The sequence below is a fragment of the Gymnoscopelus braueri genome, assembly GCF_963280865.1.
Source record: "Gymnoscopelus braueri genome assembly, chromosome: 20".
NCBI lineage: Eukaryota > Metazoa > Chordata > Actinopteri > Myctophiformes > Myctophidae > Gymnoscopelus > Gymnoscopelus braueri.
In genome coordinates, this window is record NC_137622.1 from 43937621 (window position 1) to 44009709 (window position 72089).

The 72089-nt window shown below is 41.2% G+C and overlaps 4 protein-coding genes across 8 annotated transcripts in view; all 4 read right to left on the reverse strand.

The window, feature by feature from the left end:
• Nucleotides 1-8074: 8074 nt before the first annotated feature.
• Nucleotides 8075-9217, reverse strand: LOC308075734 (chemerin-like receptor 1; the record flags this gene model as incomplete). The annotated part of the gene is made up of 1 exon (XM_080415680.1): nt 8075-9217. The coding sequence occupies one exon, from the start codon at nt 9215-9217 to the stop codon at nt 8075-8077; it is 1143 nt and encodes a 380-aa protein (XP_080271806.1).
• Nucleotides 9218-22749: 13532 nt separating this feature from the next.
• Nucleotides 22750-23748, reverse strand: LOC308075735 (chemerin-like receptor 1; the record flags this gene model as incomplete). Its single annotated transcript, XM_080415681.1, has 1 exon — nt 22750-23748. One exon carries the CDS (start codon nt 23746-23748, stop codon nt 22750-22752), a length of 999 nt encoding a protein of 332 aa, XP_080271807.1.
• Nucleotides 23749-30155: 6407 nt separating this feature from the next.
• Nucleotides 30156-52888, reverse strand: LOC308075736 (chemerin-like receptor 1; the record flags this gene model as incomplete). Its single annotated transcript, XM_080415682.1, has 3 exons — nt 30156-30224; nt 35627-36435; nt 52801-52888. The coding sequence occupies 3 exons, from the start codon at nt 52886-52888 to the stop codon at nt 30156-30158; spliced, it is 966 nt and encodes a 321-aa protein (XP_080271808.1).
• A 15379-nt stretch (nt 52889-68267) lies between these two features.
• The window catches only part of LOC308076499 (protein-L-isoaspartate O-methyltransferase domain-containing protein 2-like), a 23044-nt gene continuing 19222 nt past the window's right edge, over nt 68268-72089 (reverse strand). For all 5 annotated transcript variants that reach the window (XM_080416822.1, XM_080416823.1, XM_080416824.1 and 2 more), the window contains 2 exons: nt 71943-72089; nt 68268-71194 (listed from right to left, as the gene is read on the reverse strand). The exon at nt 71943-72089 is cut by the window's right edge and continues 40 nt beyond it. In XM_080416822.1, coding sequence (XP_080272948.1) covers nt 71090-71194; nt 71943-72089 — 252 coding nt within the window. In that variant the 3' untranslated portion in view covers nt 68268-71089. The remainder of the gene's footprint in view (nt 71195-71942) is intronic.

Below are 72089 nucleotides of genomic sequence, written 5' to 3' on the forward strand. Positions count from 1 at the left end.
TATTTCTGGTAGGAGACTCAAAGGAGACTCCTTTGAGTCTCCTACCGGATACATTAGCATCTTTCCACCGGTAATGCAATGATTGGCTTATGAATGCAACAGAAACAAAACAAAATCTCCATGAATTCAATGCTTCACGGGGTGTGTACTTGATAGAATATTTTGTTTTGGGTGAACTACTCCTTTAACCCTTTAAGACCGGGAACGTATCATGTGTGTCATTTTTAGATTTATTTGGCGAGTGCCGCGCTATAAGCTTGTAGATCTGCTATTTTTGAATAGCCAAATAAATCTAACAGTGCATTCAGCAGAGCCTTCATAGTGTTCCAGTTCCACTGTGTCCGCTCATGTCTTTGTGTCATCACAATGTCACTCGTTTATCCTGTAATGAGTTCTCTCTCCTGATTGGATAAAATTGGTATCCTGACCTGAAAATGTATTTTCTGTTTATTAAAGATCTGAGAGAGATGGAGACGCCTGTTCCTGAACAAACACTCGTATTTAACACTTGTTTTTTAACTAAAACAATATCACTTGATGTCTGTCTGATACGGTTAAAGCCTCATGTTTTACTGCTTTGTGGTACGATGGTGTCACTCACCGAAAATAGCCAAAGTACAAGAGCACCAGTGGTGGAAAAAGTACTGAAATGTTTTACTTAAGTAAAAGTATCAATACCACAATGTAGAAGTACTGTACTCTGTAAAAGGCCTGTGTTCAAAATGTTGCTTGAGTAAAAGTACAGAAGTATTGGCATCAAAATATACTTAAAGTAACAAAAGTACAAAAATGTTTGAAAATAGCAGATCTACAAGCTCACAACGCGTTGTGTGCTAGTAGATCGGCTATTTTCACATAGCCTATGTATAAAATGGGGCTAAAGTGGTTAATGTATATTTTATAATATAATGCAAAGTAACTAGTAACTAAAGTTTTAAAATAATTGTAGTGGAGTAATAGTATAATATTTGCATCTGAGATGTAGTGGAGTAGAAGTAAAAGTACTGCTTAGTTACTTGACAACACTGAAGAGCACAACGGCAAGTGACCCCATCCTATGACAGAGTATACATATAACTATATAAGTATAAATATATAGTCTACCCCCCCCCCCCCCACACACACACACACACACACACACCTGACCTACTTTTAGAGAGAACAACCCTGACATGTTTAACATGCTAACCCAGTGCGCGCTGCGCGCGCACACACACACACACACACACACACACACACACACACGCACGCACGCACGCACGCACGCACGCGCACACACAGGATTCAGTGTCAATGAATGAACCTATTATGCCATATTTAAAATATAGTTAAAATAGCAGATTTACAAGCTCACAGCTTGTAAATCGGCTTGCTGCTTCATATTAATTGATATTAATACGTCATTAATTTAGGGCTCCTTGACATGAACACATTTGAGAACCACTGGTGTGTATTGCCAGAGTTCACACCTCCTCCTTATACATCCAAACCCTCCTCTTTCACCACAAAGTGTTTATTTTATTATGTTCATGTGTCTGGCTGGGTGGAGGAGGGAATACAAAGTGCAGCAAAAATGTAAATGAAAGCCAGAGTCACCCTGATAATATTTGGAGTGGCGGCCGCCTTGTTTTCCTTTTATTAAAGCATGATTAATATGCAGTGTAGGTCAGCCCTAATACTGCTGTTGAGGTGCAGCTGAACTCACTTATTGTGCTGTTGGCTGCAAGGCTCTGTGTGTGTGGTAACTGTTATAAGTTAGTGACCCATAATCTGCCTATGGATAGTATTGCACAGAGCATGCATGCACACACATACGCATGCATGCACGCACGTACACACATCTGCACATCCACACTACTGCATGCATGCACACACATGCACACACATGCACATCCACACTAATGCATACACACACACACACACACACACACACACACGCTCAAACTAATTCAGTATAAGATGACATCCTGGACAATGTGTACATCCTCCACACAACATGTTTCCTTTGTGCACAGAAACCACAGCCTGCAGCCTACACTTCACTGTTTAGTACCCTGTTGACACTCAGAATGTTGTCTTATCCATTTAAAACACAAGTATTTTAAAACAAGCCTCTTTCTTTTATCGCAAAATGGAATCATAGATAGAACTCAGAGCTTCTAACTTTTATTTAGAATTTATTTGAACCTTATATGTATTGTATAGTTACTATTATAATGGTTTCATTTGAACCTTGTATTTAATGTATAGTTACTATTAGAATGGTTTCATTTGAACCTTGTATTTAATGTATAGTTGCTATTAGAATGGTTTCATTTGAACCTTGTATTTAATGTATAGTTACTATTAGAATGGTTTCATTTGAACCTTGTATTTAATGTATAGTCACTATTAGAATGGTTTCATTTGAACCTTGTATTTAATGTATAGTTACTATTAGAATGGTTTCATTTGAACCTTGTATTTAATGTATAGTTACTATTAGAATGGTTTCATTTTAACCTTATATTTATTGTATACTTACTATTAGAATGGTTGCATTTAAACCATGAGGTCTCAGTGTTTGTAAACAAATAATTGGTCTATACGGTGCACCTCCAAAACCTCTTGAACTTCTGCCCATAGGGCCATAGTTCTGCTAAATACAAATCCAATGGCCAAAACAAACTGGGGAAAAAAAGAAAAAACTGAAACCTGATTCAAGAAGCAACTTTATTGTCACATCACTGGTTTACATGTTTAAAGAAGCGGGTGGAATATCATATTTTGCATAAGCTCCATCATTTTGTTGTTTATAAAAAGGAGAAAAAACTAAAGGAGGACAGGGCGAGAAGAAACTCCAATCATACAGATGCATGTCAAAAAGAACCTCCAAATAATATTGTTTTTTAAAACTGTTACTTCAACATTTATTTTGGATATTTTTAATCATTTCAATCTTGGAGAACGCACTGAGAAGAAAAGCCATTTACATATTAAAGTGCATCCAAAGACAACCCTAAACCTGTGTCTCAGACAAGGCAGTCTCTTGGCTGGTGATCCCCGGGTTAGTGGAAGTGTTGGTCTGAGGCAGCTCAGTTCAGTTCAGTTCAGTTTTTTTTATTTTCGGATAATGGGCACAAACATCATACAAATAACATTTCATTATTATTATTAATTTTCTCAGTAGTGTCCAAGAGTCCGAAAAGGGGCTAGGGAGAAGCACTAGGCTTGTCGGGCCCTGCCCTGTAGTCTTACAACTTTTTTCTTCATTATTGTTTTAATCACAAAGCACGCCCCATGGCGTACTTACTTACGTATAAATTATTTATATATACATATATATGTACATATATACATGTTATATGGTATATACATCCCAATATAATACAATAGTATGTTGTAAATTACAATATAATTCAATATTACAATAGTAATAGTATAGTAACAATATAATAGTATATAGTATAATTGCAGATATATAACACAACATATCCCAACACATCATTTAATATAATATGTTATGATATAACAATACAGCAATTACAATATTATAACCATTTCTACTGTCTAATATAATTATATAATGTAATTATATAACACTACATCATACTTTCAATCAAGCTCTTCTTCCCTTCTGTACCTATCGAAAATAGATCTCTTTAGTCTAACTTTGAATTTATGTATGTTTTCACAATATTTTAATTCATCCTCTAACCCATTCCATAGTGTGGCTCCATAAGAAGAGATACACATTATTTTAAGATCTGTTTTCATCACATGTTTCTTGAAGTTCAGTGGTCCTCTGAGGTTATATCCCCCCTCTTTATCCAAAAATTTGCTTCGTACATTTCCCGGTAATTGATTATATCTTGCTTTATACATGACCTGTAGTGTTTTAAAGATGACCATATCCTTGAACTTCAAAAGATGTGATTGAAGAAACAATATATGTGTATGGTCCCGATATCCTGCATTATTTATTACTCTTATTGCTCTTTTTTGAATTATGATTAATGTATTTATGGTTGATTTGTATGTGTTACCCCATACCTCTGAGCAGTAATATAAATAGGGTAATATCATTGCACAGTACAGGGTATGTAATGAGCTGGGATTAAGTTCGTATCTTGCCTTACTAATGATTGCTATGCTCTTTGCCATTTTTTTCCTCACATGTTCTATATGGGGTTTCCAGCAGAGTTTATGGTCTAGGATCACTCCCAAGAATTTATTTTCATATACTCTTTCTATTATATTATTATCTATTATCAACTGGATATCTATTTTTATCTGGCGGTTTCCAAAGACCATACATTTTGTTTTATTTAAGTTTAGAGATAATTTATTTCTGTCAAACCAGAGTTTGAATTTGCTCATTTCTATTGTTAAGACCTTCATAAGCTGCTTGATGTCCTCCCCAGTACAGAACATGTTAGTATCATCAGCAAATAGTACACACTTCAATACACTTGACACTGAGCACAAATCATTGATGTATAAGTTAAACAGTTTGGGACCCAAAACCGACCCTTGGGGGACTCCACACATAATGTTCAGGCTTCTGGATTTGCATTCTCCAAGTTGTACAATTTGTTCTCTGTTTTGTATGTAGCTTTCAAGCCAATTTGACACCACCCCTCTGAAACCATATTTTACCAATTTCCTTATAAGGATAGTGTGGTCTATTGTGTCAAAAGCTTTTTTTAAGTCTACAAAGACTCCAACTGTGTACATCTTTGAATCTATGTTTTTTATTATTTCTTCTGTTAGTTCAATCAATGCCATTGCGGGAGATCTGTTGGCTCTAAAACCGTATTGGCTCTCTGTTAGTAAGTTATTTTTTTCTATAAAGTGATCTAACCTGTCCACAAATTTCTCCAATGAAAACTGTGAGAGCAAGGAAATTGGTCTGTAGTTGGTGAAATGCTGTTTATTGCCTGCTTTGTAAACTGGGATAACTTTTGCCTTTTTCATTTTATTTGGGAATACGCCATTTCTGAAAGATGAGTTGGCGATGAAGGTAAATGGTTTTACTACGGTGTCCATTATTTTTTTGACAAGTGACATGCTTAGGTCATTACAGTCAGTGGAAGTCTTGTTTTTGCAGTTTCCAACTATTTCCATAACTTCCTGTTCCTCCACAGCTCTCAAAAACATAGAGTTAGGGTTGCAGAAACCCCATTCATCGGCAGGCACATTTTCCTCTGGTCTTGCGGTTTTTATTTCATTTGCAAGTGTGGGTCCTATATTAACAAAGAAGTGATTGAAGCCATTTGCTATTTCGATTAGATTGGTTATTGTTTTACCATTGTCAACGAAGGTTTGCGGATAGTTTGTGGACAGTGATCCTTTTTTTATGATTCTGTTCAGAATACTCCATAATCCCTTTATATTATTTTTATGGTTTTCTAATAAGTTATTATAATAATCTTTTTTACTTGCTTTTATAAAATGAGTTAATTTATTTTTATATCTTTTATATTTATTTTCATTATCTACAGTTCTATGTCTTATGTATTCCTTATATAATGTATTCTTTTTGTTACAGGCATTTTTTAATTTATGCGTAATCCACGGTTTCTTTGTCTCTATTTTCTTTTCTTTACATCTCTGAGTAGGGCAGTTTTTGTCAAACAGTTCCCCAAATATACCAATGAATATATTATATGCTATATTAGTATCATCTTCATTATATATGATGTTCCAGTTCTGAGCCAGCAGATCCTGCCTTAGGGCTGCAATGGTCTCTTCTGTTATTAGACGTTTATATCTAGGTATAGCTGCTATATCTTTATTTTCATATTCACACTTATATATAGCAAATATTGGCAGGTGATCTGTAATGTCTGTCACTAATACCCCCCTCTCTATGTTATTTCCAAATTCATTTGTATATATGTTATCAATTAGTGTTGCTGAGTTTGTAGTTATTCTAGTAGGTCTTGTTATTAATGGATATAGATTAATGCTATACATATTATCAATAAATGTATCTATATATTTATGCTTATGTGGATTTAATAAATTTAAATTATAGTCGCCACAGATAAAAATGACTTTCTGGTGGGATTTGGAAAACACACTTTCCATAGTTTTTGTAAATATGTCAATGTCAGTCCCAGGAGCTCTGTAGATGCAGCTGACAATAATATTTTTATGTTTTTCTCTACATATCTCAATGGTGATACATTCTAGCACATTATCAATAACAATAGACATATTTTCTATCACTTCATATTTTAGGTTGATGTCCACATACAGGGCAACTCCACCCCCTATTTTCTTTTCCCTGTTCCTATAATTAAGTTCATACCCTTTAAGAGGAAAGTTGATACCCCTGTCAGGGTCAAACCATGTTTCAGAGACAGCAACAATATTGAAGGGTTTTTTATGTTTATCTAGGTAATCCCTGATGTTTCCATAATTTGTATACATGCTCCTACTATTGAAGTGTATTATTGATATATCTTTTCCAGGTGGTTTTATATTTAGTTGTTCCTCAGTATGATAATTGCAATTATTTTCTATGTCATTAAAAATATTATTGTCTGGATCAATGTGTTGTTCATAGTCATATCTGTTATATTCAGTGTATTTAAATGTCTCTAGATTCCAGCCAACTGGGTTCTGGGGACATCTGAGGTCATTGCCTTGGCTCAGGTTGCTTAGCTCATCATCATCCACATTTGATTCCATTATTATATAGTGTAGTCATTAGTAATAGCAATAATAATAATAATGATAGTACTGGTAACACTAATAGCAGACAAAATATAATAATAATAAGCATATATGTTTGGAGATATATATTAGTCATAGGTTCATAGAATAATGCCTCATAGATAATATTGCATATCAACCAAATATATATATTAATAGCACTGTAATGTATATGGGATAATAGAGTCTTATGGTTCTTCATGGTGAGATAGAGTGGTACCTTATTTGTTGTTTTATCGTTATAATGTCCTGTGTATGCCCTCATTTGTACTGTTCCATCTCAGAGAGGTCTCTGATGAGCAGCGTTTTGGCCTCCTCTGGTGTTCCGTTGAGCTTGATGTAGATTTTGCAGTTCGCAGTCCATGTTGCCTGTACCTTCTCCTCCCGTCTCAGGATTCGCGCATGTCTGGCGATGTCGGCGTTTCTCTTCGTCAGGTGCTCGTTGATGTAGACGTTCGATCCCTTCAGTTTTCGCCCCTGTTTCAGTACTGCGATCTTGTGCTTTCTGCTGATGAAGCGTAGTATAATGGCAGGAGCGGCTTTCTTGTCCCTTCGTGGCAGTGGGTGACATGCCTCGATATCTTCACTGTTTATTTGTATTCCTTTTCCATGCATGTAGGAGATCACTTGTTGCTCAAGTGATTCTGTGTCTTCCTGTGAGGGTTCGGTGTTGTTCCCATCCACAGCCCTGGCATAGGACCGCGGCTTGGTCACCAGGCCACTCACAATCACATTGTTAATTCTGGAATATTGTTCCATATCTTCAACCCTCCGTTCGAGTGTTGCAATCTTCTTGTCTTTCTCTGTGTTCTGTTCATTTAAGTTCTTTATCTCTCCCATCAGGTCCAGTATGGCCTTTTGTTGTTTGGAGATTGTAGTCATCTCCTCCGTTAGGAAATCGAGTGCTTTTTTTAAGTCCTCGATCTCCGATTTTTGGGCTTTTAGCGTAGTCATGCTCCCTGCCAGGAGAGCGTGTCTTTCACACACAGCGTCTGCGGGCGGCTAGCTGTTTGTCTGGATGGCGGTCCCGACACACAGAGCGCTTGCGGGCGGCTGTAACTGTTTGGCTGGGCGGCGGTCCCGACCCGTAGGTCAACGCGCACCGGGACGGGTTTGTCAGTCCGTCCGGGGGACACCCAGCTGTTTGGAGGGTGGCGGTCCCGACCCGTAGGTCAACACGCACCGGGACGGGGTAGTCAGCCCGTCCGGGGGACACCCTCCTCAGTGTTGGAGATGCGATGTATAGCTCCGTAGATGGCAAGATGGCTAGTTAGCCACAGGTAATGCAGCGTGCTCCTCTCCGCTCCGCACCGCACCTCTCCGTACCCACAATGCCACTGTCTGTACCCACAATGCCACACACACCCTACTGTCAGATGTCATCAGTGAAGGCTTTCTCCAGCACCTTTAGGATAGAGCTGCGGAATACAGCCTTGAAATCCTGACCCATGAACACGTACAGCAGCGGGTTCAGGCAGCTGTTGAGATATGCCAGGCAGACAGCTATGCGAGACCCGATGTTGAACACATGATCCAGTGTTTCACTGGACTCTGTCACCGGGACATTCACAAAGTTAATCAGATCCATGATATGATAGGGGGCCCAGCACAGGAAAAACACGGTGATAACAGTTGCTATGATTTTGAGGGGGCGACCTGATTGGCCGGCCAGCGAACGATTATTCCTGAGCCGGTAGATGATGACAGAATAGCAGGAGACGATGACAGTGAAAGGGACCACGAATCCCATGAGGAAGCTAGTGATGATCATGACATCAGATCCAAATGTCGACAACTGAATCACTTCTGGTGTGCGTGTAGGGGGGCTATGACTATGCGTGTAGTCATCGGTGTAGTCACCAGCGTAGTCACTGGTGGGTGCAAAGTTGTTGTAGCACCAGATGATGTCTTTATCATGGTCTGAAGGCCATATGTCCCTAAAGATGAAGTAAGGGAAGCTGAGAACCAAGCCCAGCACCCAGACACCCAGACTCAGCCAAGACGCCTTCCTGACACTGCGGTGGTTCTGGGCCCACACTGGACACACCACACATACACATCTGTCAACACTGATGACCACCAGGATGTAAATGCTGGCATACATGTTCATGATGGAAATGGTAAAGTTCATTTTGCACATGAATGATCCAAAAGGCCAGTGGCCGTCCAGAGCTGTGTGTGTGATCTCCAGGGGCAGGAACGCTGTAACGAGGAAGTCGGCCACAGCGAGGTTGAGGTACCAAACGGTGTTGACGGTTTTCTTCATTTTGAAGCCCGTCACCCAGATGACGACACCGTTCCCCAACACGCCGAGCACACAGACCAGGCTGTAGATGACGAGGGACACGATCTTGAAGGGATCAGTGTGTTGTACAGGATCAACCTTGTCATAAATAGTAGTAGAACCCTCATAGTAGTAATCCCAGTTATAATCGTTTTCCCAGAAAGAGCCGTTTCCACCAGACGGATCCATCTCCTCATAGTAATAATCAGCAGTTGTGGTCATAATCTCCATCGTCCTAAAACCTAAAATAACAAAAAGGCTAATGCTTAGTTTTAACAGGCCATGTATTATTATACTGAAATTATTTGGTACCAGGGAGATTTATATTGTTAAAATGTTTCTCATATTCATTCGTATTTATTTATGTTAAAATACGTTTTAAAAAGCTCTATATTCTAGATAGCAATCATGTCTATATGATAAAGAAAGTAAAAGAAAAGATACCTGTGTTGAAGAGGCGTCCGTCAGTGAAGTGTCTTGTTCAAACTGTGGTCGGTGAACAGGACCTGCAGCAACTTATAGCATCTATGTTGTGGTTTAAAAACAGCATCTATGTTGTGGTTTAAAAACAGCCTGTTTCCTTTCTGCACAGAGACCAGAAATGGCAGTTTATAGACTTCACTGTCAGACCTGAGGCCAATTCTACAAATGCCTTCTAAATCAGAAGTTATTTCAATATATATATATTTTTTTTTTCCAAAAATAGCAGAAATACACCACTCAGCGATTTACATTTGTATTATGACAGAGACATTATGTTTACTGAAGCTGTTTATCTCATGAGGGTTTGAAGTCTGTCTTAGCAAGAGCGAGTGAGAGATATCTGATGTTAACCACTTTAAAAAAAAGATATAGTTTTAAGCTTGTAGATCTACTATTTTCGTACAAAGTATTGTCTCGTCTCTAAGTATAAAATTGGCCTAGAGCTAAAGTGCTCAAACTTTATCCTCAATTATCTTCATGACCTTTGATGTAAGAGAACCTTCCCTAAAACATCCTGGAACAAACTCTCCATTGCAGTTAGAACAGCAGACTCACTCCCAATCTTCTACCATAATGTGAAGACTCACCTCCTCAGACTCCACCTCAGCCCGTAGCACTTGCAGGCTTATGCAAAGAATACAATGTAATTTAGATAGTATGTTATGTAGACAATGACCGTGTTTTCCTTGCTTACTGTAAATCGCTCTGGATTAAGAGCGTCTGCTAAATGCCTACATTGCAGATTGTAAATTGTAAGAGTCACTACTGGCCTGTTATCGTTGAGGACCGAGGGACGACTTCATACGATTTGTCTCATTACTGCCAATCGTCTAACTATTGCATTCTTCCATGAACACTTTCAGTTCCATTGAATACACGGTCTCTTCTATTGGCCATGTGGCACAAACGTTACGCAAAGCTCGGCCGGAGGAGTTAAGGAGACGGGTCGGGTTGGCCAATCAGCGACTTATACTGGCCGCTTTGGCCAATCAGGGACTTATTTATACTGGTCGGGTTGGCCAATCAGGGACTGGCTAAGCTGCACAAACGTAACACGGCGCTCTGCCAAACACTGTTTTGTCACACTCTCAACCGACCGGTTAGCAGAGCGCTACTGTATATTTTTTGGCTTTTTGCCTTTATTGATATATTGCAGTAGGCTGACAGGAAATGGGGAGAGAGATGGGGGGGGGGGGGGGTGACATGCAGCAAAGGTCGTCGGGATCGGGAGTCGAACCCGCGACACGCTGTCAGGCTGGCTTTGCAGTCTAGGATGCCTGAACCGCCACGCTGTGGCCCAGGCCAGCAGAGCTACTTATTAATCTCCCTGAAAATGGAAAAGGAATCCAAACGTTGATTTAGTGTTCTGAGTTGTTCAGAGTGCAGAAAGTGTAGCTCAACATCTTGTTGACATAATGAAGATAGAAACAGATGGAGCCCAACACAATATGAGAGAGAGAGACACACACACACACACACACACACACACACACACACACACACACACACACACACACACACACACACACACACACACACACACACACACACACACACACACACCTACACCTGGTCCCTGACATCAATCCACATGGTTTGGTGTTGTGTTGACAACTGGCATGCTCTGCCATTTTCCTGTATGGGGCACATATGTACTCACTGTTGTTCATACAGGCGTGTGTGTGTGTGTGTGTGTGTGTGTGTTCGCGCATGCATGTGCTTGTGTGTCAGAGAATCCTACAGCGTAATGCAAACCGTGCACACAAACGTGAGAACGGACAGGGTCTCAGTAGGACAGTTCCTGGGGGGATTCCCCAGGCTCATCGTGTCGGTCTGTGTATCTTTGTGATTCCTAAGAGTAACACGAGAGAGAGAGAGAGAGAGGGAGAGAGACAGAGACAGAGAGACAGAGACAGAGAGACAGATACAGCGTGAGAGATAGAGAGAGACAGGGAGAGAGACAGAGAGACAGATACAGTGTGAGAGATAGAGAGAGACAGGGAGAGAGACAGAGAGACAGATACAGCGTGAGAGATAGAGAGAGACAGGGAGACAGACAGAGAGACAGATACAGCGTGAGAGATAGAGAGAGACGGGGAGAGAGACAGATACAGTGTGAGAGATAGAGAGAGACAGGGAGAGAGACAGAGAGACAGATACAGCGTGAGAGATAGAGAGAGACAGGGAGAGAGACAGAGAGACAGATACAGTGTGAGAGAGACAGAGGGAGAGAGACAGAGAGACAGATACAGTGTGAGAGACAGAGAGAGACAGAGGGAGAGAGACAGAGAGAGAGAGAGAGACAGAGAGACAGATACAGTGTGAGAGACAGAGAGACAGATACAGTGTGAGAGACAGAGAGAGACAGAGGGAGAGAGACAGAGAGAGAGAGAGAGAGAGAGAGAGAGAGAGAGAGAGAGACACAGAGAGACAGATACAGTGTGAGAGACAGAGAGACAGATACAGTGTGAGAGACAGAGAGAGACAGAGAGAGAGAGAGACAGAGAGAGAGAGAGAGAGAGAGAGAGAGAGAGAGAGAGAGACAGATACAGTGTGAGAGACAGAGAGACAGAGAGACAGAGAGACAGAGAGAGAGAGAGAGAGACAGAGAGACAGAGAGACAGAGAGACAGAGAGACAGAGAGAGAGAGACAGATACAGTGTGAGAGACAGAGAGAGACAGAGAGAGAGAGAGAGAGAGAGAGAGAGAGAGAGAGAGACAGAGACAGAGAGAGAGAGAGACAGAGAGACAGATACAGTGTGAGAGACAGAGAGAGACAGAGGGAGAGAAAGACCGACCTACAGACAGACATGCAGCCTATACATAACATGGGCGACCAGGATTTCTGCTCGGCCGCCCCCTAACTGTGGGACGCCCTCTCTGCTCACTGAGAGCACCACAGTCTGTTAACTCTGAACACATTTTGGCCAGGAACCCCTTTTTGTAACGATACCTTTCAGGACGGGAACCCCTTTTGGGGTTCTTGTTGCTATGTACAGTATATAGCAACAAAGATTTTTTGTAATTTTTTAATAAATATATTTTTCAGAGTAATATAAAATAAGTTTTTCAGAAAACAGGATTTAGAAGAGGTTTTTTAGAATGGGCCTCAGGTCTAAATGCTTTAAGAGAGGACTAAAGCCCTTCCTTTTTAACAAAGCATTTGTTTTTCACTGGTTTAACCTCTAGACTTTATGCCCCCATATTTTAAATGTTTTGTTTCAGTTTCTTAGGTGTTTTTTAATGGTGTGATGATTGATTCTTTTTTTATGCATTGTGTGTGTGAGACAGTGCATGTGAGAGTCGAGAGAGAGATACAGAGACAGTGTGTGTGAGAAAGAGAGTGTGGTAAAGTGCATTAATCTGTGGAACTATTTGCCTCTATTGAGATGAATGAAAGAGTCCAGGCATGGCTTCTACTTGGTCACTTTATTTAAGGAGAGTCAAGAGTTAACATCACATGGCAGCTTTCGTCAGGACAAGAGGCAGAGTTCAGCTCAGAATAGATATTTATACCCTGTTTTCTATAGGCGTGTGCACGAGGTGTGTGTGTTAAGATCCAGATGTCTAAACAGTGTGTATCCATATGTGTGTGTGGGCATGCAAGGATGTGCTTCAGTGTGCACGTGGGTGTGTGTGTTACAAATACTAAGACGGTGTGTAAATGTGTGTGTGCTAAATTAAGTTTGGGTGGGTGCGTGTGAATCCATTGTATATAAGCAGTGGTGGAAAGTAACTAAGTACATTTACTCAAGTACTGTACTTAAGTACAATTTTGAGGTATTTGTACTTTACTTGAGTATTTCCAATTTCCAATACTTTTACTTCTACTCCACTACATCTCAGAGGCAAATATTGTACTTTTACTCCACTACAATTATTTGAAAACTTTAGTTACTAGTTACTTTTCAGATATAAATTATGATATAATGAAACATACATTAACCACTTTAGCCCTATTTTATACATAGGCTATTTGAAAATAGCAGATCTACAAGCTCACAACGCGTCGCATCGCGACGCGTTGTGAGCTTGTAGATCGGCTATTTTCAAATATTTTGTACTTTTACTTTTGTTACTTTAAGTACATTTTGATGCCAATACTTTTGTACTTTTACTCAAGTAATTTTTTTATTTGGGATTTTTACTTGTAACAGAGTATTTTTATATTGCAGTATTGGTACTTTTACTTAAGTAAAGAATTTGAGTACTTTTTCCACCACTGTATATAAGTTAGATAAGACAATGTAGTGGTCAACTAAGGTCAGAAAGTCAGAAGCACTGGACCCCTGGATACCCAATGGAATGGGTCCTTTTATTCCCTATGAAAAGGCTTTTGAGGTTTCTGCACCTAATCTAGAACCTTCTAGTATCAGTTAGAAGGCTGACCGCAGTAGGCCTTCATTAGTAATGTGCATGGTCACATTGTAGTGTGAGTGCATTACAATATGGGTACTTATGTGTGTTCATCTCAGGTATCTCTAGAACTATGCTATTTCAATATACCACAAGAGAAAGAGACAGTGTGAGAAACAGTGCATGTGAGAGGGAGAGAGATACAGAAACAGTGTGAGAAACAGTGCATGTGAGAGAGAGATACAGAGACAGTGGCCCTCATTTATCAACGCGGTGCAGCCCAAATAATGGGCGTAGAGCGAGATCACCGCACCTTTCGGCATTTATCAATATATCCTGACGTGGGCTTCATCCTAGGGTACGCTGAGATCTCACGTCTGGTCGAGACCAGTTGTTGACGTTGGCTGCGCCCGTTTTTCCATCCTAGACCTGCAGAGCAGCATTGTCTCCCCCTGCAGGCATCTCAACATATGTGTTCACTCAAAAATATAATAAAGAATCCAATGTAAACTAAATCATTTTCGTGATAATTATTATTATTTTTCATTTTAGTTTTAGTATTTCGTTATAATAATAATTATTATTCATTTTAGTTTTAGTTCGTTCTGCATTTTTTGCGTTCTAATACAGCTCGTTTTAATTAGCTTCTATAGCAGAGTTGTATTAGTTATAATGCTAATAATGGGCGGACACCTGACCTGACTTATTTGTTTATTTGCACAAAATAAACTAATAAGTCAGCTGCAGGATTGAGTAATTATTGTTTAAGAAAAACCCAAGAAAAGATAGCATTTGAAAAATATATTCAGTTACAGATAAATGAATGCCCAAAAACGAAAAGGGCATTTTGTATCTCATTTCAGTTCGTTTTCGTTAGTTTTATAAACACACAATACTGTTTCAAATTATTTTGCAATTATTATAGTTTGTATTTATTTCAGTTATAAATTGTAATTTTTGCAATTAATAGTTTGTATTTGTTTCAGTTAATTAAAATGTCTTTTGCAAGTTCAGTTTTCTTTTATTTCGTTAGTCGGTAGAGCATCTCACTTTTTTTTTACAACAGGTGCAATAATCAGAAACGACCAATGACAAACATGAATACAGATTCAGCCACCTATTTAAACCAGTTTGACAGTTATCAGATCTCAACAATGGCAGACCTGGCTCTTCTGGAGGAGGTACATTTGGATGATGATGATGATGATGACAACGACCAGCGCCTTAGGGCTGAGCGGGTATTTAAAGATAGAAATGACCTCTTGGCAGAGAATGACCAATGGCTTATTAGTCGGTTCCGTCTACCAAGGCATGTTTTAATCGAACTCTGTGGCCGATTAGATCCACTGCTAAGGAGGGAGACAAGGCGCTCACGCGCCATTTCAGTCCCTGTCCAGGTTCTGGCCACATTGGGGTGTTTGGCCACCGGGGCCTTCCAGCGCGAGATCGGGGATAGGTCTGGCATCACACAGCCCACCATGAGTCGAATGATGCCCTCAGTGCTGGAGGCCATCAAGTCCCTCACTGAGGAGTATATTCACTTTTCATTTGAGGACCACCGGCAAACCGTGATTAAGAGAGAATTTTATGAGATTGCTGGGTTTCCTAACGTGGTGGGCGCAATTGATTGTACACATGTTCGGATTAAACCACCATCGGTTAATGATTACGCGTACATCAATCGCAAAAATTATCATTCCATCAACGTGCAGGTAATTTGTGATGCCAACCTATCCCTGCTCAATGTGGTAGCCCGGTGGCCAGGGGGGTCCCATGACTCCTTCATTTTCCAAAACAGCACCATCGGTCTGCAGCTTGAGAATGGCGCATTGCGCGGGCAGGGCCATCTCCTAGGTGAGTAGTAGGCTGTGTTTTAAATATAAAATACATTCATTTGCATTTATTCCCATTACTAACATTTCGGTGGGACTCCTGTTCTAGGGGACAAAGGTTATGCCATGTCAGAATACCTGGTAACCCCAATGGCAGAACCTGAAACGCCACAGGAGCGCAGATTCAACAGAGCGCACATCCACACCCGCGGGACTGTGGAGCGGTGCATTGGGCTGTTTAAAGGTGGGATGCCCATATTGTAGTCACATGTGTAGTTCTTTATTTTCTGCCATAATGTTTTATTTTTGATCAAATATTTACGTTTAATCCACGTCTGCTTGTGTCACAAAGGCAGATGGCTTTGTCTCAGCCAAACTGGGGGCACGCTGTTGTACAAACCAATAAAGGCCTGCAATATTGTGTTGGCATGTGCAGTGCTGCACAATATTGCGCAAGCCAACGGCGTGCCCCTGGAGGAGGACCAGTGGATGATGGATGACCCGATGCCCATTGACCCCCCAGAAAATCCCTACCGGAGGGGTGCACAGAGGCGGGAGGACCTCATTAGGCGTTTTTAAAATCTAAGTATTATGACCGTTAGGGGATACGCTACTCAATAATAATACATTTGATTTAGAATGCACTTGACATTTTTTGGCAAACTTCAAAGTGCTCCATGCAGGTTTTCAAAACATTGGCATAACACAGCAAAGGCAACGAAACAACTATATGGGACCCTATAGGATATGTTCAATGTAAAAACTATAGGTAAAATCAAGGAAGACAGAAAAAACAGCTCAAGAATAATTAAGACGCTTTGCACAAGTTTCACTCACATGAATTTGATTTTATTCACTGCTGCTGTGATTCATCATCAGGCTGTGACTGTGATCGCGTTTGCAGCACGCTGCAGACGCGATCAACACTCGCCTGCAGGTTCTGTATTGACGTATTGATGTCCCTTAAAGCCGCTATTATTCCATCCTGTCGTTCCAGGACCGCAGCTGTCACGACCTGAACCCTTTCGGCAGCAGACGGGCCCGCTCTCTCACGGCGTGCCCCCCCCCCTCCACTGCTGGCTGGTGCCGCCGCTGCTGCTGCAGCAGTGGGGAGGGAGGACGCGCGCGCTCTCTCACCGCGCGCCCGTTCTCCCTCTCCACTGCTGACCGGTTCCACTACTACTACTACTACTGCTGGTGCTGCTGGTGCTGCTGGTGGTGCTGGTGCTGCTGGTGGTGCAGTGGAGGACTGGCCCGCTCTCTCACCGCGTGCCCTCCCTCCACCACTGCTGGCTGGTGCCACTGCTGCAGCAGTGGGGAGGGAGGACGCGCGCACTCTCTCACCGCGCGTCCGTCCTCCCTCCCCACTGCTGCAGCAGTGGGGAGGGAGGACGCGCGCGCTCTCTCACCGCGCGTCCGTCCTCCCTCTCCACTGCTGCCAGCTGGTTCCTCTACCACAACGGCTGCCCCCGTTGCGCCACCACAGCTTTGTCGAGTTTGGGTGCCGCTGCTGGAACATGCAGGCTCTGAAATTACAAATTGTACAATGAATAAAAAACCAAAAAATGTACATGTGTGAACGGTGTACTCATTTATATATATATGGTCCAATGATAAGCTATAGCCTACTGGTATCATCATAGGCTATGAACTTACCACCACCGTCGGCAGTGTCACCCCCTGGCACGTCCAGGCCATCTGTGGTCTCAGGTCCCATGAGGGAGGCTATCCTCTCCTCCACCTCGCTGAGCTTTAGGTCAGGATCAGTCTGGTCAGAGGATCAGAATGGAAATAAGCTCCCGATCTATACAGGCTATAGCGTTTAATCAACCTGTTGCTTTGTCTCAAGTAAACAATGTCATATCAACTTACTTGACCACCACCGGTTAGAAGCTGACTCTTTCTCAGCGCTGACATCCGCTTTTTGGTGTTCATTTTCAAATCTGACCATTTCTTCTTGACCTGAACGGCATAGACCAAATTAGCGCTTTTATATTATTATTTTGGATTATATTTTGGATTATATTATTATATTATTATATTATCCTATAGCCTACAATATAAATATTGTAGGCTACAATATAAATATTGTAGGCTATAGGATATGGCATGGCATGTATTTATTTATTTAATGTTAACATCTATATTGAAAAAGAATAACAAACCTCTGCTGGTGTTCTACGGTCCAATGCCACGCTGTTTACATTCTCTGCAATTAGGTTCCACACTTTAGTTTTTTGAGTGGTCTTGATGCCACTTTTTAGGCTTCCAAATAATACGCCCCGGTGTTTCTCTACCTCAGTTGTTAACACGTCAATCTCTATTTCGGAATAGTTCCTTTTTTTGGCCGTAAAGCGAGTCGCCATTGTCGCAAAACGGAGGGCGAGTCCCCAGAAACAAGAATATTTAAAGGCGTGCCAGATTGAATTCAGCCGTGACATTTATCAAGCCTGGGACCAAATGTACGCTGGGGTCGGCTGTGTAGGATCCGTTGATAAATGTGACTTTGACGTTGGTGTACGCCGAATATATGGAAAAATATACGCCGGTTTATACGCTGCGTTGATAAATGAGGGCCAGTGAGTGTGTGTGAGAGAGAGAGAGAGAGTGTGAGAGACAGAGTCAGTGTTTGAGAAAGAGAGAGAGAGAGAGACAGAGTGTGTCGCAAAAGACCGGGGAGTGTCTCTGCTTCCATCAGGGGAAAAAAAGCGGTACGCGCCATTGGCACTGAATGAGTTAATAACTTAACCCAAAGGGCCCAAAAGCCTCCATGATGCCCTTATATACGGTAGTACGGTCTTAAGGAAGTTCCCCAGACATGAGTGAGTGTGTGTGTGTATGTGTGTGCACATACACACACTCAGTGTGTCTGTATGTGGCTTTGTCAACACCCACCCACCCACCCCCACACACACACACACACACACACACACACACACACACACACATTTCAATTCAATTCAAAGGGCTTTATTGGCATGAGAAAACATACGTTTACATTGCCAAAGCAGAAAGCACAATACAACAATACAGCAATACAAGCAAAACAAAAAATATGTACATTTGAAAGTCAGAATCTTCAATAGATCAATTTCTATGTAGGCTACCAAGATCACTGGGTGCAGGTATAGTGCAGGAATATACACATTGATTAGTCTTTAGGGTGGTTGTGTTCCGTTTGATATCCTTCTCCTATCACAGCAACTCACGAATCTTGCTGCTGTGTTTGCACATTGTTGTACTTCGCCCAGCAGATATGGGAGTTTTTTGTCATTGGTCATGTTTTCAAAATCTCTGTGTGTGGTTGTAATCTGTGGGAAGTATGTGTCTCTGATGTCTTGGTACAATGGACAGACGGTTAGGAAGTGTAGCTCGGTTTCCACTTCATTTTGTGTGCAGTGGGTGCATAGTCTGTCTTCTCTCGGGATACAGGTCTGCCTGTGACGACCTTTCTCGATCGCAAGACTGTGCTCACTGAGTCTGTACCTAGTTAAGATTTTTCTTTGTTTTGGGTCGGTCACGGTGCTCAGGTATTCTGCCACTGCGTATTCTCTGTTTAGGGCCAGATAGCATTCTAGTTTACTCTGCTTTTGTGTTGCTTCTTTCCATTGTGTCAGGTAGTTTTCCTTTTGCTGTTTTATAATTTGGTTTAGTCCAATGGGTTTTCTATCTCGTGGCTCTGTTTGTGTTTGTGCCCGGAGTTCCAGGGCCAGCTGGCTGAGGGGGCATCTCTCTAGAGTTTCGCTGTGTGTGAGTGCCTTGTTATGGAGTGCATCTAGGTCGCTTTCTTTTAGGTGGTTGTAGAACTTAAGTGCTCTCTTTTTTATTTTGATTATGAGTGGGTATCGTCCTAATTCTGCCCTGCATGCATTATTTGGTGTTTTTCGCTGGGTACGGAGAATGGATTTGCAGAATTCTGTGGGTCTCGGTTTGGTGTTTATCCCATTTTTCAAGGTCATGGTTTGCTAATGGTCCCCAGATCTCACAACCATAGAGGGAAATTGGTTCTATCATAGAGTCAAGTATTTTAAGCCAGGTTTTAATTGGGATGTCTATTTTTGATGTTTCAGGTCTCTCAGGTCCTTTACAGCTTGGTTGTAGTTCCCTGTGCTGCTGATGTTTAGGCCAAGGTAGGTATAGTTTTTTGTTTGTTCTAGTGGGATTGTATTTACACACACACACACACACACACACACACACACACACACACACACACACACACACACACACACACACACACACACACAAAACTTTACTTTGCACGTTTTCAGACATTATCAGCATGGCCATATAGTATATGGGCGTACTGGGGGGTTAACTTTCCCCCAAGATGTGTCTTATACCTGAGCATAATTAAGTAAATGCAATTATACTGCATTTTATCAGCAATTATATATGAGTAAATTAAATCATTAATAACATCAGGTTAGATGAATGAGAAAATCAAATGATTCACGTTTGCATGTGTGCATGTAACCTTTGGTTAAATCTATCAAATCTTGGCTATTTTCTGATCTCACTGATGAGTCATAAATGCAGGCTGTATGTCATGTACACAGCGGGTACAGCTCACATCCTCACACACAGGACATGCAAAACCACTAAAGTCCTCTGCCTGCTGCAAGCCTTCCAGTGCACCTCAGTCATTTCAACCAGTCAATATCATATTCATATTCCTTCTTTAGCAAATCAAGTGATGAAATGATTTTAAGCCTATATCCTAAAGAGGGCTGTTCAACATAAGTTACCTTCTAATACATTTACATATGTTCAACAACACACACATGCACACACACACACACACACACACACACACACACACACACACACACACACACACACACACACACACACACACACACACACACACACACACACTAATGCATGCATGCACACACATGCATTTCCACACTAATGCATGCACGTGCACGCACGCATGCATGCATGCACACACTCTCTCTCTCACACACACACACACACACACACACACACACACACACACACACACACACACACACACAGAATAAGATGACATCATCCATGGAGGATGTACGTATGTGTACATCCTCCATCACAGCCTGTTTCCTTTGTGCACAGAAACCACTTTAACCCTTTAAGACCTGAGGCAGATTCTACACATAGATCCTAACACTTTTCTGAAACACTGTTTCTATATCAGTGGTGCTCAAACCTTTTCATGTCAAGGACCCCCAAAAGTATATGTATTTGGCCACCGACCCCCATCTCAACATATGTTGTTCCAGGGACCCCCAGAAGCAAACGTTTGAGTACAAAAAAGAAAAGCAGAGGTACAAGCTCATTCAAATATTCAAATTCAAATTATTATTTGGATAGCCAAATAACTTTAACCAAATGACAGCACCCCCCCCCCCCAATAGCAGCCTATAGACTTCACTGTTTTCTGAGGCCAATAGTCGAACCTCAGATTCAAGAGGAGCAATGTGGTTTCCGTCCTGGTCGTGGAACAACTGACCAACTCTTTACTCTGGCAGGGATCCTGGAGAGGGCCTGGGAGTATGCATATCCGGTCTACATGTGTTTTGTGGATTTGGAGAAGGCATATGACCGGGTCCCCCGGGAGTTTCTGTGGGAGGTGCTGCGGGAATATGGGGTGAGGGGGACCTTGTTGAGGGCCATCCAATCTCTGTACGCCCAAAGCGAGAGCTGTGTCCGTGTGCTCGGCAGTAAGTCGGATTCTTTTCCAGTGGGGGTTGGTCTCAGACAGGGCTGCGCCTTGTCACCTATCCTGTTTGTGATATTCATGGACAGGATCTCGAGGCGAAGTCGTGGCGGAGAGGGTATACGGATCGGTGAGCTAAAGGTTGCGTCACTGCTTTTTGCGGATGATGTGGTCCTGATGGCACCATCGGTCCGGGACCTTCAGCTCTCACTGGATCGGTTCGCAGTCGAGTGTGCGTCGGCTGGGATGAAAATCAGCATCTCCAAATCTGAGGCCATGGTTCTCAGCAGGAAACCGGTGGATTGTGCAGTCCGGGTAGGGAATGAGGCTTTGCCCCAGGTGAAGGAGTTTAAGTATCTCGGGGTCTTGTTCACGAGTGAGGGGAGGACGGAGCAGGAGATCAGCCGGAGAATCGGAGCAGCAGGAGCGGTATTGCAGTCGCTGTACCGCACTGTGGTGACGAAAAGAGAGCTCAGCCAGAAGGCAAAGCTCCTCGGTCTTCCGAGCAATCTTCGTTCCTACTCTAACCTATGGTCATGAAGTGTGGGTCATGACCGAAAGAACAAGGTCGCGGGTACAAGCGGCCGAAATGAGTTTTCTCAGACGGGTGGCTGGCATCTCCCTTAGAGATAGGGTGAGAAGTTCGGTCACCCGGGAGAGACTCGGAGTAGAGTCGCTGCTCCTTCGCTTGGAAAGGAGCCAGCTTAGGTGGTTCGGGCATCTAGTACGGATGCCTCCCGAGCGTCTCCCTAGGGAGGTCCTCGCTGCACGTCCCACTGGGAGGAGACCCCGGGGCAGACCAAGGACCAGATGGGCAGATTACATCTCCACACTGGCCTGGGAACGCCTCGGAATCCCCCAGGAGGAAGTTGCTAATGTTGCTCAGGAGAGGAAAGTCTGGAGCTCTCTGCTGGAACTGTTGCCCCCGCGACCCGACTCCGGATAAGCGGTTGAAGATGGATGGATGGAGATGGATGTTTACTAGCCTGTTAACACACAGAATGTTGTTTCAATGTATTTAAAACACTCATAATGCTATTTCAAGTATTTTAAAACAAGCCTTTATTTTATTGCAAAATGAAAATATAGAACTCAGAGCACAACTCTTATTTGAACCTTGTATTTATTGTATAGTTACTATTAGAATGGTTTCATTTGAACCTTACATTTATTGTATAGTTGCCATTAGAATGGTTTTATTTTGTACTCACTATTAGAATGCCTGACAGCCAACCTTGATGTGCATCTTTGCAGAAAGGTACAAAAAACAACCGTGTCAACCAGGTCTCCGCCAGGTCAGGTAGGTCGTAGAATCACAAAAATGTTTGCCGCCGTGATAATCCATTCCATAGAAAAGCCATTTACACATTAAAGTACATTCAAAGACAATCCTAAACCTGTGTCTCAGACAAGGCAGTCTCTTCACTGGTTCTCTCTGGGTTAGTGGAAGTGTTGGTCTGAGGCAGCTCTTCAGTGAAGGCTTTCTCCAGCACCTTTAGGATAGAGCTGCGGAATAAATCCTTGAAATCCTGACCCATGAACACGTACAGCAGTGGGTTCAGGCAGCTGTTGAGAAGTGCCAGGCCAGTGGTTATGGGGATCCCGATGGTGACCACTTGATCCACGAAATTCGCAAAATCAATCAGACGCATGAAATGATAGGGGGCCCAGCAGAAGGCAAATGCGGTGATAACAGTTGCTATGATTTTGAAGGGGCAACCTGATTGGCTGGCCAGCGAGCGATTATTCCTGAGCCGGTAGATGATGACAGAATAGCAGGAGACGATGACAGTGAAAGGGACCACGAATCCCATGAGGAAGTGAGTCATGATCATGACCCCACCACCGGTGGGTGCAAAGTTGTTGTAGCACCAGATTATGTCCTTATCATGATAGGAGGGCTGTGTGTTCGTAAAGATGAAGTAAGGGGAGCTGAGAGCCAAGCCCAGCACCCAGACACCCAGACTCACACAAGACGCCTTTCTGATGCTGTGGTGGTTCTGGACCCACACTGGACACACCACACATACACATCTGTCAACACTGATGACCATCAGGATGTAGATGCTGACATGCATGCTCATAATGAAAATGGTAAAGTCCATTTTGCACATGAAATTGCCAAAAGACCAGTGGTCCAGAGCTATCTCAGTGATGCCCAGGGGCAGGAACCCTGTTACGAGGAAGTCGGCCACAGCGAGGTTGAGGTACCAAACGGTGTTGACGGTTTTCTTCATTTTGAAGCCCGTCACCCAGATGACAACGCCATTTCCCAACACGCCGAGCACAAAGACCAGGCTTGTAATGACGAGGGACGCGATCTTGATGTTTCTAGCAGACAGATCCATCTCTTTATTGTGATAAACAGCAGTTGTGGTCATAATCTCCATCGTCCTAAAACCTGAAATAACAAAACAAAGGTTAATGCTTTGTTTTAACAGGCCATGTAGATCATCAACATGTCCGTACACGGACACGTTTAGAGTTGTCAATGTCCGTGGCACATTTTTTATTTTGGTCAAATGTGTACATATCTCCTAAATATTCACACACTTTTTTAAAAGATTTTTTTTGATGATTTTGATGACTCGTAAAGTGTCTGGATGACATGCTCATAATATGTTGCAGGAGATGTGTCGTATTGGTACCCGTACATGTTTACATCAGGTGAGGACGCAAGATAAGACAGACAGCTAGAAGTATACATATTTTTTAAATCTCAGGACTAGTGTAAATGTGTAGATAACTTGTTTGGCTTTTTTGTTGTTCTCTTGTTTGATCTTCCTTCCCCACTTCCCCACGGGTGATGGAGAACAGCGCAATCTTTTAGAAAACCACTAAAAACGAAAAAGTCATCACAAGTCGTTCTTGGCAGTGTGGGCGTTTGGACGATGTCTCGTCATAAGTCGTTCTTGGCAGTGAATGAGTTAACGGAAATCACAACTCTTGAAACTACAGTCCTGTGACAAACAGAAAACGAGTCTAGCTCGCATTGTGGAGCATATCGTCTACCGTCGAACCACGTTCATTTCTGCTGGTTTGAATGAGTGGGAAAGTGTGAATTAACATATGGATTGACCCTGGCAGCATATCAATGGTACAGGTGTGTTGATTAAGCTACTACTATTTTTCAACCACAACTAATGAGACAAGACATCAGTAGAATGAGTTTGGGAACAGACTTCATGAGACAACATACATAGTATACAACTCATTATTTTTGGGGGAAATGAATAGCAACAACTATGCAGTGATAGTGAAGAAAGGGAACTTGGAAAGACACTTTCTGACAAACCACACATAATTTGACTAGAGCTTTCCAGCAGACAGAGAACTGAGAAAAATAAAGAAGGAACTGAAATCTCAGCCATATGTATTAGTGTACCATACATCTCTAAGTCCATGACTATACTCCAAGGTTTTAGACTTGGCTAGAGGTTTTTAACTTTAACAATTAGAGTTGGGAGCTGACTTTTAATCTGTCTTCCTTGGCTCCAAAAACTATTATTTCAGTTTTGCCTTTGTTTAATTGAATAAAATTATGGCACATCCAATTGTTGATTTGTTCAATGCATTTACTCAGTATTTGTATTGGACCATAGTCCTCCAGTGATAATGGTTATGTAGATTTGTGTATCATCTGCAAAATGATATATAAAATATGGTTTCTTATTTTGTTGTTTTCCATAATCTGAACTAGTATGTAGATATTGAACAGTAGGGGTCTTAGAATGGATCCTTGTGGAACTCTGCATGTGATTTTTGTCCACACAGATGTGTAGTTAGTGATAGATACAACATAGTCTCTGTTCTCTAAATATGATTCAAACTGTGCCGGAAACTCACAGCCAGTTTTTCAATCTGTCTAGTAATATATTGTGGCCGACCGTGTCAAATGCAGCACTGAGATCTAGTAATACTAAGACTGACATTTTGCCACTTTCTGTATTTATGTGGATGTCATTGAAAAATTTGACAAGAGCAGTCTCAGCTCCGCGGTGTGATCGAAAACCTGACTGTAAGGTATCAAGGCCATTGTTTAAGAAGCTGTGCAGTTGTTGAAATACAGCTTCTTCAATTATTTTACTGTGGGAAGCAACCTGATGGTGAAGAAAGGGAACTTGGAAAGACACTTGACAATGCCAAACCATTGACTAAACATTTCCAGCAGACAGAGAACTGAGAAAAATAAATAAACTAAGGAACTGAAATTTCAACATTTATTTCTACATAAAAAGATCAAGCTTTCATCAGGATTATATAAATCATTTTTTTATTATAGTTTGATGTGCATAACATTTGTTTTCATAATGTTAATCTTTTTTTTCATTTATATAAACCATTGACTTCTCTTTGCATTATTTGAATAACAATCTAATACTGCCCATAAAAAGTTCGGAAACTTAACTTCGAAACTTAACTTCGAAACTTAACTTCGATTATTTCTCCCCTTTAATAATACCAATTATGTTATGTTACCAATGTTTTATATCATTTTATCGTTGATTAGTCAGGGCTGACACCAATGCTGCCACTGTGCATAACAGAACACCAGCTTCACTTGTCCTATTGCAAGGGCCTTATCCTGAAGGGACAAACGTGGCATCTTTCCACGGGGGCAGTGCTGCTGCTTGGAGCATCAACACAAACTCAACAAAGTTGCAGAACCCATGCTAAGGTCACACACCTGTGACTGGCACCTGAGCACACACCTGCCAGCAGGTCGCTCAAAACTAGAGCGATTACCAACAGAAGCATATTGGGGGATTTTGGCAAATTTTCTGGGGGCGCTACCCACACGTTTAGCTGTGTTGCTCATTCCACGGATGCCCGATCCTTACAAGCTGTATCTCCTTGTAAAGGTGACTAATCAACGATAAAAATGATATAAAACACAAGCTCTCTCTCTCTCTCTCTCTCTCTCTCTCTCTCTCTCTCTCTCTCTCTCTCTCTCTCTCTCTCTCTCTGCCACAAACACACACACACACTGTTAAATTACACCTATTTCCTGTTAATAATAACCTGTGTAAAAGGCGATGCATTGGGGGGGTAAATGCGGGACACATTGTGAAGGTAAGACCGGAAGAAGAGAGTTGTTGTTGATGCTGCGGAGTTGTCGCAATATATTCTAACTCCGTTGTCGGCACGGTGGTCAGACCGAGACCGGCCTGTCCGCTTATATTTGATAAAATTGTGTATTGAACAGTCAACACAAGTTGTATTACGACACTTTCAAACGAGAAGGCACTTGTGAGTAAAGTTGGCAAGTTGCCCTACCACAAATGAACAACAATGCACAAGCATTTGAGGATATGAAACATCCATCACCGATGCGTAAAAGACTCTTCACAACAGCTATACTGTAACTGTGGCATCCAGGTGAAACAACGTTAATCATAAAGGTGTACACGTTAAAATGTTAGCACTTGAACTGGATAGCTTCATGAGGAGACTACACGATTCTCACAAATGCTTTATCAACTGTCCCACGGCTGTCCACTACCTAACTATTACAGTAAAACCTGTGAGTAGTGGTCTATCATTTATTGCCCTAACAGGTCAGCTGAGCCACGTTATGAAGGATTAATCAAATTGTCAGTCATAGCCAATCGGAATGGAATATGAAAAGTGACTGATACATCTTGATCAATGTTCTAAAGATCAATGAATACCCTGCACACATGATCACCGTCAAGACGCTCATAGCTTCCTCCGTTACTGGATCAAACAAATAAATACATAAAATATAATACCTATCATAGATAGGCCTACCGTTACTAAATACAGCTGATTAAAATGTACACATAAACATTTTGTAAGTGATACATTTATTTATGTTAAAATAAGTTTTAAAAAGCTCTATATTCTAGATATCATTCATGTCTACATAATAAAGAAAGTCAAATAAAAGATACCTGTTTCAAAGTGTTGAAGAGGCGTCAGTGTCTTGCTCTAACTGTGGTCGGTGAACACTGAGGAGCTCAGAGCAACTTATAGCACCGTATATACGTATGTAGGTGTCATATCATTGCTGTTGGGCAGAAACCTCCTATCTCCATGTTTTAACTTTTTTCTTTTCTTGTAAATTACTAACTTTGTCAGACAAAAGTAGCAAAAAGTCAGTCAGAATTTAAAAAAAATCTTTCAAGTGAAAGTGTGTGTGTGTGTGTGTGTGTGTGTGTGTGTGTGTGTGTGTGAGATGAATATTGAACCAATGAAAAGTATCAACAACAACTCATGACTAAATAATAACTACATTGGATCCATTGGAACTCTAGGTTTTTTCTTCCATTTTCAGAAAAGTAACCGTTTTTGGACATACAAGGTTTCCACCCGACAGAGACGATATGCAAACTCAAACTAGTATGAGATGAGATGACATCACCCACTGAAACTACTTTGATGGATGATCTATGTTGTGGTTTTGACAAACAGCCTGTTTCCTTTGTGCACAGAGACCAGAAATAGCAGCTTACTTTTTACTGAGACTCCACCTCAGCCCGTAGCACTGGACGTTGCCTCGACGCCCTTGCAGTCTTATATGCAAAGGCTAAAATGTAATTTAGATAGCATGTTCTGTAGACAGATGCCAGGTCATTTGTAGACCTGGCATCCTATAGTTTGTATAGTTTAAGTGCACAGATTATTGATTTAAAATAATAAATATTATACTGTTTAGACTGATGATAGGTTATTGGTTTACCTATGATCCTAGATTACTATTTCTATACATTTGATGTATTATCATGTGTTTTCCTTGCTTACTGTAAATCGCTCTGGATTAAGAGTGTACATTGTAAGAGGGACAACTTCAGAGGGTTTGTCTCATTACTGCCATTCTTCTAACTATTGCATTCTTCCATGCACACTTTCTGTTCCATTGAATACACTGTCACTTCTAATGGCCATGTGGAAAAAACTTTACGCTAAGCTCGGCCGGTGAGTTAAGGCGACTGGTCGGGTTGGACCAGCACAAGTCCCTGATTGGCCAACCCGACCAGAATAAGTCCCTGATTGGCCAATCAGGGACTTATACTGGTCCGGTTGGCCAATCAGGGAGTTAGACTGGCCAAGCTGCACAAACGTGACGTGGCGCTCTGCCAAACACTGTATTGTCACTCTCTACCGAGTAGTTAGTTAGCAGAGCCAAACACTATATTGTGACTTTCTCTACAAAGTAGTTAGCAGAGCCAAACACTATATTGTGACTTTCTCTACCAAGTAGTTAGCAGAGCCAAACACTATATTGTGACTTTCTCTACCAAGCAGTTAGCAGAGCCAAACACTGTATTGTGACTCTCTCTACCAAGTAGTTAGCAGAGCCAAACACTATATTGTGACTTTCTCTACCAAGTAGTTAGCAGAGCCAAACACTGTATTGTGACTCTCTCTACCAAGTAGTTAGCAGAGCCAAACACTGTATTGTGACTCTCTCTACCAAGTAGTTAGCAGAGCCAAACACTGTATTGTCACTCTCTACCAAGTAGTTAGCAGAGCCAAACACTGTATTGTGACTCTCTCTACCAAGTAGTTAGGCAGAGCCAAACACTATATTGTGACTCTCTCTACCAAGTAGTTAGCAGAGCCAAACACTGTATTGTGACTCTCTCTACCAAGTAGTTAGGCAGAGCCAAACACTGTATTGTCACTCTCTACCAAGTAGTTAGCAGAGCCAAACACTGTATTGTCACTCTCTACCAAGTAGTTAGCAGAGCCAAACACTGTATTGTCACTCTCTACCAAGTAGTTAGCAGAGCCAAACACTGTATTGTGACTCTCTCTACCAAGTAGTTAGGCAGAGCCAAACACTATATTGTGACTCTCTCTACCAAGTAGTTAGCAGAGCCAAACACTGTATTGTCACTCTCTACCAAGTAGTTAGCAGAGCCAAACACTGTATTGTGACTCTCTCTACCAAGTAGTTAGGCAGAGCCAAACACTATATTGTGACTCTCTCTACCAAGCAGTTAGCAGAGCCAAACACTATATTGTGACTCTCTCTACCAAGCAGTTAGCAGAGCCAAACACTGTATTGTCACTCTCTACCCAATCTGGGAACCCAGAGCCAGTGAGAATGAAAAACAGTGCCCTCTGCTGTTTGTACTATCTCTCACTGGCTCTGGGACAATGGCGACGTAGCACCCGTGCGCAAAGGAAACCGGGGTTTTGGTCTGCCTTCAGCTTTCACTTCCGGTGGTGCCACTATGTTTTCATTCCCACTAACAATATTTCTACACGGAACACTAACATCACTTCTCCCAGAGAACATGGATCGTTTTGGTTATAAGCCCACTTGTTTCTATGACGAAAGAGTAAGTTAAAATGTGAATAGCTTTCCGTGGTTTTGTCTGCTCCGCGGACGCTATTGTTAAATTAGTTTGGGTTTGTTTCGAGGGGGAAAGATCGACGGACACGTGAATCCCGCCCACTACATTTGATTGGGTAAAGCGCGGCCTGCTTCCTGATCTGAAGGCACGCCCACTTGTAGCCCAGTGCGTACATGTTATGACGAGCCTTCACGACAGATTCCAACGCAGAGCAGAATCTGTTCTTGAGAGATTACTCTCTACCAAGCAGTTAGCAGAGCCAAGCACTGTATTGTCACTCTCTACCAAGTAGTTAGCATAGCCAAACACTGTATTGTGACTCTCTCTACCAAGAAGTTAGCAGAGCCAAAAACTGTATTGTGACTCTCTCTACCAAGTAGTTAGCAGAGCCAAACACTATATTGTGACTCTCTCTACCAAGTAGTTAGCAGAGCCAAACACTGTATTGTCACTCTCTACCAAGTAGTTAGTTAGTTATCGAACGCCTTCTCGAAATCCACAAAGTTGATACAGTTGCCTCTGCCAGTCTGTACACTGCTCTATGATGTTACGGAGGGTGAATATAATGGTCAACACATTCTCTACCTTTTCGGAACCCTGCTTGTTCCTCTCTAAGTTGTTTGTCTATCGCAACTGATATTCTTTGTACGATCATTTTGGCAAGGATTTTGCTGGGGACAGACAAAAGGGTGATGCCACGCCAGTTGTTACAGTTGCTAAGGACACCTTTCTTAGGGATCTTCACAATTATGCCTTTTGTCCAGTCATCCGGTACCTTATTCAAGGTAGAAACACACATTCACGCTCGCTCACTCACTCACTCACTCACTCACTCACTCACTCACTCTCACACACACACACACGCAAACTCAAACTGATTCAGTATAAGATGACATAATCCAGTGAAGCTGCATTGTGATGGAGGAAGTGGTTTGACACACATCCTGTGTCCTTAGTGCACAGAAACCACCCTAACAGCAGCCTACACTTCTCTGTTTACTAGTCTGTTGACACTCATAATGTTGTTTCATGTATTTAAAACACTCATAGTGTTGTTTCATGTATTCAAAACACTCATAATGCTTTTTAAAGTATTTTAAAACAAGCCTCTTTATTTTATTGCAAAATGAAAATATAGAACTCAGAGCACAACTTTTATTTGAACCTTGTATTTATTGTATAGTTGCTATTAGAATGGTTGCATTTGAACCTTGTATTTATTGTATAGTTACTATTAGAATGCCTGACAGCCAACCTTGATGTGCATCTTCGCAGAAAGGTCAAAATAACAACCGTGTCAACAGGGGAAGTTGCATTTTATTATTGTCAGTTTAGTCAGAAAGTGACTAAGAGAGTGTATTTATAAGTACTAGAGGTTCTTAGGGTGGGTGTGAGGGACGCGGCCCTCAAATTACATTACATTACAGTCATTTAGCAGACGCTTTTATCCAAAGCGACTTACAATAAGTGTATTCAACATAGGTAGGGAACGAAAACTACTAATCACCAGAAGTCTTTAGTGCATTTTCTGCAAAAACAAGCAACCAAGAGTATACCTAGCGCTAAGGTAAAAGTGCAATATATCAGCTACCTATTTCTTTAAACAGATGAGACAAAATAGCTAAGTCAAATGAGCATGAGCTAAAACAATTAAGTGTATCGACTAAACAAGATCTAATAAACAATACAACAATAGAAAACAAGCGTTCGTACAACTAGTTAACAACAAGTAGGTCAGGCAGAGAGGAAGGGTAGTGTTTCCTGAAGAGGTGGGTTTTCAACCTGCGGCGAAATATGGGCAGTGACTCTGCTGTCCTAACATCAGTGGGAAGTTCATTCCACCACTGTGGGGCCAGAACAGAAAAGAGTCGTGACCGTGTGGATCGGCCAGAAGGACCCTTGAGTGACGAGGCAATCAGTCGCCCCGAGGTGGCAGACCGAAGTGGTCGGGCAGGGGTGTAGGCATCGACCATAGCCCGGAGGTAGGAAGGAGCTGTTCCTTTCACTGCCCTATAGGCTAGCACCAGGGTTTTGAACTGGATGCGAGCCGCTACGGGGAGCCAGTGTAGAGAACGGAGAAGGATGGTTGTGTGGGAGAACTTGGGGCGGTTGAACACCAGACGAGCCGCAGCTTTCTGAACAAGCTCCAGAGGTCTGATGGCAGATGCCGGAGCACCAGCAAGGAGGGAGTTGCAGTAGTCCAGGCGGGAGATGACGAGAGCCTGGATGAGCACCTGGGCTGCCTTCTCCGTGAGGAAGGGGCGAATCCTCCTGATGTTGTAGAGGAGGAATCTGCAGGACCTTGTCACTGATGCGATGTTTGCCGAGAACGTCAGTTGATCGTCCAGGGTCACACCCAGATTCTTCGCAATCCGAGTTGAGGTCACCACAGCATTATCAATGGTGATGGCCATGTCTCGGTGAGGACAGCCCTTCCCCGGGAGGAACATCAGCTCGGTCTTGTCCAGGTTGAGCTTCAGGTGGTTTGTCGACATCCACTCCGAGATGTCAGCCAGACAAGCAGCAATGCGTGCCTCCACTTGGGTATCAGAGGGGGGGAATGAGAGGATCAGCTGGGTGTCATCGGCATAGCAGTGGTAGGAAAAGCCATGGGAGTGGATGACAGCACCCAGAGATGTAATGTAGAGAGAGAAAAGAAGAGGACCCAGAACCGAGCCTTGGGGAACCCCAGTTGTGAGCCTGTGTGGTTCTGACACAGACCCTCTCAGCATCACCTGGTAGGAGCGACCCGTCAGGTAGGATGCAAACAGGGAGAGTGCAGAGCCTGAGACACCCATCCCCTCGAGGGTGGAGAGGAGGATCTGATGGTTCACCGTGTCGAACGCTGCAGACAGGTCCAGGAGTATCAGGACGGAGGAGAGAGAGTTCGCTCTAGCGGCATGGAGCGACTCCGTCACTGCCAGGAGGGCAGTCTCTGTCGAGTGACCCACTTTGAACCCAGACTGGTTGGAGTCCAGGAGGTTGTTCTGGTGGAGATAGGAGGACAGTTGTTTAAAGACAGCACGTTCGAGAGTTTTAGATAGGAAGGATAGAAGGGAAACCGGTCTGTAGTTCTTGATCTCAGAGGGGTCAAGTGTCGGTTTCTTCAGGAGGCGGGTGACTCTGGCAGTCTTGAAAGTAGAGGGAAAGTAGCCAGATGTCAGAGAGGTGTTAATAAGGTGGGTTAAGAAGGGAAGAAGTTCAGGTGCAATAGACTGCAACAGAGTGGATGGGACCGGGTCCAGAGAGCATGAGGTGGGGCGACTAGAGGTAACAAGGAGAAGGACCTCGTTAGGGGAGAGGGGAGAGAAGTGGGATAGAGAGGGGATGGGGGGGGAAGAGGAGTAGATGAAGGTAGAGAGGGGGGGTGGCAGGCAGACGGGTGTGGGTAGTGCGCAGGGCACCAGCCGGGGGAGGAGGGAAGGAGGATCGGATATCGTTCACCTTCTTGTCAAAGAAGTTGGCAAAATCGTCAGGGAGGAGGGACGAGGAGGGAGGAGGGGGTGGTGGTTGCAGGAGAGAGGAGAAAGTTTCAAAGAGTTTTTTAGGGTTGGAAGCAGAAGCCTGAATTTTAGTGCAGAAAAAAGCAGCTTTAGCAGCTGATAGAGAGGAGGAAAAAGTAGAAATGAGAGATTGGAAGGTGAGAAGGTCCTCCAGGAGGTTGCCATTTCTCCATTTGCGCTCAGCCGCTCTCAGGCTCCGTCTCTCAGTCCGCACTGAGTCCGACAACCAGGGGGCAGGTGGAGTTTGGCGTGCAGGCCTGGTGGTGAGGGGACAGAGATGGTCGAGAGAAGAGGATAGAGTAGAGAAAAGTGGAACTAGTGGAAGAATCTGTGGCGGTATCAGGGGATAGAAGAGCAAAGGATTCAGGGGCAGGGAGAGCAGAGAGAACAGAAGAGGAAAGATCAGTGGAGGAAAGTGAGCGAAGATTGTGACGTGAGGAAATCATGTGGGTAGGGAGGGGCTGTGAGGGGGGAGAGGAGAGAGAGAGAGAGTAGGACATGAAGTAGTGATCAGAGAGTTTCTTACCCTTTTCACTGGAAAGAGGAGTGACAGACAGGTTAGCAATAGAGCAGCCTCTGGTGAAGATCAGGTCCAGTTGGTTGCCCGCCTCATGGGTAGGAGGAGATGGGGAAATAACTAGGTCAAAGGCGGCGAGAAACGAAAGTAGTGGGTCTAGCTGCTTCTCAGTCGGGAGGTTGAAGTCACCCAGAAGGATGAATCCAGAGCCATCGACAGGGGGAAGTGAGAGACTAGATGGTCCAGCTCCTCCAGGAAGCCACCAGCAGGGCCCGGTGGGCGATAAACAACTGCAATGGTAAGCTTGACTGGATGAGAAACAGTGACCACATGAAATTCAAATGAGGTAGGAGAGAATTGTGACAGTGAAACAGGAGAGTATTTCCATTTTCTGGAAATTAGCAGACCAGCCCCAAATCACATCTACGTCACACTGCCAACCCAACTGATATGCCCAAATATGGAGATCTCTGTATCTGTTAGTCCTTGTCACTTTTATGCCCATATATGGAGATCATTGATGTCATGACTGATATGCCCATATATGGACTGATCTCCAAAACAACAGGTTTGGGGATCTGTAGGGAATTAATCTCTCAAGAACAGATTCTGCACTGCGTTGGAATCTGTCGGTGAGGTTCGTCATAACATGTGCGCATGGGCGTGCCTTCAGATCAGGAAGCGGGCCGCGCTTTACCCAATCAAATGTGGTGGGCGGGATTCACGTGTCCGTCGATCATTCCCCCCTTGAAACAAACCGAAACTAATTTAACAATAGCGTCCGCGGAGCAGACAAAACCACGGAAAGATATTCACATTTTAACTTACTCTTTCATCATAGAAACAAGTGGGCTTATAACCAAAACGATCCATGTTCTCTGGGAGAAGTGGTGTTAGTGTTCCGTGTAGAAATATTGTTAGTGGGAATGAAAACATAGTCGCACCAACCGGAAGTGATGCGCTGAAGGCATACACAAAACACCGGTTTCCTTGCGCTCTGGCTCTACGTTTTCGTCCGCCCAGAGCCAACAGACATAGAACAAACAGCAGAGGGCGCTGTTTTTCATTTTCAGTTGGCGATGGGTTCCCAGATTGGTAGGGAATTGATTATTACATGAACCCGGCACCTGTGCGTCTCAATGTGTGTAAACAAATAATTGGTCTATACATTGCACCTCCAAAACCTTTTTAACTTCTACCCATAGGGCCATAGTTCTGCTAAATACAAATCCAATGACCAAAACAAACAAACACAAATGTAAAATGTGTTTTATGACTGTGTACAATTACAAGCTGAAACCTGAGTAAAGAAGCAACTTTATTGTCACATCACTGGTTTACATGTTTAAAGAAGCGGGTGGAATATTATATTTTGCATAAGCTCCATCATTTTGTTGTTATTTATAAAAAGGAGAAAAAACAAAAGGAGGACAGGGAGAGAAGAAACTCAAAACATAAAGATGCATGTCAAAGAGAACCTCCAAATAATATTGTTTTTTAAAACTGTTACTTCAACATTTATTTTGGATATTTCTCATCATTGTTTCAATTTTGGAGAACATAGCCTACTGAGAATAAAAGCCATTTACATATTAAAGTACATTCAAAGACGACCCTAAACCTGTGTCTCAGACAAGGCAGTCTCTTGACTGGTAGCCTGTTGACATTCCTGGCATAGGAAGTGGGAGTCAACCTTTCATTTCCCCAACCAACCAGAGTGCAGTGGGCGTCGCTCCAAATGTTGTGACGTCAGGGCTCTCAATGCTGCACATTGGGGAGGAGGAGGGGCGCGGAGCGGGGTGGGGGCGGGCGCAGAGATCGGTGAACCAATGGGAGCCCCCGGCTGTTTTCTCCTTTTTTTTTTTTTTTTTTTTGAATCTGCCCTTGTATGCCAGATATCAGACGTGCTGGGGCAGGCTACTTGACTGGTGCTCCCTGGGTTTGTGGAAGTGTTGGTCTGAGGCAGCTCTTCAGCGAAGGCTTTCTCCAGCACCTTTAGGATAGAGCTGTGGAATACAGCCTTGAAATCCTGACCCATGAACACGTACAGCAGCGGGTTCAGGCAGCTGTTCAGAAGTGCCAGGCCGAAAGTTATGGGGATCCAGATGGTGACCACATGGCCCAGTGTTTCACTGTACTCTGTCACAAAAATAATCAGATCCAAGATGTGTAAGGGGGCCCAGCACAGGACAAATGCGGTGATAACAGTTGCTATGATTTTGAGGGGGCGACGTGATTGGCTGGCCAGCGAGCGGTTGTTCCTGAGCCGGTAGATGATGACAGAATAGCAGGAGACGATGACAGTGAAAGGGACCACAAATCCCATGAGGAATTGAGTGATGAGCATGACCCTAGATGTAAATCCCCACAGCTGCCTCACTTCTGGTGTACTGTAGTTACCGGTGGGTTCAAAGTTGTTGTAGCACGAGATGGTGACCTCATCATGGCCTGAAGGCTGTGTGTCCCTAAAGATGAAGTAAGGGGAGCTGAGAGCCAAAGCCAACACCCAGACACCCAGACTCACCCAAGACGCCTTCCTGACACTGCGGTGGTTCTGGGCCCACACTGGACACACCACACATACACATCTGTCAACACTGATGACCACCAGGATGTAGATGCTGGCATACATGTTAATGAAGAACATGGTAAAGTTCATTTTGCACATGAATTTACCAAAAGGCCAGTGGTCGTCCAGAGCTGTTTGTGTGATGATCAGGGGCAGGGACGCTGTAACCAGGAAGTCGGCCACAGCGAGGTTGAGGTACCAAACGATGTTGACGGTTTTCTTCATTTTGAAGCCTGTCGCCCAGATGACGATGCCGTTCCCCAACGGGCCGAGCACAAAGAACAGGCTTAAAATGATGAGGGACACGATCTTCAAGGGTTTTAGAAGTTCAGCATAATCGTACTTCTCATTTTCTCCCGAGAAAGAGCCGTTTCCAGCAGACAGATCCGTCTCTTTATTGTGATAAACAGCAGTTGTGGTCATAATCTCCATAGTCCTAAAACCTAAAATGACAAAACAAAGGTTAATGCTCTGTTTTAACCCATTTAGACCTGAAGCCGATTCTAAAAACGCCTTCTAAATCCTGACCTAAGTTTTCTGAAAAACTTCAAATATGTATTAAAAAAATAAAAAAAATGTTATGTTGTTATACTGTACATAGCAACAAGAACCCCAAAAGGGGTTCCTGTCCTGAAAGGTATAGCTACAAATAGGGGTTCCCGCCCAAAATGGGTTAACAGACATTATTTGTTGCCAGGGACCCCCATACAAGATTTATATTGTTAAAATGTTTCTCATATATAAATATATACTTTTTTTTTTATAGCAAACCTACAAGCACACAACATTGTGAGCTTGTATATCGCCTATTTTCAGAATTCCGGGCCAGCAAATTGTCAGTCACAGCCAATCGGAATGGAATATTAAAAGTCTGACTGATACATCTTGATCACCTGACTCCAGAGATAAAGTGAACAGATTTTTGTCAGTTTGGGACAAAATCATCTGCTAAGGTTTCTTACAGGAGAGATGTTCTAAAGATCAATGAACACCCTGCACACATGATCACCGTCAAGACGCTCATTAGCTTCCTCCGTTACTGGATCAAACAAATAAATAAATAAAATATAATACCTATCATAGATAGGCCTACCGTTACTAATTACAAGCTGATGAAATTTCACACATCAACATTTTGTAAGTGATATATTTATTTATGTTAAAATACGTTTTAAAAGGCTCTATTTTCTAGATTCATGTCTATATAATAAAGAAAGTAAAATAAAAGATACCTGTTTCAAAGACGTCAGTCAGAGAAGTGTCTTGTTCTAACTGTGGTCGGTGAACACTGAGGAGCTCAGAGAAACTTATTGCACCGTATATATGAGTCATATGCATGACAGCCAACCATAGTGCATCTTTGCTGAGAGGTACAAATATCAACCATGTCAAATGGGGAAGTTGCATGTGTTTATTATTAAAAGCGAGGCCCACCCTACCGACTGTACAATATCTTGTATCACAAAACATACTGAAAAAGTTGCATAATTAAGTATGAACTTGACAATGGACAATGCAGTGTAAAAGTGCTGTTTACTTGCAGGTTAATCATGGAAACGAAACATAATATCAGCAATCAACATAGATAATAAACCAACGATCCCCATTGAACTTGATTGATGTGAGGACGTACTGTAGAGGAAAAAATAATAGCCTATTTGTTGTCATAACCAATCAATTTTAGCTAGGATTAATTGATCCTGATAGTGACCACATGATCTGTACACTGTACTGATGCATGATATGATAGGGGGATAACATAACAGTTGCTATGATATTTAAGGGGCCACCTGATTGGCTGGCCAGCGAGCGATTATTCCTGAGCCGGTAGATGATGACAGAATAGCAGGAGACGATGACAGTGAAAGGGACGACGAACCCAAATCGAAAATATCCATGACTGACAGACTGACTCGCTGATTGAGAGAGAGACAGGCTGACTGACTGACTGACTGAGTGAGAGACACTGACTGACTGACTGACTGACTGACTGACTGAGAGACACTGACTGACTGAGAGAGAGACAGACTGACTGACTGACTGACTGAGAGAGAAAGACAGACAGATAGACAGAACCCCCCCCCCACACACACACACACACACACACACACACACACACACACACACACACACACACACACACACACACACACACAGCCAACACAGAGGCATTCCAATCCCCTCAATGCAAGATCACCACAGATCATCATCACACACATGTTTGTGATGGTTTTTAATAATAATAATAATAATAACTTGAATTTATATAGCGCCTTTCAGAAACGCAAGGACGCTTTACAGTACACAAAATAAACTAATTAATTGCCAAAAGCCTGAGTAAATAAATGTCTCTTCAGTGCGGACTTGAAAGAGTCCAGTGTTGTTGTCAGGCGAATCTCCATTGGGAGAGAGTTTCAGAGGTCAGGGGCCGCCACGCTGAAAGCTCTATCGCCAAGGGTCCGCTTGTTGCTACGAGGGGTGGTGAGGAGCCCCAAAAGGTTTTAGCCTTTTCATGTTCTTTTAGCCTATTCTCAGTCTCCACTTGAGTCTAAACTTCATGGCCTACAGTACCTTCTCCACTCTCGCTCGTTGTTGTCACATCATTGCTCAATCAATGACTGTGATGATTAATCATCATGTGTTAGACTGTCTTTAGTTTTAATTATATACGGTACATATAACAAAATAAATCACGCATGTCTCATCCTCTTTACTCTAAACTGCAGCACTGATGGTGGTTTATTTGGTAGCATTTCGTAGTGTGTGTGACTGACTGGTTTTTACTAATGTGGGTGAGCTGTGACGTTGTCAGTCTACTCTAACATCTATCTATCAAGCAATCGTGTAGACCCAATCCCAGCGTACAAATCGTCTGAGGCTTTCATAAATGCTGCACGTATACTAACAGGAACCAGAAGAAGAGATCATATCACTCCTTCACTGGCCTTTCTGCACTGGCTCCCGGTTAAATACAGAATGGAATTTAAAATGCTCCTCCTCACCTACAAAGCTCTCAATGGACAGGAACCATTGTATCTCAAACAGTTCATTGAGCCTTATGAACCAGCCAGAACACCATTGCGTTCACACTATGCAAAAATGCTTAAGGCTCCAGGAAACCCCCAAAAGGCTAGAACAGGAGGCAGAGCATTTACGTTTCAGGCACCTCAGCTGTGGAACCTTCTCCCAGTTTCAGTTCGTGAAGCAGACACACTTTGTACTGTATATTTAAGACTAGATTAAAAACCTTTCTTTATGATAAAGCCTATAGCTGAAGAAACACTTCACCGCATGACAGTGGAAGTGTATAGATAGACAGATGCCAGGTCATTGTTGACCTGCCATCCCATAGTGTAGGAACCCTAGTGGTTCTTGATTTACGTATGTATTAGTTATTGTTGGACTATTGGTTTGCTGTGTACTGCTTTGTTATTGGATTACTATTTCTATGCATTTGATGTATTATTGATGTATTATGATGTTTTATCTTGCTTACTGTAAATCGCTCTGGATTAAGAGCCTCTCTCCTCTCTCCCTTCCCACCTCCCTCCTTCCTTACATCCCCTCCCTCTCTCCTCTCGTCCTCTCTCTCTTCTCCTCCTCCCTTTGGGTTGTGTGGGTTCATGTCCCTTCGGTGTAATTGTAATGAACACTGTACGGACTCACGCTCCAGTAAGGCCTGCCACTAATTCCACATCCGGGGACCCACTCCCCGGAGTTTCTTTTGTGTCTCCCACTTCCATAGACTGTAATTACGGACCCCCAGCTGCAGATCAAGAATGTGACTGTTATTACGGACCCCCAGCTGCAGATCAAGAATGTGACTGTTATTACGGACCCCCAGCTGCAGATCAAGAATGTGACTGTTATTACGGACCCCCAGCTGCAGATAAAGCATGTGACTGTTATTATGGACCCCCAGCTGCAGATCAAGAATGTGACTGTTATTACAGACCCCCAGCTGCAGATCAAGAATGTGACTGTTATTACAGACCCCCAGCTGCAGATCAAGAATGTGACTGCGGACTGGGCCTCTTCTTGGAGCACGACTGTGGATTGCTACTATATTATACCATACCACCATACTGTATATTAGCTCAACATTCTTATATTATACCATATATACTTTATAACATTATTGTTGGACTATGTTATATTATTACTGTACTATATACTATCTTATAATAATAAATAATATTTGCTATTATTGTTACTGCTACTACTTGAAGCTCTCTGAGCCTGGCCACTCCCACCCTAGAGCCTGGCCCCTCCCACCCTAGAGCCTGGGTCTGCCTGACGTTTCTTCCAGTTAAGGGGGAATTAAAATTGCTTGCTCAGGGTGGGACTGTCAGGTCTCTGTTCTACATGTAATGGACAATGCTCCACACTTCCCAGACTCTTCTCCCTTCTGGCTCCCAAACTGTGGAACAAACTCCCCATTGCAGTTAGAACAGCAGACTCACTCCCAATCTTCTGCCGTAATCTGAAGACTCACCTCTTCAGAATCCACCTTAACCTGTAGCGCTTGACCCAGCCTTGACGACCATGCAGGCTTATGCAAAGATTACAATGTATTTTAGATAGCATGTTATGTAGACAGATGCCAGGTCAGCTGTAGACCTGGCATCTACAGGCTATAGTGTGTGTAGTTTTAATGTACAGATTATTGATTTTTGATATTCTACTGTTTAGACTGATGATAGGTTCTTGATCCTAGATTACTATTACAATGCATTTGATGTATTACCTTGTGTTTACCTGCTTTCTGTAAATCACTCTGGATTGAGAGAAATAAATTGTGTGTGTGTGTGTGTGTGTGTGTGTGTGTGAGTGTGAGAGAGAGAGACAACTGGTCTTTCATTTCATGAGGTTTTTGCATGCAAAGCGTTTTTGGCCAAAACACTGTTAACAATGTTTGGTTGCACCGCAGTCCTTTGCATAATACAAGCCCTTAACATTTAGTGCTGTGCATTACTAAATTTGGAGATACTTTGGATTTACTTTACGTGACTTTGAAGCTCATAAATGGATACCCTTTCCTGATTGGATGATATTGGCAAACCTACCTGAAAATGTTCTCGTACTTGCTCTGATGAAGACCTGTTGCTCTGATGAAGATCAGTTGCTAGTCGAAACATCTTGGCTTTTAACACTTTCTGTCAACATGATTAATCCATTAAGACCTGGAACATATCTGTGTCATTTTAGAGATTTCTTTGGCTATTAAAAAAATAGCAGATCTACAAGCTCAAGCTCAAAGTTTGGGAACCACTGATATTATATAACAAACGTTCAAAGATTTGAGATTTAAAAAAATTTGCTTTAAAAAACACATATATTCAAAGATTTGCACACATGTTCACGATAAAAATTAAAATAAAATAGCAGATCTACAAGCTCATAGCGCGGCACTCGGTGCCGCGCTATGAGCTTGTAGGTCTACTATTTTTTAGTAGCCAAAGAAATATTAAAATGACACAAATGATGCTTTCCCGGTCTGAAAGGGTTAGAGTATACCTTGATGTTACGCCCCTCTCCTCCGGTATTCTTTGAGCGCTCGCATCTCTCCTCCTTTTCAACTTCCTGAACATGTGTTTTACCGTTTCCTTAAAAGGCTGGAGAGAGACGGGGACACCTCTGTTATGGAACAAACGCTATAGCAATGATTGTGGTTTAAAACCACTCAATCCGGGAACGCATCTGTGTCACTTTAGATTTATTTGGCTATTCAAAAATAGCAGATATACAAGCACTGCGCTATGAGCTTGTAGATCTGCTTTTTTTTTTTTTAAACAATCTTGTGCAAATCTTTGAATAAGCCAACATATTTTTTATATATATATATGTACACATATATATACACACACACACATTTTTAACAAATCTTTGCTTCTGGGGGGTCCCTGGAACACAACATATTTTGAGATGGGGGTCTGTGGACAAATACATATCATTTTGGGGGTCCTTGACATGAAAAAGTTTGAGAACTGTTATACCAACATAATTTGTTTTTTCCCCCAAAAAAACTGTTAGGATTTAGAAGACATTATTTTGTAGAATCCCCCAGAAGTCTGAAAAAGATGTTTTGCCAGTAGGGGGAGCCCACATATTTGGGTTTAACATTTTTAAACACAGAGGCTTGTTTCCATTGTGCTCCATAAACATTCAAACATCTTGACAAGCAACAAACCATGCAAAGAGACAACATTTTAACTGCATATTTATTTTGACATTTTTTTGTATCGTTGTTTGTTAGTTAAAGCAGAATGAAAACTGGTTTGAAGCAGGCAGCATGGTAGCTCACTGTGTTAACACACTGTCGTGAAGTTCAAATCCCCCTGCTTCTTTACTCTGAAGCATGTTCTGAAGACTAACATTCAGAAACGACACTTAAAAGCACTAAAAGAAACATGTCGTCACCTTGCTAAACTAATGGCCTAAGTCATTTTTTTTTAAAGTTTAAAAAATAAAAAATTAAACTGATCCAAAACTATATGATATTTTTTAATAATTTCACCCAAAACGTTTATAACAAATGATGACTATTAAAATAAAAATAACACTGTCTGTCAGTTATGTAACATAAGAGATTTAAATAGGTTTAAAAAGGATTAAACCTGACTTAGGCCAAATGAATTACTGATTCAGGCCTAGGTCACAAAACCATGTGACCTAGGCCAAAGAAATGGCCTAGTTTGTCCTAAGTCACACTAGGGAGATAAGTCATTCTACTAAAAGGGGAGGGAACAGCAGGATCCTTTTCAATTAGGAGATAGGCCATTTTACCAAAGGTGACGATGTGTGAGAGTGTGGAGGTGCCGTAGGGCAGTGAACAGTTGGTGGACACCTCTGTGGGCTTTGGCACAGGGCCACACGGCGACCAGAGAGTCACAGGTTCAATTCCAAGATTCAATTCCAACCTCTGCAAGCAAGGTCGCAGGTTCAAGTCCAGCCTATAGGGAGGCACCGGAGGCAATACTCATGGATGTACTCCTTACAGTGTGGGGGGGGGGGAGCGGGGAGCAGTGATGCTCCTCGCTGTTATCACACAGTCACGTTGGGGGGTCATGGCGACAAAAATAACACCTGACCTCAGTGGTGGAAGAGGTACTCAGATATTTCACTTAAAGTAGCAATACCACCATATAAAAATACTCTGTTACAAGTAAAAGGCCTGTGTTCAAAATGTTACTTGAATAAAAGTACAAAAGTATTGGCATCAAAAAATACTTAAAGTACCGAAAGTAAAAGTACACTTCTTTTTTTTTTTAAAGCAGATCGACAAGCTCACAACGCGTCGCATTGCGATCATAGCCTGTATAAAATGAATGGACAGCGTTACGCCCCTAGACTCTACAGACCCTAAATGAAGCCGATTTGATCAGCTGTGCATAATCTGCCATCTTTCAATATCGCGTCATACAGCGTCATATCCTGCAGAATGACACCAGACCATTATTGGTTGGGTAGCTTGTCAATCCAAAGCGGGGGCGGGGAATGAATGCTATTGGTTGTGTAGCTTGTCAATCAAATCATCCCCCCCCCCCCCCCCCAGAGCATAACCTACTTTATCGTCATTTTTTTAATAAATGGGACCATAGTGTACCAAGACGCATATCATGATGATTGAATGTTTTGAAAATCTAGTCTAAAGTTTGTCAAAAACCCATCAGCTTGTGTTAAGATCAATTATTTCTGACACCTGCAGGGGTAAAACAGCAAAACTACAGGCCATTCATATGAACTGTCTGTTCCGTATTGGCGTCGATGTAAACAGCAGGCCCCTTGATCGCGACGTGCTGAGCTTGTCGATCTGCTATTTTCAGTAGATCTATTTTCAAATAGCCAATGTATAAAATAGGGCTGAAGTGGTTAATGTTTGTTTTATAATGTAATAATTGATATCTTCAAAGTAACTAGTAACTAAAAGTTTTCAAATAATTGTAGTGGAGTAAAAAGTATAATATTTTCCTCTGAGATGTAGTGGAGTGGAAGTAAAAGTATTGAAAATGGGAAATACTCCAGTAAAGTAAAACATCCTCAAAAGTGTACTTAAGTACAGTACTTGAGTAAATGTACTTAGCTACTTTACTTTTGCTTTTCTGCCTCTAGTGGGCATAGTTCCTCCTTTTTCTCTAAGTTTAGTTCCTCCCCTGTCTCCAGGGGGCGCTGTTTATGTTGTTGAGCTGCAGCTGATATGCTACATGAAGTGACCAGACTTCCTGTTCCCCCTGTAAACATTCCTGTTGGGATTAGCATAGACATATAAAGGTAGACGCCTCCTCTGGCTCTGAAGCGTCGGCATCTCGGACGCACTTCCGCTTCCTCTATGCTTCTGGGGGGGAGCTGGAAACTTCCGTGTGCGTCACAGAAGGGGGCGTTCGGTAGGCCAATCAGAGGCAGGTGGGGTGGGTCTTTTCTTAAGAGGCAGCCGCGCAGCAACTAGTCAGTTAGACGCGCTGTGATTGGCCAGTAGTTAACGTGATGTGATTGGTCAGTAGTCAAACATCCCCCGGAAGAGCCTTGTATTGAGAGACCAGTCGTTACAATGAACTGCAGAGGCCAATGAGGTATCTAGGTTTCTATATCTATGGGGATTAGGATGAAACTTTTAGAGGTTAGGTGTTTAGGGGTTGGAATTAGAGTTAAACAGCATGATTTACACTCAGATCTGTAAGCATGTTGTGAGCTTGTGGATCTGCTATTTTTTGGCTTTGAGCTCACGGTTAAAAATGGCAAAAAATAGCAAAAGTGGCATTGTATATTCATTCAAGTGTGTGTGTGTGTGTGTGTGTGTGTGTGGGGGGGTGAGTGTGGGGGCGTGTGTGTGGGCGGGCTCTAGGCGTGGTGAGCAGTGATTAATTAGGTATAAATAGAGCTCAGGTGTGAGACAGATTCCAGGTGTTGGTTTGGTTCAGTTCAGATGGAACTCCAGCAGCTCTCCACACTTGCAAGCAAGTAACTGAACATTATTATTAATCACCAACATTTAACAGCTTTGTTTAAAATAATTCAGTTTGGGGAACTAGTCTGTGAATTAAAAATTTTGAAATGGACAAAATGAGGCATTATATTTTATAACAGAGTTAAGGAAACGCTTTCAAACTACACTCTGTTTCAATGGCTCATAGTGTCATCTAAACCAATGGTTCTTAAACTTGCGTCTCATTGTGAGCTTGTAGATCTGCTATTTTCAAACGTTTTTTAGACATTTTACATATTTGAAAACTTGTGAACTGGGTCATTTTGCATAGTGAGTACTTTCTACTTTTGGTACTTTAAGTACATTTTGCTACCCTACTTTTGTACTTTTACTCAAGTACATTTTAAATTCCAGACTTTTACTTGTAAAAGTGTATTTTTACATTGCAGTATTGATACTTTTACTTAAGTAAAACAATAGTACTTTTTCCACCACTGCCGGTAAGGGTCCATTTGGTTACAATTTTTTGGAAGTGTGGGTGGGGCTGACAAAGCTACATCCAAAAGGGCCAATACATGTTTTATTAAATGTGGCCATGAATAACTGAACACTTTTTTTCTTTGTCTTTTCGGGATCTAAAGTCAAAGGAGAGAAGTCACCAGAAGAAGACGGGTAGGAACTGTATGCTGCTTGTTCAGTGAAGAGCTGCTGTTATGCAGTGAAGACTGGTGTTCAAGGTAGGAACCATGTTTTTGTTCCTTTTGCTGCTGCTAGGGGTTTTGCTGCTGCTAGGGCTTTTGCGTTGTTTGCATTGCGTCGTTTGCGGAAAAAAACCACAAAACAAAGGCACAGGCATGGAGTTCCTGGTTTACTAGGACGGGGTTCAATTCCCCGCTGTGCCCTGCTCATTGTGTTTGCATTTATATTTGAACTCTCAACATTGAATTGTTAAATGTATTATACAGGAAATCAGCCTTTGGTATGTATCACAATGTAGAGCTTTAACTTATCTTAAAAAAACATATCTTTAAAGATTACCTCAATGTGAATATGAAGACACTGTATCCAGATGTGTACTTATCAGCTCTGTGCATAATGGGTTATTTGAAAGGTGTTAAGTATTTTTGGGGGTTAAATCATTGCCCCCTCTTAAGATAAAGCTGTATATTCTGAATGTCTGATCTAATCATTCTTGTTTTCTAGGGAAGCGACGGCCAGTGGCTGACTGCAGTGTTCGGGCCTTGAACCTGTAACCTTCGGCTCTCTATGCAGGAGTAGGGTAGAGAGGGGGTGGAGTAGAGTAGGGGGGCGGAGTAGGGTACAGAGGTGGCGGGAGTAGGGTAGAGAGGGAGGGGTAGTAGAGAGGTGGCAGAGTAGCCGACGGAATAGGCTAGAGTGGGGGCAGAGTAGGGGGCTGTGGTGGAGGGGGTTATGGTTAGTGTGTGTGGAGGTGAACTCCTATTTGGGTCTTCCTCTTATTGCGAATCTAATGAAATGTCACCGCCACACACAAACTCTAAGCATAACCCTCTCCTCCCTCTGTACCCCGCCCCCTACCCTACCCTACCCTACCCTACTCTACTCAGCCCTCTACCCTACCAGTTTTGGTCTCAGTTACTAAGGTGGTGACTGGATTTGAACCAGTACACTCCTACAAGTTATTCTACGGATATCAACCAATTTATCCGCTGTCCCAACTTACCGGGACACTTCACGTGAGTGGAAATCGAACCCAGGACTGCTCGGTTATTGGACAGATACTCAATCAGTGAGCTATCTGTTGGCTGACAAATACTGCTTTCTTTGTGGTTCTAAGTTGATGTTCTGGAAGCCAGCCTGCAAAGTAAAGCATCACAGTAAAGATTCCAGTGGGATTCGAACCCATGGCCTCTGGATCATGTATACAGCGTCTTATCCATTCACCTACAGCTGTGTCTATAGATTCTGTGGAAAAGATGTAGTGTCAGGGGCCCCCATGAAAAAGATTCATATTTTACAAAAAAAAAGAAACTAAATAACTAAAAGTATATATATTTATTCCAAATGTGTTGATATTTTCACACAATGTCAGGGTTAAGAATCGAACTCATAACCTTCTGTTTCTCAGGCAGGCTCTTAATCCAGCAGGCCTCTGTGCCATGTCAAAGATTGAAGGCCAAATAGATAAAGACAGAAAAGCCAGAGGCTTGTTTCCATTGTGGTTCATAAACATTCAAACATATAGACAAGCAACAACAAACCAGAGACAAAATAATATGTTGTTAAAAGCTTTTTCTTTTTTGTATTGTTGTGTGTTGTTCGTCAAAGAGGAATGAAGACCAGACCACAGACAGGTAGTCAATAGCTCAGTGTGTAAAACACTGCCTACATGATCCAGAGACTGTGGGTTCAAACCCTGCTCACTTCTTACCCTGAACCTCTCCTTTACTGAAGGTTCAGGGTAAGGAGTGAGTGAGGTTTGAACACACACACCCAGAAACCCTTAAAAGCAACACAGAAAGCAGTGAATTTCAGGCTGTACTGATGGCGTAGTGGACTAAGTCATGGTCACAAGGACTAGCATTGCTAGGACTAGTTGGCGCGGTCCCAGTAGGGCTAATGGCTAGAGTCCCTGTGTCCCAGTAGGTTACTCACCCAAGTGGGCGTGGGGGGTGGGCGCGGGGGCTTCTCTCCCCCCGTGGTTTCCAGACAATAAAGCGGAGGGGTTATAGAAAAAATATAAATGGGCAGCTGAACTATTACAGAAAGCGGAAGGAAGGGGTGGAGCTAGAGAGAGGAAGTGGTGGAGCTAAAGGGGTGGAGCTAGAGAGAGGAAGGGGCGGAGCTAAAGGGGTGGAGCTAGAGAGAGGAAGGGGCGGAGCTAGCAACAGGAAGGGGTGGAGCTAGCGACAGGGAGAGAGAGAATACAGAGATAATATAGAGACACTAACACTATAATATGGACACTAACACTATAATACAGCTAAAGATAATATAGACACTATAATATGGAGACACTATAATATAGAGATAATATAGACACACGATAATATAGAGACACTAACACTATAATATAGACACTATATATATAGACACTATAATATAGACACAAACACTATAATATAGATAATATAGACACTATAATATAGAATCACGATAATATACACTATAATATAGAGATAATATATAATATAGACACTATAATATAGAGACACTATAATATAGATAATATAGAGATAATATAGACACTATAATATAGACACTATAGACCACCGAAGTCTGACATCATTTACACATCCTTTGTTTGTCTACCTGGTTTGCAGTTTTCCACCCCCGTTCTGAATCCCATAGACGTATTTAATATCGCGTCAAATAAGAACTGTGTTCCAAAAATAAACAAATGATCCCGGCGGTTTGACTCTTATGGATATGAAGCATCAACTGACGGTGAGAAAACGCTAATGTTACTTCCGCCGAATTAGTTACATTTTCGCCAGAAACAGACTGTATCAAATATAAGTGACTGACTATCATAAACGATACAGAACCTCCTCCCTGACAATGTGTTTATTTTTGGACCACAATTCTTTTATGAGACGATTCTAAGATGACCCAATGTTATTCTCCATAGAGAAATTACTTCCGCAAACCTGGGGATGAACGAGTGACGTCAGGACTTCGGTGGTCTATAATATAGTATAGTATAGGCACTATAATATAGATAATATAGACACTATAATATAGAGACACTATAATATAGATAATATAGACACTATAATATAGACACTATAATATAGATAATATAGACACTATAATATAGAGACACTATAATATAGACACTATAATATAGATAATATAGACACTATAATATAGAGACACTATAATATAGACACTATAATATAGATAATATAGACACTATAATATAGACACTATAATATAGATAATATACACACTATAATATAGACACTATAATATAGATAATATAGACACTATAATATAGATAATATAGACACTATAATATAGAGACACTATAATATAGACACTATAATATAGATAATATAGACACTATAATATAGACACTATAATATAGATAATATAGACACTATAATATAGATAATATAGACACTATAATATAGAGACACTATAATATAGAGATAATATAGACACTATAATACAGAGACACTATAATAAAGAGACACTAACACTATAATATATAGATAATATAGACACTATAATATAGATAATATAGAGACACTATAATATAGACACTATAACATAGATAATATAGACACTATAATATAGATAATATAGACACTATAATATAGATAATATAACATAGATAATATAGACACTATAATATAGACACTATAATATAGAGACACTATAATATAGAGATAATATAGACACTATAATACAGAGACACTATAATAAAGAGACACTAACACTATAATATATAGATAATATAGACACTATAATATAGATAATATAGAGACACTATAATATAGACACTATAACATAGATAATATAGACACTATAATATAGATAATATAGACACTATAATATAGAGACACTATAACATAGATAATATAGACACTATAATATAGAGACACTATAACATAGATAATATAGACACTATAATATAGAGACACTATAATATAGAGATAATATAGACACTATAATACAGAGACACTATAATAAAGAGACACTAACACTATAATATATAGATAATATAGACACTATACTACAGAGAGAGACACTATAATACAGAGACACTATAACATTTTAATACAGAGACACTATAATATAGAGATAATATAGACACTATAATATAGAGACACTAACACTATAATATAGACACTATAATATAGATAATATAGACACTATAATATAGAGACACTATAACATAAATAATATAGACACTATACTATAGAGACACTATAATATAGAGACACAATAATATAGAGACACTATAACATAGATAATATAGACACTATAATATAGAGACACTATAATATAGAGATAATATAGACACTATAATACAGAGACACTATAATAAAGACACACTAACACTATAATATATAGATAATATAGACACTATACTACAGAGAGAGACACTATAATACAGAGACACTATAACATTTTAATACAGAGACACTATAATATAGAGATAATATAGACACTATAATATAGAGACACTAACACTATAATATAGACACTATAATATAGATAATATAGACACTATAATATAGAGACACTATAACATAAATAATATAGACACTATACTATAGAGACACTATAATATAGAGACACAATAATATAGAGACACTATAACATAGATAATATAGACACTATAATATAGACACTATAATATAGAGATAATATAGACACTATAATACAGAGACACTATAATAAAGACACACTAACACTATAATATATAGATAATATAGACACTATACTACAGAGAGAGACACTATAATACAGAGACACTATAACATTTTAATACAGAGACACTATAATATAGAGATAATATAGACACTATAATACAGAGATACTATAATAAAGAGACACTAACACTATAATATATAGATAATATAGATAATATATAGACACTATAACATAGATAATATAGACACTATAATATAGATAATATAGACACTATAATATAGATAATATAATATAGATAATATAGACACTATAATATAGACACTATAACATAGATAATATAGACACTATAATATAGATAATATAGACACTATAATATAGATAATATAATATAGATAATATAGACACTATAATATAGACACTATAACATAGATAATATAGACACTATAATATAGATCATATAGACACTATAATATAGATAATATAGAGACACTATAACATAGATAATATAGACACTATAATATAGAGACACTATAACATAGATAATATAGACACTATAATATAGAGACACTATAATATAGAGATAATATAGACACTATAATACAGAGACACTATAATAAAGACACACTATAATATATAGATAATATAGACACTATACTACAGAGAGAGACACTATAATACAGAGACACTATAACATTTTAATACAGAGACACTATAATATAGATAATATAGACACTATAATGTAGACACTATAATATAGATATTATAGACACTATAATATAGACACTATAATATAGATATTATAGTGTTATACAGAGACACTATAACACTATAATACAGAGACACTATAATACAGAGACACTAGGGGTGTGCCGATATATCGTCCCGCGATATATCGCGATACGTTTTCGTGACGATATGTATCGTTTTGGAAAAAAAAAAATCGTAAAAAAAAAAATAATAATAATCATGCATGCAAACAGCCCCGAGGTGAAAAGGGTGACAACATGTTGTTTTTTTCGGGTCAGGTGTCACACTATTGCCCTATTTGGATTCAAAACGGCTATTGTTGCTGAAAAGCTACAAGTTTGCGTCTGAATAATGCAAAAACAGAATTATTTGTTTGCATTTTTTCTCCCCCATATATTTTCATAATAAAAAAGTGCGTATCGTATCGTTTGGTGAAATCAGTGTATCGGCACACCCCTAAGAGACACTATAATAAAGAGACACTAACACTATAATATATAGAGATAATATAGACACTATACTACAGAGAGAGACACTATAACATTTTTGGAGTAAGAAAACGTTTTCAGAAAACTTTTTAGAACCGGCCTCAGGTCTAAATGGGTTAAACAGAATTATCAGGCCATCTATTTGTCCTGAAAGTCAGGGGACACATAAACCTGGCAAATACGAACAGGGTTGTCATAAAGTAATCATTCAGAACCATATATTCAACATGAACGAAACAGCTTTCCAATGATCCAACTCCCATGAAACCCACTGGCCTCCAACTCCAAACCATGTGTCCTTTGAACTCTTTGGCCTCCAACTCCAAACCATGTGTCCTTTTAACTCTTTGGCCTTTCTTTTCTTGGTACCCCTCCATTCCTCTCCTCTCAGGTGCATAATGCAGCCGCTGGGAAAAAAAGAAAAACAAACTTGTTATAAAGATAAATAAGAAAGTTGCAGTGGGCACGTTCCATTCCAAAGTGACAGAAATGTCCAGTGTCCTTTTTAGTGTACTAGATTTTCAGGTGGCCTTAGGAGCACTTCACCCATTTTCAACCCCATAGTCATATACAGATCCACTCTAATGCTCGTAAAAAATGCCACCATTTATGTCTACTCTGGCAGAGGAGGGCAGTGGACAGCTCAGAAACCTGCCTACCAGTGACATCACATGTCATCATTTTTCAATGTCCATTAGCTTGAATTGATGTCACTGGTAGGCAGGTTTCTGAGCTGTCCACAGGCAAAGAACACCTCTGAGAAACATTGAGTGAGACAAAAATGGCGGCATCTTATTGTGAGCATTACAGAGGAGCACTTATATGACCATCCATTCTTATTTACTTGATAGAAGATAAAATACTTAATTACATTAAATTCTTATTTACTTGATAGAAGATAAAATACTTAATTACATTAAATATCCGTCATCAAAAATGCCAAATCCGCTGCAGTAATAATAATTTAAAGTAAAGCTAGTATTTTGAGGTGCAGATTGACTCACCAAACATGTAGTCCTGCCTCAGCGTGTCCTTGAAGGCCCTCTTCTGTCCCTTTCCCGCCCAGTTGAAGATCTTGGTCGTGGATAACATTCACCGGATAATATTTTCTGAGTTGGTCCCTCCGTCTAATGCCAGGCGGGTTGTCTTAACAGATTAGAGAGAAAATGGTTAGTATGGTTAGTGTGCGGCATTATGAATCATATGAGTGAGACTATGAAAAATCATGTGACACTGTGTGTCTGGAGACATAATATGACAGTGTAGGATGGTGAACTACAGCTAAACCCTGATTATTAACTTAAGATGGGGGGGGGGCAGGCTGGAGGAGAAGGGTCTGGGGGAGGGTGGTGGTGACGCCTGTACTGGTACTGGTACCATAGCTGGGCGGGAAGGGGAACCCCTGGTGCATGGACTTGATCATCTGCTGCTGCGCCTGCTGACTCACTGCTGGAAACCTGTAAAGTGACAATAAAACATACAGATTCAGATTCTATTCCCCCGCTCAGGAGCAACTCGGCACGGTGCCTGTCTTTCTTATTTGACATTTGGCTCATGAATTATTCATAAGTCCTTCCCTCACATAGTTTTGTCATAGGATACTCCCATGGCCTGATCATTTGCATCTTTTGATTTCCAACCAAGTACTCTAGTCTCCTGGAAGAAATACATATCATTTTGGGGGTCCTTGACATGAACAAGTTTGACTGATTATAGCAACGTATGTTTTTTCAAAAAGCAACCAGAAGCAAAGATTTGCGTACAAATGTTCGCTTTTATAAAATATTTATTCAAAAATGTGCACAAATGTTCTATATTAGCAGATCTACAAGCTCATTCAAGTTAAAAGTTTGAGAACCACTGTGATACACTAAATGGAACAGAGCCTTCATTAGAACCACTGTGCTACACTAAATGGAACAGAGCCTTCATTAGAACCACTGTGCTACACTAAATGGAACAGAGCCTTCATTAGAACCACTGTGCTACACTAAATGGAACAGAGTTTCCGTGGAAGTGTGTTGCTTTTTATTAGGAACCCAGGTACATCTTACTTGACCTCCAGAGTGTAACCTCGCCACCTCGCCGCCTGCTCCTCTCTGTAGTCTTCATGGATACGGACCTTCTCATCCATCTGAGCCTGCAGGTCCTGTGGACAGAGAGGGGAGTGTGTTGGTTGACCATGTTCACATGTCATCATCATTCATGTTCAGATCTGTAATTCTGAGAGAGCAAATACAACCAAATGGACCTTTACAAGTCTGTAATTCTGAGAGTGTACAAATGGAATCTTACGGGTCTGTAACTCTGAGAGTGTACACATGGAACCATATATATGTATAGTATATATTAGGGCCGGGACTTTATCGCGCTAATTTCGATCAATTAATTACAGAAAAATTATCGCGTTAAAAACATTAACGCATTTTAATCGCATCTATTTTTGCACCGCGGAACGTTTCTCACTGGACGAGTTTCAGACGGATCATAGCAGCGCACCAACAGACGGTGGTTCTCACTTCTCAGACATGACACCGTGTGTCTGGAGACAAAATATATCCACACAGACAGTGTAGGATGGTGAACTACAACTAAACCCTGAACATTAATAGATGGGGGGTGGTGGGGGGGGGCAGGCTGGGGGAGAGAGGGGAGGAGAAGGGTCTGGGGGAGGGTGGTGGCGAGTGTGGTGGTGGCTCAGGAGCAACTCGGCACGGTGCCTGTCTTTCTTGTTTGACATTTGGCTCATGAATTATTCATAAGTCCTTCCCTCACATAGTTTTGTCATAGGATACTCCCATGGCCTGATCAGTTGCATCTTTTGATTTCCAACCAAGTACTCTACTCTCCTGGAAGAAATACATATCATTTTGGGGGTCCTTGACATGAAAAAGTTTGAGAACCACTGATCATAGCAACGTATGTTTAAAAAAAACAACTGTTAGGATTTAGAATCCCCAGAAGCAAAGATTTGTGTACAAATGTTCGCTTTTATAAAATATTTATTCAAAAATGTGCACAAATGTTCTAAATTAGCAGATCTACAAGTCCCACTAGGACATTTCTTTGCTATAATATTAGATTTGTTATTAAATGTAGTTTGAATTAGACACCAGCTTGATCACAGTGAAAAGTAAGTTCTTACACTTCAGAGTGTAAGAAGGCCCCGCCCTCTGTGTTATGGATGCAGATCGGGGCTGCATGGCAGCAGGAGCCTGGATGAGCTTCGGCTGTCCATTCCCACTGAGATCCAGGACCTTATTTGTCGTTTCCTCTCAGGGCCGTTACAGTAATTTAATTAGTTAGGTTAGTTATCCAATATAATTATATTTTTTATGATATGTGACTGCTATGACCTTAACACTGGGAAGAGGCAGGGTGAAGGCAGGTATCCTTGTTCTTTTAAAAGTATTTTAGTTGTGATTTGAATGTTATTAGTATCATCAATAGTCCATGAGCCAGAGCCCCAAAATTGAACAATGATTATCGAAAGAGTGGGCAAAACCATACCTATATTAAATTGTTTATAGGGTCAATATAAGTAAATAAATATATGATAACCTTTCCATGACAGGTGAAAAAATGACAACATTTAAAAAATAGTTATCATAAAGAAACTTCCCCAGTTGATTACTTACATGAAGACAATGATTTATCGTATTACAAGTTGTATATTTAAATATGCAAATTAGGCATTTAGTCCATGAGCCAGAGCCCCAAAATTGAGCCAGATATTGAATATTCCCTCGTTAAAAAAAACCTTTGACTCCAACATCTTAACAAAATGAAATAAGAATGTTGACTCTGGCTTTGTCCAATGTTCCAATGTTGATTTTGGAAAGTTACGCAAAATCGGGCATATTTTCCTAATGCCTAATTTGCATATTTAAATATACAATTTCAGAAAAGTTGCATCTTTGACAGGTGTATTCAACTTCCCCAGTAATCAACTGGGGAAGTTTCATTATGATAACTATTTTTTAAAATGTTGTCATTTTTTCACCTGTCATGTACGTATGGGGAAAATAACAAAATGTGTGATAACTATGATAAAGCTGCTCCTGTGGAAAGGTTATCATATATTTATTTACTTATATTGACCCTATAAACAATTTAATATAGGTATGTTTTTGCCCACTCTTTCGATAATGAAATCTTGTCTGGCTCATGGACTACAAGGACACAGTGATGTTGTGATGCACTTTGAGCAGCAGAACAACATCCATTCTGAGGCTGTGGTTCAACAAGGTACATTGTAGTGCTTTGTACCTTTTCAGCTTAGTGTCATTCATTGAAGCCACTTTCCTCCACCGACTTGGTCTCTGCCCTCAGGGAGCCAGTCTCAGGTGGTGTTGGCTGCAGCCTCTCTAGTGGCATGGGACCAACAGAAGTGACGTTATAGGGCCAGTAGGGGGTGTCGGTCCAGGTTGGGAGGCCATGGAGACTGAAAGGGTCCGGGTAGGCCGGCTTCATCGCTCCTCCTCCTCCTCCTCCTCCTCCTCCTCCATGGTACCATGGTTCTCAGGCTAATGATGGAATAATGTAATGTTAAACAGTAAGACATGTACCTCAGTGTGTTTAATGTTAAACAGTAAGACATGTACCTCAGTGTGTTTAATGTTAAACAGTAAGACATGTACCTCAGTGTGTTTAATGTTAAACACTAAGACATGTACCTCAGTGTGTTTAATGTTAAACACTAAGACATGTACCTCAGTGTGTTTAATGTTAAACAGTAAGACATGTACCTCAGTGTGTTTAATGTTAAACAGTAAGACATGTACCTCAGTGTGTTTAATGTTAAACACTAAGACATGGACCTCAGTGTGTTTAATGTTAAACAGTAAGACATGTACCTCAGTGTGTTTAATGTTAAACAGTAAGACATGTACCTCAGTGTGTTTAATGTTAAACAGTAAGACATGTACCTCAGTGTGTTTAATGTTAAACACTAAGACATGGAAACCAAAATGGAACCAAATGGACCCTTACGGGTCTGTAACTCTGAGAGTGTACACATGGAACTGTTGTTACCCCACAAATCATTAGGCATTACATTTATTTATTCAGCTACTTTCAATAGGGAGTGTAGTGTTTCAGTAAACTATAGGATCATAGAATACAGAGACAGTATAGTGTCAAGTATTGACAGTATTGTCAAGAATCTGCACCCATTTCAACATCAAGACAACCTCAAGCCCTTTGAGTTGAGTGCGTCTTTCCGTGGAAGTGTGTTGCTTTTTATTAGGAACCAAGGTACATCTTACTTGACCTCCAGAGTGTCACCTCGCCGCCTGCTCCTCCCTGTAGTCTTCATGCATACGGACCTCCTCATCCATCTGAGCCTGCAGGTCCTGTGGACAGAGAAATATCCCCCCTATAGGAGGGTATATTTCCTATAGGAAACTATAGGATCATAGAATACAGAGAGACAGTGTAGTGTCTCAGTAGACTATAGGATGATAGAATACAGAGAGACAGTGTATTGTCTCAGTAAACTATAGGATCATAGAATACAGAGACAGTGTAGTGTCTCAGTAAACTATAGGATCATAGAATACAGAGACAGTGTAGTGTCTCAGTAAACTATAGGATCATAGAATACAGAGACAGTGTAGTGTCTCAGTAAACTATAGGATCATAGAATACAGAGACAGTAATGTCTCAGTTAACTATAGGATCATAGAAAACTGATTTTTGAATATTCACCTATAATGGTATAATTATAATCAAGTTTGGGGTCCCCACATTGTCTTCCTGTAAAGTGGGGTCTTTGTATAAAAAGGTTGAGAACCATTGCAGTAAAGTATACTTAATGGATCATTTCAGCATTTTCCAACCTTTCTCTGTATGTTTTTAATGTCTCATTTAAGCCTACAAGAATCACCATGCTAGCTTAGTTAGCATTAAACTTCTTCATAAACAGCACTACAATGATACAGTGTTGCACTAAAGTACCTTTAAAACATTAACACAACATTCTCACAACCCAGCTGGTTGGTTTTATCAAGTATCTGGACTCAAACAATCAAACTAAGTATGTTATGACATGGTTAGCATTAGCATCAGGCTATGTAGCATTAGCATCAGGCTTTGGGCCAAGTGGTTTCACAACAACACTAAACTGACTGAATTCTCTTTGCTTCAGGATCACAGTAGGACTCCAATAAGAGAATGGCTCATTAGCTCTGATGTGTTATGGAAATAATCTACAATAAATGATGATTCTGTGTGTTTTGCATACCAGTAGTTCTTCACAGCTTGTTCTCATCAACCAAAACAAAACGACCTGGAAGTGAAGTTTACAGCACAGGATGCAGTTTCTGAATATATAGAGAAAGTGTATTGCGCCCTCCAGTGGGAACAACATGCTACGATAACATTTCCAGTAGCCCTATGACTCATATGGGTATAGATGACCATAGCAATGATAAGATCAGAAATTCACAATATAGAGCTTTAACTTAAGGGGGGGATGATTTAAAGGTAGGGTAAGTGATTGTTAAAAAAAAAAAACTAAATCGGTCACAGGGGTCTCTGCAGCTCTTTAGTAAACAGTATATAGTACATTTTCAGGTAGGTGACAACATTTAAGCCAATCAGGAGAGGGCATTGAAAATGCATTTTCGGTTTAAGAGCTGGAGACTCCTTTTACTGATAAAAACACTATAGCAATGAGTACTATCAGAATGGAGCTATTTAACACTTATATTAACCAAAGTAAATCACTTAACCTACCTTTAACCAAATATTATAACTCAACACCTTTCAAATAACCAATTATGTACAGAGCTGATAAGTATATATCTGGATACAGCGTCTCATACACATTCATATTGAAGTAATCTTTAAAGATTACTAAGTTAAAGCTCTACATTGTGAGCCATACTAAAGGCTGATTCCTGTATAATACATGAAACTATTCAATGTGAGAATTCAAATATAAATGCCAACACAATGAGTAGGGCACAGCAGGGAATTGAACCCCGTCCCAGTAAACCAGGAGCTCCATGCCTGCGCCTTTGTTTTGTGTTTTGTTTTATTTTGTTTTTGGCAAACGACGGATCGCAACGCGAATGACGCAACGCAACACCCCTAGCAGCAGCAAAACCCCTAGCAGCAGCAAAAGGAATAAAACATTGGTTCCTACCTTGAACGCCAGTCTTCACTGCATAAAAGCAGCTCTTCACTGAACAAACAGCATAGTTCCTACCTTGAACGCCAGTCTTCACTGCATAAAAGCAGCTCTTCACTGAACAAACAGCATAGTTCCTACCTTGAACGCCAGTCTTCACTGCATAAAAGCAGCTCTTCACTGCAGCAGCAGCATAGAGTTCCTACCTTACATCTTCTGGTGACTTTTCTTCTTTCACTTTATATCCTGAAAAGACAGAAGAAAAGAATAAGTGTTAGTTGTGTAGGCCTACATGACCATGGTCACATTTAGGAAAACGTTTATGGGCCCTTGTGGATGTAGCTTTGTCAGCCCCACCCACACTTCTAATCAGGGGTGTAATGTAACTAAGTACATTTACTCAAGAACTGTACTTAAGTACAATTGTGAGGTATTTTTTTACTTTACTGGAGTATTTCCAATTTTCAGTACTTTTACTCCACTACATCTCAGAGGCAAATATTGTACTTTTACTCTACTACAATTATTTGAAAACTTTAGTTACTTGGTAAATCATACATTAACCACTTAAGCCATGCCTTTTGAAAATAGCCAATCTACAGACTCAACGTGTCGCAAAGTGACGCGTTGTGAGCTTGTAGATCGGCTATTTTCAAAGGATTTTTATTCATGTGGAAACAAGTGAAATGGGATATTGTACATAATGAGTTACTTTTAGTACTCAAGTATATTTTGTACTTTTTCCCCTCACTGCTTCTAATTACCCCAATTGCAACCAAATGGACCCTGACCGGTCTGTGATGCCCACTACCTTATAGGGAGTGTCTGCTCTGCTCATGCGGTTTCTTCTAGGTGAACAGGGTGGGGCAGTCTACCAATCTGCTAATGACTCCTGGAGGCACTGGGCCCAGGTGCTCTCCAATGAGCCATTAGCAGATTGGTAGACTGCCCCACCCTGTTCACCTAGAAGGAACAGCATGAGCAGAGCAGACACTCCCTATAAGGTAGTGCATCACAGGTCTAACTCAGAGAGTGTACATATGGTAACCAAATGGACCCTTGCATTGGTACACTGTACTAAAAGGAACCAAATGGACCCGACCCCAACTGGTCCATTTGGTTCCAGTTGTACGGTCAGAGTTGATGTTAAAGTTTAAGAACCATTGGTTTAGATGACACTATGAGCCATTGAAACAGAGTGTAGTTTGAAAGTGTTTCCTTCACTCTGTTATAAAATATAATGCCTCATTTTGTCCATTTCAAAATCATTAATTCACAGACTAGTTCCCCAAACTGAATTATTTTAAACAAAGCTGTTAAATGCTGGTGGTTAATAATAATGTTTAGTTACCTGCTTGCAAGTCTGGAGAGCTGCTGGAGTTCCATCTGAACTGAACCAAACCAACACCTGGACTCTGTCTCACACCTGAGCTCTATTTATACCTAATTAATCACTGCTCACCACACCTAGAGCCCGCCCACACACACACACACACACACACACACACACACACACACACACACACACACGACTATACTTGTGAGGACATCAGCATGGAGGAAAATGACACTTTTAATATGTTTTGCCATTTTTAACTGTGAGCTTAAAGCCGAAAAATAGCAGATCCACAAGCTCACAACAAGCTTACAGATCAGCTATTTTTCGGCGCATGGGTTAGGGTTAGCGCACTGGCAGGCAACTAAGTGTAAATCATGCTGTTTAACTCTAATTCCAACCCCTTCATCTAACCTCTAAACGTCTGATCCTAATCCTAACCCCAGACTGAATCTTTTTCTTGTAAACATATCTCTAAAAAACTTTTTTCAACTCTGAACCATTTTTCTGGTGAGGACCAGGAAAAAGGTTCCTCACAACGTCTATCTATTTATTAATTATTTTGAGGTAATATTGAGGTATTCTTTACTTTTTACCACCACCACTCATACCACCCCATAGTTATTAGATCTGCAGGCTGACCCATCAATGCATAAACAGTGATAAACAGTGAGCCCCCCCCCCCCCCCCCCCCCCGCTAGACGGTCATGAAAATAAAATCTGCGCTCATAGCTGAACTCTTAAAGGAAGAAATAACTAAACTAAACTAGCAGAGAGAGAGAGAGAGAGAGAGAGAGAGAGAGAGAGAGAGAGAGAGAGAGAGAGAGAGAGAGAGAGAGAGAGAGAGAGAGAGAGAGAGAGAGGGAGGATGCTGTACTTGACATCATGAAGTGAACACAGCACATGTTTTGGACACAGACAGCTGCTTTTCTATGTATGTTAAACTTACATGGCCTTCTGTCCAACATTGTAAACACAAACTAGTCATTGCACTATGAAGGAAACAGCTGTCTCAATAGCTTTTCTAATTGACATTGTTACCGTGGTTACATAAAAGGTCAGGTGGGTGTTATTTGAGCCAATGGGGATACTTTCCCATACTTCCCCGACCGCCCGCCGCACGTTCTTTCGACGCCTGGCTCAGTATCAACAACCAAACCAACGCGACTGCCGACTTAAACGCCATATGTGGTATCTCTTCCACTGCCGACAACCCATATGTGGTATCTGAAAACCACAGACTTAAAGGGAAACTTCGCCGTTTTTGCTGCCCATAGCGTCAAATTACGTTTTCCGCAGCTCTCACCTTATGTCCGCACTACATGACTGCAGGTGACTACAGGTGTAGTTCAGATCCAAACCAACCCCCATAGCTCAAAGGACCGGCCCCGAAGGTGTCACCGTAACATTGTTCAACCTTCTTTCCCCACTCGACCACTCCCATTAGCTACCTCACATGTACTAACCTCGCATCACCAGTCTTTCCACCTCGGAGGAAACATGTACTATCATGGCGTCTGCAAACATATCAGAGTTATACTTTAGTACCCGGACCCACACGCAGCTATGCGGACAGTGTGGAGCAACAACCCGTCGGGGATTTTTCCTAGTGGAACTGACAGAATGTACACAGACCGTACGGATGGGTCTAAGTACCCGTATCTTCCGTATTTTTCAATAAAAAAACATTTAAATCTGAATGGTGGCCATTTTCTCTTAGATGTATAAGGTATCAGAGTGCAATATACATCCCAACCGATAGGGTCGCGTAATTGAAAGCATAAGGAGAAAATGGCCACCGATTGGATTAAAATGCTTTTTATTAAACAATACGGAAGATACTGGTACTTAGACCCACCTGATTCAAATTGTAACATCCGTGGCATGAGGTCAGCACTTTATATTTGAAATATGAACGTTTATGTAGATGTAAGGTCTGTACATGTAGAAATTGCAAACACCAGGTTGAAGCTCCTTCATGACTGACATGTTTCAGAGCTACTCAGTACATGACGACGTCAGGTCCCGAAAATAGCAGATCTACAAGCTCACAACACGTCGCGGACTCGACACTTTGTGAGCTTGTAGGTATGCTATTTTTGGTGCGCATGCAACTAAGAATAAATTAGGTATCACGTCGGATGATATCCATGTAAACTAAATCTAATCTAATGTGTTCTTTCCAATGACAGGACAGAAAGTTGTCATCAGCCTGCAAACATTAAGGAACTGCAGATGAAGACCTGGGACACTACAGCCATATTTTTTTCTTCTAAATAAAACGGTTACATTTACACACTGCTTGCTCTACTCATTGGTATATTCTACATTGTGTAAGCATTTATAATGACAAAATGTATTTACACCCAATTCTATAAGGGTTCTTTTGAACTGTTTCATGATAGGAGATGGTCTTTCATTTGGCAGAATGGTACATAATTACATGACTGTAAGCATTACAGATATAATAGTGAAAAACTCTTGTACATTCTGTTAGTATTTACTTCTACATGTAATCATAATTTTTCTGGGGACCCCAGCACATTGGATTCAACTTTACTAGTCTTAGATACAATAGGCTATAGTAAAATCTAATATTATCCATATACACCAATTGAAAGCATGAAACGGTCTCATTTGAAAAAAGAGAAAAAAACCGATTACACTGTGTATGACAAGAGTATTTGAACATTAGCATGTCATTCTAAAGTAATGCCCATGTTTTCTATAAGTTTAGTCCAAAGAATATAACTGGAAATGACAGTGAAACATTATGCTCTCAGAGATAAGGAGTCACACATGACATGAGTATGAAACGTTTTGTTTTATTATTATATTGTTGTTGACTATGCTGCATCTCCATGGATGTCCCGACTCCCAAGTAGAAGATGGACGTCACGTCAACAGCACCGGACTGTCTACATGGTGGGATGGAATGTAGGAAAAAAAATTGATGCACACGCGTGCGCGCACACAGACACACACGTTTAGTGTTACTATGCTAATTTATACATGATATATTTAGTTTACTATAATATACAGTCAAATCAATACAGAACACAATACAACAGCAGCCAAGACTATAGTTTCACCTTGCTGGCGCAACAAAGACACGGTGATGATGATACTGACATCCTGGTATATAGCAAACTTGCAATGGGTAGGCCTACTGGTCCAACTGTACTGGTTCAACAGAGGCAGATTTCACGTGGTCCAAGAAAGAACTTGGCTTCGATGTCGTGTTTTGTGATCCAAAGGTAGACAAAAAAGTCTGAAAAGTTGTAACATTCATCATTCTAAAGCATTCAGTGTTGCCAGATCTTGTGAGAGAAATAAGCAACCAGGTATATGAAAACAAGCCCAAAAGAAAATACCTGTGCCAAGAGCACTTGAAACCTAGACATGGGTTATTTGAAAATTGCCGATCTACAAGCTCACAACGCGTAACGATGTGACGCAGTGTGAGCTTGTATAGATCTGCTATTTTCCAAAAAGTCTTGAGGGGAAAAAAGTGCAAAATGTGGAATATTTTTAAAACATTTTAACAACACATTTTTGGTAGGGTCTCCCTGGCAAATATGTTGGCGCGCAGTGCACAGATGAGGGTCCGTGGAAAAGTACATGAACATGTTTGAGAACCACTGGTTTAAACAACAATCAAAACATTTGGAAACGAGCCCAAATATCAACTACATTTTAGAAACCAGCCGCTTATAATAAGCAGACATGGCAACACTGGCCAATGTGCTGTATGTGTTTGTTGATGTTGTTGTAGTGAGAACTGGGAGGGGAAAGTTACAATGTAGACCACGCCCCCACGCAGCCTCCTCCCCACAAGGAAGTGCAGTGCCACAAAGCATTGTGGTCATTGTAGTAATGCAGCCAAACCCCAGTCATCCAGTCAAAGTCAAGACTTCTATATTTTTCGGGCCATAGGGTGCAAATTTTAAATTTTGCTACTGTTATCTACTATATTATAATAGATAATTAATATATATATTATTAACATTGAGTGACTGCAAGTTCTTCCAGGGGTGAAATGCTCCTTTAAAGGTTCTATTGCGCTTTTGTAGTTGCCAACAACGCCATATTGTAGTTAGTTTGTTGTCCCAGTGGTGAGTATGAATGGTTGAAGAATGGATTGAGTCATCACTCCAGTCAGTGAGGTTATACTTCCATCCGATTTATTTCAATGTACAAACAGCCTTCCTATGGAGCCTCAGCTCCCTCCAACAGCCTCACGGCGTTGGAGTTGCACACACAGATAGTTACAAATACATCCCATCTATATAGCAGTGGTCACATTGAATAAGGGGGTGGGGGTCAGCCTCCAAAGGTGAGACCCCACCCAGACAAACAATAGATCCCACTTTGAGTCCCTGATTCGATTTGCAACTGTTTAAGGCAGGAAGGGGGATGGGAGACACATACATAGACCTCTGTCTCCCAGGTAAACAACAAAGAGAATGTTAATTTTAACCCCCACCCAGCTCAGACCAACAGGCACCTCTCTGAATACACTCTCCTGTCTGTAGGCTCCCTGTGAAATATGGCTTACATGTGTATATCATTTTATGAAATATACATCACACGTCTTTCGGGTTTTTTTGGCGGACCACCGGCCCACCGGCATATGCACGGTATGCCAGATGCCCAGTCTGCCCCTGCTGACCATACTTGATAATAAATTAATGTTGGACAGAGTTTCTGTGTCCATCTATGCATTCCATTGCTCTTGTTCCTCTCATCTATTATGAATATTTGGATAAAGGCATAATAGTCTATACTGCACTTTGTAGATGAATGTAGTTGTAGTACAGTAAATTGGTTTGTAATAAGTCAACCACTTTAACTCTAGCATCCATTTTCTGGGAAAATCTACAGAAATAGCAGATCGACAAGATCACAACGCTTCGCGAGTCATGAGCTTGTCGTGCGGCTATTTTCGGCGAAGATATTCAGTGTGGAGCGAAAACATTAAAGTCACCGGTATAGAGCCCAGAGGGACTCCCTCTCAACAATATATGAGGTTCTAAGTGGTTAAGTCAGATGTATTCTGTTCAAAAAGATCACGATGTGATTCATTTCAAATTAAAATTTTCATCATCATCATCATATCCTTAGGAGTGCTAACAAGGCATTAAGATTAGCTGTGATATTGGCATCCTTTACAACTCTGAGATTGGATAACTAAATTGTTATGGCACATGACCACATGGCTCTAATGCTTGCAGTTTAGACCGGTTTAGACCATTTGCGTATCCTGAGTTTCTCTACTCCGACTGTACATTTATAAAAAATAATATTTGCATAACTATATTAAATACAGTATACTGCCAGAGCTGAATATCACCTGTAATGCTGTAAACCTGTAATGTGAAATAATTCTGGTTCTTTGATGATAATAATAATAATAATAATAATAATAACAAGACCAGGAGACCTGGTTCTGCCAGACCTAGAATGAAGTCCTAGTATGTAACACACCTACAAACCACTTTATAACTGAAAAGCATAAATCATTTTATCATTTTTGTGACATAATAATGATGTCATGAATAGTTCGTGACGAAAGGGGACGAAAGGGGGACAGACTTTTTTGGCTGGGGCCGGGGGACAAAGTGACCATGCCCATGTATGGAGAAAACAGATACAAAGCCTCATGTAAGCCCGACCCCTTGGGTCTGGCAATAATAATAATAATAATAATAATAATAATAATAACTGCTGTTATAATTTTTAACCCACGATTTTGTAACCCATATTTTTTCACCCAGTGCCAATTGCCTATGTAATCCTGGGCGCTACTCTCCCTCTGCCAGCCTAGGGAGAGCCCAAGCTGAAACTCATGCCTCCTTCAATGCATGAGGAGCAAGCAGGCCGCTTCTTATCACCCGACAGGGGGGAGGTTCCCTGGTTAGACGTAGCGCGTGGAAGGAACACGTTATTCCAACCAGTTCCTTTCCCCTCCATCAGGCGCCCTGGCTGACCAGGGGGAGGCAGTATAGTGACCAGGACTACTGCATGTTTTTGTGAGGGTATTAACTACCCTAGGAGACACAGGGAGAACATGCAAACTCCACACAGAGTAGGCCCTTTCACCAACCCCACCAAGGGTATGGGCACTGATGACGCGGAGGAGAGAACACGCCCCCAGCGTGTCACGATATGAGACAAGTTTTGGACCCAAGTGCAGAACCAGGCAGGCAGGCAGAGAAGGTTCAATGAAGATTTATTAATAAGCTCAGGATACAAACGGACATTAAAGCAGGACATACAAGGGCAGGACACACCATGACATTAACTATAATCTGACAAGGGAACACTGAATACAGGGAGGTTTAAATAGACAGACTAACAAGACACAGGTGAAACATAACTACAATCAACACAGGGATTGGCTGGGAGACTAACAGGACACAGGTGGAGAAACAAGTAATCACAGGGAGGTGAGACAAGACAGGTAGAAAACACTAGAGCAGACAGGAAACACTAGGAACATAACTACACAATAAAATACAATACAAGGACATAGATCATGACACAGCGCCCACAGCGTCCCCAGCGGGAATTGAACCCAGGACCTTCTAGCTGTGAGGCGACAGCGCTACCGACTGCGCCACCGTGCCCCTGGACCCCCCATAACTGACTGTGAAATTGAACCAGATACCCATTTGATCATATTTGAATTACATTTCTTGGACTCAATCAAACAATTTCAAAAATCTATCACTTCTGTAATTTTAATTATTAATGTAAAACATTTAACCACAATGCAAGCACATAGCTAATTGAAAGAAATACAATACATTCTCACTAGGAAAGTAATCAGAACAAAATGTAATGCAGGAACTTGCAAGGTAAATTTTGTTAAACTGTTCTAGACGATCCTGTCTAGAACGGATACGGAAACAGTCTGTGTATACCAACGTATGTGTGCGTGTAAAGAGTCTGTGTATACCAACGTATGTGTGTGTGTAAAGGGACAGTCTGTGTATACCAACGTATGTGTGCGTGTAAAGGGACAGTCTGTGTATACCAACGTATGTGTGCGTGTAAAGGGACAGTCTGTGTATACCAACGTATGTGTGCGTGTAAAGAGTCTGTGTATACCAACTTATGTGTGTGTGTAAAGGGACAGTCTGTGTATACCAACGTATGTGTGTGTGTAAAGGGACAGTCTGTGTATACCAACGTATGTGTGCGTGTAAAGGGACAGTCTGTGTATACCAACGTATGTGTGCGTGTAAAGAGTCTGTGTATACCAACTTATGTGTGTGTGTAAAGGGACAGTCTGTGTATACCAACGTATGTGTGTGTGTAAAGGGACAGTCTGTGTATACCAACGTATGTGTGTGTGTAAAGGGACTGTCTGTGTATACCAACGTATGTGTGCGTGTAAAGGGACAGTCTGTGTATACCAACGTATGTGTGCGTGTAAAGGGACAGTCTGTGTATACCAACGTATGTGTGTGTGTAAAGGGACAGTCTGTGTATACCAACGTATGTGTGCGTGTAAAGGGACAGTCTGTGTATACCAACGTATGTGTGTGTGTAAAGGGACGGATGCAGTAGGCGGGTTCCGTAAATAGGAACTAGGCTTTCCAAGGGTACTGCAGAAAGCTGTTGACCAATAACAACCGTCAGCTCGTTACTATGGGAACTAAAACGGTAAAGCTTGCGTCAAACTTACAGTATTTAGATATATAAATGAGATATAACTGTGTGTCTTCATGTTATATTCACATTATGTTGAATTCATTGTGTTGCGATACCATTTGGGACTGCTGGTTTTGTAAAGACATCCTGCTGAACAAGGGGATCATGAGGTCCCTGCGGAACATGGGAGCGTTGCTAACAGCAACCTGCACAATGTACTACTAATAATAAAATAATAACGACCTGACGATCTAAACATCATTATACATTTACAGAAAGAGGACTGAAGGCATAAAATACATTCTCACTAGGAAAGTAATCAGAACAAGATATAATGCAGGAACTTTTGTAAAATATAGTTTTATTTTTTACAGCAAAAAAAAAGTAGTCACGTGACTCAACCTTGAATTGATCAGACGATAACGGACTACCGTATTTGTTTTCAATTGCAGTAGCCGGCATACTACACAGACAAAGCCACATCAACCCACAGAATAACAACAAATCACCTACTAAGCCCCGTCGGTAGGCAGTAGCTCACCTACTTACACCAATAAAAGGTCTGATTGAATGTGATAATCTCCCATTCAGTGCATTGACAGCATCCGAAGCCGGTGGCCAGTGTCATATGACTCCCGAGATAATTTACCTAATTTGGTGGGGGAGGGGGGAGAATCATGTTTCTGTTAGAACAACTTTTTGTCACATTTGGCTCCGTATTGTATTGTATCCAGCAAACTTTGAAAGGCAATTATAGCCATTCAAAATGGAAAATGAAAAATCTGGATGATACACGGTCATCACAGGACTCCAGAGATTTGGGGTTTTTGGTTCCTTATTTGGTAAAGTATCTTCACTTGAGTTCTATAATGTTTATGTTAATGGTAAAACAAAAGAAAAAGTACTTTAAACTTGCAAATTGTCTTCCAATTGTTGCGGGGGATACAGTAACAGAATTTATTTAGAAAGCATTTTTTGAGGTACACTATATAGTGGAAAGTGGTACAACGATTCGGACACTTTTAGGAGCAATGCTGTGTGGACTTTTATTCTTTTGAACTGTTACCCTGTGTCCAGCACCAGCAACAAACTGGTCTTTTGGTGTCCTTCTTTATGTTGGGGTCTCCAATTTGAGCCACTGGCTATTCTGTTTTTTGTTTGTTTGGAGGCCGTAACAATGTACATTGTGCAGGTGGATTGTCTTCCTTGGTCTACAGATTGATTGAATATTTTATTAGGCAAAACATGTAAAACAGCACAGTTACATTTAAAATACTTTGTCTGAAAGGTCTGTTCAAAAAAGTCCTTGCGGTCTTGTTTCCAATGAGGTCCTTGGTATTCAATTCATAGTCATAGTGGCACCACAGTTCAAATATCAATACAAAAATACAGAAAAAGATAACACTATGTACAAACAAAAATAAAAAAAGCAGGAAAAAAATAAAATAAAGCTATATGTACAAAAAAGGGGGGGGGGTCGTCTGTCTAACGGGAAAATAGTACTACCTCCTTTTTTGGCCTCCAGAAAGGTGAGTTTTTAAGGTTGTCTTAAATGAGCCCAGCGAACTGCATTTTTTTTAGGGATGGGGTTAGATTATTCCAAACCTGGGTGGCAGTGCTGTAGAAGGAGAATTTGCCCATGTTTGTTTTATGGGTGGGTGGTACCAGATCGTTGTTAACGCTCCCTCTAGTTTTGTGACTGGGTGTCACTAACCTTTTGGAGGTATTTACTCATAGGGGGCATTTACAATTTTGAAGACCAATCCCATTTTTTGTTTAACCCTGTCTTCCACCCTGAGCCAGCCTAGGCTGGCAAAATGGGTGGGAGAAAGGTGGGTCATGGGCCCCAGTCCAAGGAGTAGCCGAATCAGTTTGTTTTGGGAGGTTTGAAGCTTAGTCTTGGAGTACCAAGAGGTGCAAGCATATAGTCAAAGAGGGGCTGAATTAGGGCACCTGAAAGGGTCCTGAGGGCATCCTTGTTGACAAAAGAGGAAACTCTGCCCATAAATCTGGTTCTCTGGTTAACTCTTTTGATCACCTTTGTAGTTGGAGCATGCAAAGTTTGACACGAGAGAGAGAGAGAGAGAGAGAGAGAGAGAGAGAGAGAGAGAGAGAGAGAGCGAGAGAGAGAGAGAGAGAGAGCTCATGATTGATGGATATTTTATTGTCTATTTTGTCTGTTTGTTAATGATTTTATGGTATAAGACATACATATGCATAATGTGTAACCATCACGTGGATACAGAGAAGGTCAACCACATTGGACGCACACACTAGCACAGTGTGTCCATGAACTGTACACTGCCGAGAAATGTTGTGAATTCGTCTGGCCATGGTGTCGCTTGCACCTGGAAGTTTTGGCTACCTAACCATGAGAAACTGAACTGTTGCCATTCCTGGACCCTTCTATCAAGATTGACTTTTGCCACGAATCATAGGAGATATGATTCAGAAGACCTTCTGCAACAGCAGCAGCAGCCTGGGCCCTCCGGTTGGTGGGGGCCTGAATAAACCAGACGACAACATGCTGATTGTGATGAACAGTTAAACTAAACAACCACTTGAATATTAGGAAATCTGCCCTATTGAAGCCAGTTGTGACTTTTTATGCGAAGACTAAGGATCGATTTTGATCGCTGTTTGTAACGCCTCTCGTCATAATTGTTTGTGCAAACTTAATACTTGTGATTTGCAATAATAACCCCTTCTTTGGAAAGTCGTTGTGGTCTCTTTTTATTCAAACATACTTTTTATAACGATCACCTAATTAGAAATTAGACCGTGACAAGGTCCAGGTTTCGACTGATAACTTGGTTCATTATTGTAGATATTGCATAAAGTTCTAAGTTATCAATGATCTTTTTAATTCAGAGCACAAAATTACAAATGGGAAAACAAATCATTATCAATGTTTTCATTTTGTTTTTGAAACTTAATATTGAAACAAATAAGTAGTACATTTCCAATTTCCTATTTTTGCTATATCCTGAAAGGAAGATACACTGATTTGGTGATGATTCCCCACTTTTCATATTAAATTAGATACAAAAATGCTTCATAAAAAAATACCCCCTTTCGATTAACATTTCAGATTTTAGAGACCAAAAAATGTCTTGACTTTAAGATTGTAGAGATAATTTCAGAGCTTACTTAGTGACACTGCTTATGGTTTGATGTTACCACTAGGCAGCACCAGGGGGGCAAAGATCACACCGATGATCGTCTCTGTCTTCCAGCTGTTGGAACCTGTTCGTGTGATCTTTAGTAACTGAGAACAGAGCAAAGAAGAAAAAAAAAATTGACCACTGTAGTTTCCAAATCATATGACACACAGATAGATAGATAGATAGATAGATAGATAGATAGATAGATAGATAGATAGATAGATAGATAGATAGATAGATAGATAGATAGATAGATAGATAGATAGATAGATAGATAGATAGATAGATAGATAGATATGTATATATATGTCACAGGACGATTGAATAACCAGGACGATTGAAGACAGAGCGCTCGTTTTTAGGCACGGGGCTTCGGGGCGAGGCGGGGCGGGGCTTTGCTGCGACGCGGACCTGTCTGTTGTTGTTCCCCCCCACGTAGCAATCAGGGAGAAACTAAAACAATGCGTGTGTGCGCGGGCGCGTGCATGTGTGTGCATGCGTGCGCATGTGTGTGCATGCGTATGCGCGTGCGCACAAACGCACAAACGCACACGCACACGCACACGCACACACACACACACACCCTCCCTCTAGTCTGGCTTGCATTGCCCTCTAGCGTTGGTTTTACAGAATTGCCTGAAAACAAGCGCTCCTTCTTCAATCGTCCTGGTTATTCAATCATCCTGTAACACACACACACACACACACACACACACACACACACACACACACACACACACACACACACACACACACACACACACACACACACACACACACACACACACACACACACACACACACACACACACACACACACACACGATATATGTCCTGTAAATTATTATTTACCTCTTGTTTCTGCGACTTATTCTCCAGTGGCAGAACCAGGATTCCTCCCACGTTAAGCAGGTTCTTCATGCAGTCCTCGTACTCCTGCTTCACCCCGGCACCCACATACACCCTGTCATACTGATGGTCCTTTGGGACAACCTCCAG